At 47.0% G+C, this 72,089-nt stretch overlaps 1 long non-coding RNA gene and 1 pseudogene across 1 annotated transcript; both read right to left on the minus strand.

The window, feature by feature from the left end:
• Positions 1-8,195: 8,195 nt before the first annotated feature.
• Positions 8,196-31,394, minus strand: LOC122910185 (annotated as a pseudogene).
• Positions 31,395-32,630: 1,236 nt separating this feature from the next.
• LOC122909250 lies at positions 32,631-37,972 on the minus strand. Its single transcript, XR_006385107.1, has 3 exons — positions 37,877-37,972; positions 33,355-33,523; positions 32,631-33,169 (listed from the first exon to the last, which is right to left on the minus strand). It is a non-coding gene; the product is annotated as an uncharacterized LOC122909250 (long non-coding RNA).
• Between the last annotated feature and the right edge of the window lie 34,117 nt (positions 37,973-72,089).

Below are 72,089 nucleotides of genomic sequence, written 5' to 3' on the forward strand. Positions count from 1 at the left end.
TTTCCAAGTTTTCTCTGATGAAGTATCTTTCTCAGTCCACATGGTTCATTCAGGACAGACCACACACAGCTCACTCCCCAGGGATGAACTAAAGCCCATGACCAGAGTCGTGGTGATTGGCCTTGGTGTGGAAAAATGACGGGAGAAGTGATGGTCATTGTCACCCCCTCCTGAGGAAACCCTGCTGAGCAGGAAGACAACATGAACAGGAGAAGGAACAAGGGATGAAGAGAGACAAGTTTTGGCTTATGGGTATTCAAGTTGAGTATCTCTCTTGCATCCAAAAGAATTCTGAGAAATACATGATCCTAGTTAAGTCTCAAATTTTGGGATTTCAAGACCCCTTTGCACTTTTCAAAGTTTATTAATGACCCCAAATAACTTTTACTTATGTCAATTATTTATACTGATATTTATCATACTAGAAATTAAAATTGGGAAATTTGAAAAATTGCTACTTAGTAAAACTAATAACAAACCCATCATATGTTAATAGAAATAACATTTTTATGAAAAGTAACTATATTTTCCAAAACAATATCTTTTGTGAGAAATGTGGCCTGCTTTACATTTTTTCAGTTCTTGGGCAATGTCCGGCTTAGTAGGAGATAGCTGAATTCTCAAACATGCTTCTATATTAATAATTGCCATATGTTGTTTTGGTTCAAATGTGTAAAGAAAACACACCTCACAGAGCTATGTATCATTGGAAAAGAAAGGAATATTTTAATAAACTTTTCAGGGAGTTATGAATATTCTCTTTTGATATCACACCCAAACTTACCAAGGGTTACTTCCTTTTTTAAAAAAAAAAAAAAGTATTTTTAATTTATTTTAATTTATTTTTATTTTTTTGTTTTTTTAAAAGATTTTATTTATTTATTTGACAGAGAAATCACAAGTAGGCAGAGAAATCGGCAGAGAGAGAGGAGGAAGCAGGCTCCCTGGCGCTGAGCAGAGAGCCTGATGCGGGACTCGATCCCAGGACCCTGGGATCATGACCTGAGCCGAAGGCAGAGGCTTTAACCCACTGAGCCACCCAGGCACCCCTTTATTTATTTTTAAAGATTTTATCTATTTATTTAGAGAAAGGGACAGAGAGCATAAGGGAGAGTGAGCACAAGCAGGGGGCGAAGGGCAGAGGTAGAGAGAGAAGTAGGTTCCCCCTTGAGCAGGGAGCCTGATGTGCGCCTCAACCCCAGGACTCTGAGATCATGACCTGAGCTGAAGACAGATGTTTAGCCAAGTGAGCCACCCAGGTGCGCCCCCTCCCAAAATTATTTATTTATTATAGAGAAGAAGGAGAGAGAGAGAGAAGGGGCAGAGCGAGAGAGAATATCCAAATACCTGAGATGCCTCCCTCTGAGCACAGAGCCTGACATGGGACTCTATTTCACAGCCCATGAGATCAGGACCTGAGCCAAAACCAAGAGTCAAATGCTTAACCGACTGAGGCACTCAGGCATCCCGACAAGGGGTACTTTCTTTTTGTTTTTTTTAATTTATTTATTTATGTGACAGACAGAGATCACAAGTAGGCAGAGAGACAGGCAGAGAGAGAGGAAGGGAAGCAGGCTTCCCGCTGAGCAGAGAGCCCGACATGGGGCTCGATCCCAGGACCCTGGGATCATGACCTGAGCCGAAGGCAGAGGCTTTAACCCACTGAGCCACCCAGGCGCCCCCAAAGGGTACTTTCTTAAAGATAAGTTAACAATGTGGAATCTGAAACTATAAAAATGAACTTTTCATATTCTGAGTACTCACGAGATAATGGGAGTGATAATAGGCAAAATAATTACCTCAGAAATAGGAGGTACACAGTTTTTGATTTTGTGAACTTTCTGAAAGGTCCAGGGGTCCCTGGACCATACTTTGAGAATTGCTGCTCCCTTCTAATCCTCATCAACTCTGACTCTCTGGGTATTTTTCTAATATAAACTTCTAAAGAAGCAGGAACAGATCTGGCTAATTCAGCCACCATTCATTAAGAAGAGCCTTTTAGTTATTCAGCAAATACTCCTGGGGGCTCCCTGGCACGATGCTCTCCAGAGGTGAGCAAAACAGAACCAGAGTGCATGCACGCGTTACTAACAGCCTAGTGCAGCGCACGGACACCCATCCCGGAGTCCAGGTGTAACAGCATCTGCTAAACTTGATGTACAGGACTAGCATCATGAAGGAAGCTACCCAGAGTATCAAGTTAGAGAGTGTTAAGGGATTGGTTCCTAAATGAAGGGACTTTTAGGAGATAAAAGGGATGCGTAGTCATCTGCTGGAAAAGCGGGGTAGAGGCATGGGGTTGGGGGGTGCTGGTGTAGGAATGTAGCCTGCTTCAGGGAGAGGAAATGGCTTAGGGAAGGAGGAGCTGCAGGGAGCCAGCGTGACTGGAAAGGGAAGGTGGAGAAGGTCCCATTGCAGGAAGAGTCTGGAGGGGGAGACAGATGCCATCTGTTAGAGCACACGCAGAAGACCATCTTGTCCACTGCTGGCCGACCTGTGGAGGCCGCCTTTGAGTCAGGCCCCTGTCAATGGTCCAGTCACCTGGAACCACAGATGCAGGGCGGTAACCCAAGCCTGAGGGACCCCTCAGAAGGGACTATGCAAGTATGATGAGCACTCCAAGTGGAGTCACGGTCCCCTCCCAACGTCATTTTCCACCTCTCGTCGAGGCTCCGTTGCCCGGTGCACATCCGTCCTCCACTTCGGCAGCCTTGAAGACCTTCTACATGGGCTAGTTCGTCCATGCTTGATTTTCAGTACCGTCACTGTCACAGGAGGCACGCTCAGGGGGTGGATTTTGAGACAGAGATGAGCAGCAGGGTGTTTGTTAGATAGTGCTTGTGGAGACAACCCTTGTAAAAGGGAAGGACAGAAGTAGGAGTGGACAGAAGGAGCACTGACCTGCAAGGCGGTCTCAACAAAGGTCACGGGCAGCTCTTGAAGATGCTCTGTTCCTTCTGAATTGTCCGGAGTTGCAGCCGCTCCAGAAGGAAGCACGGCCTAGGAAGGAAGCATGACAAGGCAAGGCTGTGTTCCTCAGTTCATGCAGTCCCCAATGTGGGGTGATGACAGAAGCCTGTCTTCCAGCCTCATTCCCAGCTCCTGGGGGAAGAACCCTTCTTTCCTGAAGGAAGCTCTGAGTGGTGCCTCACAGAGCCTACCACGCTTGTGGATCCACTCAGTAAGAATCGTGATGGGGTTTATGACGACAACAGTGGGCAGGAAGTCAGAAGGACGGAGTTCTAGGGCTGGCTTTCCATAAATTAGTCACACAAAAACTCGTAGGTGCTGACCTGGATCCGCTCTGCTTGTCTCCCCACTTTATGCTATATCCTTTCTACGTCATGAACCCACTTCAGTGCATGTCTCCGTTCTCTTCTCTCAGCCCTCCGAGCTCCGTGCTACTCTGGGGCCTTTGCATGGCTGATGGGAATTATCTTATTTGTGCATTACACTAGGATATATGCTCCATGAGTGTAGGGACTTTGTGTCATTCATCTTTGTGTCCTCAGAGCCTGGAACACAATAAGCACAAAAATATTTACTGAAAAAAATCAATAACTGAGGGGGCACCTCGGTGGCTCAGTTGGTTATGTGTCCAACTCTTGATTTCAACTCAGGTCATTCTCAGGGTCAGGGGATCACGTGGGGATTCTTTCCCTCCCCCTCTTTCTCTGCCCCCCCCAAATAAATAAAATCTTAAAAAAAAAAAAATCAATAACTGAGGCCCAGGCAGAGTGGGAGTATGGATTTGCTGAGGCTCCTGCAAAGTATCACAGAGCAGGGGGCTTCAACCACAGAAGTGTATTTTCTCCCAGTTCTGCAGGCTAGGAGTCTGAAATCAAAGTGTCAGGAGGGTTAGTTTCTTCTGAGGCCTACCTCCTGGGTTTGCAAATTGCTGTCTTCCCCTTCTGTCTTCACATGGTCTTTCCTCTCTGTCTGTTTATGTGTGTCCAAAGTTCTTCATTTTAAAAGGACACCAAGGGCCCCTGGGTGGCTCAGTCGGTTAAGTGTCTGCCTTCAGCTCAGGTCATGATCTCAGGGTCCTGGGATGGAGCCCCGCATCGGGCTCTCTGCTCAGTGCGGAGCCTGCTTCTCTTCTCCCTCTGCCTGCTGATCCCCCTGCTCATGCTTTCTGTTTCTCTCTCATTTAAATAAGTAAATATATAATAAATAAATAAAATCTTTAAAAAAAAAAAAAAGACAGCAGTCATACAGGATTCGGGCCCACCCTCGTGATCTTATTTTCCCTTAATTACCTCTTGAACGACTCCATCTCCAGATGTAGTCACGTGCTGAGGTATTGGGGATTACGACTTCAACACACACATTTGGGAGGAGGGGCATATGACACAACCCCTAACAGCCGGGAACACAAAAAAGCCACGTTATGGATTTTCTTCTCTCAAAAGCCCCACGGAAGAAGGGAGGAGTTCTGAGTCCTCATGACATCCCAGGTACTATGCTGGTACTTCACAGGCGTAATCTTATCTCTCCTCACAGCCAACGGCTGACGGAGTTAGTACTCTGTTTCACTGGCAAGAAGACAGAGATCTTGAGTACCTGCTCAAGGTCACACAGTGGGCAAATGGAGAGGCTGGAACTTGAAACCTAGATTTCCTGACCCTGTGCCTACACAGTCAACCATTTCTAGAGAATACCTGTTGTTTGTCCTCATGGTCTCCAAACCCCATGATTTAAATAATTGCTAGCATCTTGCATCCACAAAGCTATAATCAGCTTAATTACATAGTATTTTGTGATGTTCTCTCTAAGTCACCTGTAACCTTCTCCAAGGAGAAGGGAATTATCTGGGGAGAGGGGGGGACAAACAAACAAAAACCAGAAGCCTAGATGTTGCCTGCACTCAGGGGAGAGAAGCATGAACAAACATCTTTTTTGCTCCCAGCCTTGTCAAGGCTAATGCTTTGGTCCCCTCCCTGAAACTTAAGCCAAAATCAGAACTTACTTCATTCTCTGTTTCATTAGCTTGGAATAGGCCCAAGATAAGGTTAAAAATCAAAGAGTCTGTGAAAACTGCAACCAATTACCCTGAAAAATATGCTAAGCTTAACAGATTTATTCAACGTTGCTTAGTGGGTGGCTTCACAGGATGGAGGCCAAGATTTATCATCTGCTTGGCTTTGCCTCTGATTATTCATTGACTGGGATGGCTTTCTTACCATAAGCTGATACAGTCTCCCGTCTCAGAGAAAGGGGGGAAAAATACAAAACACCACATTTACTGATTCATTTCAAACAGAATGTTTTTTAAGAGAGACAGACCTGTGGTACTAATGAATATTCCCTGTTTTTCCTTTTGAATTCACAGCAGGAGATTAATGAAAAATTTAGTGAGGGGTGGAGAGGTGCTGGTGGAATGTTCTACTGATTCCATTGGGTGTTTATCCAAACACATATTATAGCTGCCTGTTACAAGCATGCACTGTGTTAGATGTTGCCCCAGATTATCTCATTTTGCTTGCATAAACCGCCCCCCGCCCCGGAAGCTATTCCCATCCCCACTATACAGATGAAGAAACTGAGTCTTTAGAATTGCATTGTCCAATACGGTAGTCAGTAGCCATGGACAGTTATTGAAACTTACAGTTAAGGTAATTAAAGAAACTCAAGCAAACTCCCCTACACAGCATGGAGCCTGATGTAGAGCTTGATCTCACAATCCTGAGATCATGACTTGGACCAAAATCAAGAGCTGGACACCTAACCACTGACTGAGCCACCCAGGTGCCCCATATTGTAATTAAGTTTTAAAAGTCAGTTCTTTATTTACAAGAGCCACATTTCAAGTGCTCAACAGCCATATGTGGCTAGTGGTTACCCCATTGCACAGCACAGATCTAGAACACTTTCATCATCATGAAGACCTGGGTGTGGAGTGACTTGTTCTTTTACTGGACACACTGCCCTAGGCTTTAGAGGCAAAGAGACCTGCCCTTTGCTTAATCAAAGGCAAGATTCAAATCTGGCTTTCTCTGCTCCAAGTCCAAGTTCTTCCCACTGTCAGAACACACCCTTGGCATCTATGATCTGCGGTGACATTGACCCTGTTTCTTTGGTAATTCCTTGAACTAAAAACTTTTTTTTTGCCCTGAAAGGCGTGTTGGGAAATTCTAAGAAATGGCCAGCAGGTGGCGTGCGTGTCCTATGTCTCATAACTTGGACCATCTCAAGGCACTGCTCGCAGAAGCCAAGAACTTGTTTGTTTCTACAGAGGACTTGTACAGATATTTCCCCCCAAACAGATAAACAAATGGCCAATAAGCATATGAAAAGATGTTCATTGTCATTACTCTTTGGGGAAATATAAATCAAAACCACAATGAGGTACCCGTTTATACTGGTTAGGATGGCTATAGAAAGAAGGAGAGAAAGAGAAAAAGAAGAAAAAAAAAACAACAAAGCAGAATAATAACAAGTGTTGGTAAGAAAGTGAAGAAACTGGAACCCTTGTGCCCTGTTCGAGGAAATGGAAAATAGCACAGCCACTGTGGAAAACAGTGTGGCAGTTCCTCAAAAAAATTAAACAAGAATTGCCATAAGATCCAGATTCAACGTGGAGGGATATACATGAAGGAATTGAAGGCAGGGACTCGGAGAGGTCATTGTACACCAAAGTTAACAGTGATATCACAATAGCCAAAAAGTAGAAACAACCCAAGTGTCAATCAACGGATGAATGGATAAATAAAATGTGGTACATTCATACAATGAAATATTATTTGGGGGCACTGGGTGGTCCAATCGGTTGAGCATCCAACTCAATTTCAACTCAGGTCATGATCTCAGGGTCGTGAGATGGAGCCACACATAGGACTCTGAACTGAGAGAGGAGTCTGCTTGAGATCCTCTCTCTCCCTCTCCCTCTGCCTCTCCCCCTGTCTTGTGTGGGAATGGGTATGTGTATGCACAGGCTCTCCCTCTCTCTCTCAAAGAAAGAAAGAGACATTATTTGGCCTTTAAAAGGATTAAAATTCTGATACCTGCTACCATATGGATAAATCTTGAAAACATATTAAATGAAATAAACCAGATACAGGAGGATTAATATTATATGATTCCATTTACAGGTGGTACCTAGAGTAGTCAAAATCATAGAAAGTTATCAGGGGTTGTGGGGAAGGAATAGTGAAGAGTTAATGTTTAATGGGTATGAGAGTTTCAGTTTGGAAAGATGGAAAAGACTTGTATACGAATAGTGGCGTGTAAATGTACTTAATGCCACTGAGTTGTATACTTAGAAATGTCCAAAATGGTAAATTTTATATTATGTGTATCTACCCACAATAAAATTAAAAAATAAAATAAAACAAGGGTGGGGCTCCTGGGTGGCTCAGTCAGTTAAGCATCTGCCTTCAGCTCAGGTCATGATCTCAGGGTCCTGGGATCGAGCCCTGCATTGGGCTCCAGGCTCAGTAGGGAGCCTGCTTTTCCTTCTCCCCCAGACTGTGCTCTCTTTGACTATCTCTCTTTCTTGAGTAAATAAATAAAATCTTATAAAGAAAGAAAGAATGAATGAATGAAAGGGCAAAGAACCTTTCTTTTTTAAGGTTTTATTTATTTATTCAAGAGAGGGGGGAGCAAGTGTGTGAGCAGAGAGAGAAAGGGAGAAGCAGATTCCCTGCTGAGCAGGGAGCCCAATGCAGGACTTGATTCCAGGAGCCTGGGATCATGACCTAAGCTGAAGACAAACACTTAACTGAATGAGACACCCAGGCATCCCAAAGAATCTTTTTTCTTCTTGCAGTTTTCTAGTTGGCATTTGGTTGCTAGGTGGGGAGAAAAGCTTCTAGGAGTATAGAAAAAAGGGAAGGGCTACAACCTCAGGGCCATGTCTGGCTCTACCCACATTAAGCTCTGTTGAACCGGGAAAGCCTCCTACTTTCTAGTGCCTGCATGAGGCAGAAAGAAAGATGGCGTAGACATTAGTCTAGCATCCCTACCTCACACCTTTGATGGCCAAGTCCAACTTTGCTTGCAAAGATACTTTCTTTTCCCAAGATGTGGACTTTCAGGAACTCAGAAGATATGTGGAACCACAGATGCCCATCGCACATCTCCAGAAATGCTGATGTGAACAGTGATACATGGCCTTTAAGATTTATTCTGGGGGCCCCTGGGTGGCTCAGTTAAGCATCTTCCTTCAGCTCAGGTCATGAGCCCAGGATCTTGGGATCGAGCCTTGCACTGGGTTCCCTTTTCAGTGGGGAGTCTGCTTCTCCCTCTCTAGCTCCTCGCCCCACTTGTGTGCACGATCTCTCTCTCAAATAAATAAAATCTTAAAAAAAAAAAAAGAATTATTCTGTCTACTGCCTCCCATGATTAATAGGCATGAAATTTAATGCTCCTCCCCACCCAGGGCTCCCTGTTTGTCAGGTCCACAGTAACAGGGGTCCTCATCATTGATATTTTCCTCTCCATCCCCCTCGCCAAGATCCAGTCTGAGATTCACCTGTCCCAGGGTGTAGTGACAAAGGATCTCCCAGCCCTGGTAATTGCTCTTGCTGTGAGATGTGATCCGGGATAGGCATGGGTTGTGAGGCCCAGGGAGGCTCTGGCTGGGATCCCACTTTCAATCTCAGAAACAGAGGACTATTTCCCAGAAAGTTGCTCTCGTTCATGCTCCTTATCTGAGCTCTTGAAACCTTCCACATAGTGAAGCACCCACAAAGGATTCTGATCACGGTGGTTCTTGTTTTGTAGGAATCAGTAGTCCTGTGGCCCATACTGGCAGCCACAGATCCCAGAGCAAGACCACAGGAAGCACAGAATCTTCCTCTCCGACATCACCATGGTGGCCAGACCTGGGCCTTCCGGAGCTTGCCCATTCATGGGCCACCTTCCCGTGTGTGTCATCCTTCATGGCAATAAACAGGTGGAGCACAAGCAGTGCGGTGATGATGGCAAAGACAAAGTAGATGATGCCAAACGTGAAGGGCAAGTTCACCTCATAGTTGGCAGGCCCATCAATGATGGTGAGGAAAAGCTGAAAGGAGCAGCATTGGAATTGTCCCAGATTGACTGGGTCCTGTGTCTGGAAAAGGACATAAATGTTGAGGCAAATCCCAGAATAACAAGGCCACCAGCTGGCAGAAAGGATTCAGGTCTCCAAATACCATCTTTAAGGAGTGCCTGGCTGGTTCAGTCTGTAAAACACGCAACTCTTGACCTCTGAGTTATGCGTCCAAGCCCCATCTTGGGTGTAGAGATTATTTTAAGAAATAAGAGAAAAGAAAAAGCAAAATAAAGCCGAAAGTCATCTTTCTGAATCATGACGGTGAAAGGACAGAGCGTCTGGAATTCTCCAGCAAATCACGTAACACTGCACCAGCCCAGCACAGCAACAGACATGGGCACCATCTCTCCCTTCATGTTAGACAACCCCATCCTCATGTTCACCAGCACCATGCAGGCATAGGTGATGACAATGACGTGGAACAGCCCCCAGAGGACTGTCCCAAATAGCAAGAGACACCAACACTGAAGATGCCCAGGATCTCTAGGAGCAGGATGACCACAGTTCCAAGGACAGTCACCAAATCCCTCACCAGCCAGATTTTAGCCTGGCAAGTCACACAGGCCTCCTGGGTGATTTCTGTTGGAAATTGGTGTTACCTCAGGAACCTGTGCCATTACCAATATGGAACTTGAGGGGGCGGTAGACATAACAGATCATACAAAGGGGGTAAAAGGCACTCAGAACATAGTGGTGCCACTGCCCATATTTCTTCCACTTGAAGCTCACTAGCTGTTTCACTGGGGTCTCTTCTGGGATCTGGTGAGCCCCCTGCTTCTGGGGAAGACAGGAGCTCTCTCCCCAGGAGTTGACCTCTGTGAGGTCACAGAAAGTGGAGGTCAATGGCCCATAATTCCACGGGATGTGCTTTGTTTTCTGCATCAGGTGCTGGAAACTTGCAGTGTTGCCCTCCACTCCAGCCTGCTTGAAGGGGGTGAGACCCTGGTGACTGGGCATGCATGAGGTCCAGGACTGTGGGTGGTCGCTGCACCATCGGAAGACAGCAAGCAGCAGGGTATACATCTGACAGGAAAAGGTTTGGTTGGGATGGAGGATGAGGATGAGCAAGATGGTGTTTTCCAGGGAGTCCTGAACCCACATGCTGGCTCCGTGTTCCATGAGCAGCCTCACAATCTCCTTGCTGCCCACACGGGCTGCCAAGGACAAAGGGTGCTCCCCAAAGTAGATAAGCTTGCAGGGGCTGTGGTGGAAAGCGGTGCCTGTAGCTCTTGCAGAGACGCTGCCCTGTGGGCAACCGGGGCTCACGCCAAGGGCACATTCTGGTTCACGATGGCTGTGTGCCCAGCAGTCCGACCTACAGACGCCTTACCCATGGTGGGCTCCTCGACCAGCTCCCGGGCAGCCTCGGTCAGCACTGTGGCCGCCCTGAGACTGTCCCAGAGGATTGCTGTGTGCCGTGCCATCTCCCCCAGGGCTCCTCCTGTTTCAAGTTGCAGGTTCATTCCAGTAGAAGTTTCTTCAGGAAGCGCAGGTCATTTTCCTTGGCTGCCTGAAGGAGTGGAGACTCTTGAATCCTCTTCCGCGGCAGCCTATGAGCCTTGCCCAGATGCTGACCCCAGTCCCGCTCTCTGACCAGCCGGGAGACCAGGAGTTTCTGGAGTCGGATCCACCCAAGGCAGAGGAGCCCCCATGTCTTTGCCTTTCAGGCACGGATAGGTGACGGAAATGTGGTGAAAGTTGCCTGTCCAGGACTTAGCAGGAGCTGAGGAGGAGGCAGGGTCTGTTTGGGTCGGGACTGAGAGTGAGTGTATCTTCTACATGACTTGTGTATGCAGCTTGCAGTTTGCAGCTGTGGTGTGTGTGTCTGTGTGTGTGCGCACACACGTGTGTGACCATACCCTTACTTTGCGGCAACACATAGTTTCTAGACACCATTGGAATTGTGCATGCTTTCTCTTTCTCGCCTCCCGGCCCCCTCTCTTTACATTCTTTTTCTTATCACTTAGAAACTTGGCAATAAAGATGTTTACAAACTGGAAAAGACAGAGAGCTACCTTTGAATGTCAGCTCCCTTGGCTTTAAATATATCCGCATGTGGATAATTCTGAAATGTACATCTCCAGACAGACCCATCCCAGAACCTCTCTGTATTTATCTGTCAACTTGATACCACCCTCGAGCCTCAGAGAGACATTTCAAAATGAATTTGACTGAAAAGAAATTCTCATTTCCTTGACCCTTCTGCCTCCCGGACTTGTTCTTCGCGTGCTTCCCTATTTCTATAAATAGCACCATCACCCACACAGTAATTCAGGCCCAAACCCTAGGCGTTGGCCCTTTCGTGATCCCTTTCTCACAGGCACGCACGCGCGCGCGCACACACACACACACACACACGCCACCTCACTCTGTCAGCAAATCTTGGTGAAAGACATCTCAAGCCCATTTACTTCTCTCCATCTCCACAGCACCTCCCTCATCCGAGCTGTCACCCTCTTTCGCCTGGGCGGTTGCAATGGCTTTTAACTGGTCTCTGTGCTTTGACCTTTGTGCTTCTCTAAAATCAAATTAGAACAAGTCACTCCATGTATTATTTATTTATTTAAAGGAAATTCTTGGAATTTCTTTTCTCTTTTAAGATGTTATTGATTTATTTGTCAGACAGAGAGAGAAAGCACAAGCAAGGGGGAATGGCAGGCAGAGGGGGAGGCAGACTCCCCGTTGAGGAAGGAGCTGGATGCGGGACTCCATCCTAGGACCCTGGAATTATGACCTGAGCCGAAGGCAGACACTTAACTGGCTGAGCCTACCCAGGTGTCCCAAGTCACTCCCTTCAGAATGAAACTCAAACTCCTGGAGTTCTTGTAGGTCTACAAGACCCTATAAGGTGTGGTCCCTGCTTGCCTGTCTGATTTCACCTCCTAGAACTCTCCTCTGTGGTCACCGATCTGTTGTTCCTCATGGGGCTCCTCAAGTACCCCCAGCCCATTCCTACTTCATGGCCTTTGCGTGATCTCTGGTCTTGACTCAGGGTTTATCAGCACAGAGAGGCCTTCCCTGATGACTTTATCTAAAGTGGCCTTCTCCTTCCAGTCCCTAAGCCATCACACTATTTCTATCCTTCAGAACATGTACCCCAATTGTAAAAGACACGGATGCTGTTTCCTTACTTGTTTCCTAGTTTGGTGTTGGTCTCCCACACTACACCATAAGCTCTTCTTCACCACTGGAATTTGAACTCAAATCAAACCAACTCCTAAGTTCCAGTTCCAAAAGAGAAGAAAAAAATGCATCCATGAGAACTCAAATGTATGAAAGCAAGTTTTCCATTGAAGTTGCCCTCTTGTCTTCCTATCTTCAAAACCCATTTGGCATTCTTGCTCTGAATTTCCTTCAGAACAAAGCTATTCGAACACTTGACTGGGACATGGTTTAAAATGGGCTGTGATACAGAAATGGAAAAGAGCACATTTGGGGCGCCTGGGTGGCTCGGTCGGTTGGGCCACTGCCTTCAGCTCGGGTCATGATCCCAGGGTCCTGGGATCGAGCCCCACATCGGACTCCCTGCTCAATGGGGAGTCTCCTTCTCCCTCTGCCTGCCTCTCTGCCCGCTTGTGCTCTCTGTCTCTCTGAAAAATAAATAATAAATAAAATCTTTAAAAAAAAAGAAAGAAAGAAGGAAAAGAGCACATTTTAGAACAGTATTGATAAAATCCAATTTCTTCAAATTAAAGGCATATGTGAAAATATCTCTCACTTTCCATGAACATAGCCCCATCACACACACATATCTCTTCCATGGATATAGTTTAAGTCTGGAGGGAGGTTCACTAAACTGTTAGTAGTGTTTGCTGCAAGGAGATGAGAATTTTCAAAACCCGCCATTAGTCCTAATAGTTACCTCTGGGAAGTGGGATTTCTAAGGGCAGGAAGAGGAAGGAGCAGGGCTAATATTCAACTGGAATGCACCAAAGGGGGCTTACCCACTGGTCACAGCCAGTGTTCACTCTTACTAGACTATGCTCATGCCATACCATCTTTAGAATGTTTTCACTGATACCCAGAGGAGGTTTTACTTTGTTATATTACACACTTCTATATCATTTAAAATTCAGTACAATACAGAAGCATTGATTCAATTCTCTTACCCCAAGCTTACATCACATATTTGACAAAATCTGTTTCAACCCCCTACTGAGCATCCGCTGTATACCACGTACCAAGTGCTGTGGAAGGTCAGAGATGGATAAAACACAACTCCTGCCCCCAAACCTCACAGTCTGTGCCCAAGAATATCACCAGTCAGCTTGATCACTGACCTTGGTCTCAACAATTTGTTCTGAAAACTGTTGGCTCTTTTCAAAAAACAAAATCTTTTTCAACAAGAAAAACCATAGAAAATTCTCTTGGAGGGGCGGGACAAATAAAATTGTGCCTGCCTCTGAAGATTGTTCCAAGAGAATACCAAAAGCCTTTGGAGAAAAAATAGCCAATAAAATAAGTCTTTGGTCGCCAAAAAGGCTTGGATGAGACTATCATTTATCTGGTATATAAATTCTGGCAGAAAAAAAAAAGTCATTCTCATTTCCTTAAAACTGGAGTTTTTAGTTCTATCATAACCCCTTTTACTTAATACATTTTTGTTGGCTTTACATTGTCTTCACTATACTGAACTGAAACTCATAGAGAGTACAATACCTATAAAACATTTCTTAACATCAGTACATGGCTCTAAATGTCATGTGAGGAAGAAACAAAAGATAGGATTTACAGTACAATAAGCATTTCAATATGAAAGTGCTCAGATGATTCAAGAAGACAGGAGAAGTCAGGTGTTTGCCCCTACTTTTAATGAATACATCAAGATTTGATAAGAGTGAGACTAATGCACAACAGAAAGTGGTTGACCATTTTGCTTTGTACGTGCTACTTCCAAATGAGGGCTAAAGAAGCATACATAAAATTTCCGCACATGATTCAGCCATAAGTAAAGCCTGATGCGATTGCGTGGCATTAATGATTCAGATCCCAAGCATGGTACCGCCATTAATGATGTCATTTTCCAAAATGGCAGACAACTCTTAGTAAAATGGTAGAGGCTTGCGTTCATTTATGCAGTAGTATTCTCGGAAGCTTGGTGGCTATTAAAACGATACCAGTAGGGCGCCTGGGTGGCTCAGTGGGTTAAGCCACTGCCTTCAGCTCAGGTCATGATCTCAGGGTCGTGGGATCGAGCCCCGCAGAGGGCTCTCTGCTCAGCAGGGAGCCTGCTTCCTCCTCTCTCTCTCCGCCTGCCTCTCTGCCTACTTGTGATCTCTCTCTGTCAAATAAATAAATAAAATCTTTAAAAAAAAATTAAAAAAAAAAAAAGACGATACCAGTATTTATGTTTATATGGGAGAAAAAGGGTGAGGATCTATGGTAAGGTAATGAAAAAAGTTCTCACCTGTTGTAAATGTATGGTGGGACATTTCTTTCTTTCTTTTTTTTTTTTTTTTTAAAGTTTATTATTCATTTGAGAGAGAGAGAGAGCGCGCACGGGTTGGGTGGAAGGGCACAGGGAGAGGGAGAAGCAAACTCCCCACTGAGCGGGAAGCCCGACCCAGGGCTCAGGGCTCATCTCAATCCCAGGATCCTGGGCTCATGATCTGAGTCAAAGACCAATGCTTAACAGACTGAGTTCCCCAGGTGTAACTCAGTGGGACATTTCAGATCCTCAGGGGACACAGGACAACTCTTGCCCAACAGGCCTGCCTCGCAGTGGTGCCCCAAACCAGTAGGACATGAGACCTTCCCTATCTCCACCTTCACACCCCTGCAATACCTACAAAAACCAAAATGCCCTCACAAGGAAATATCTCCCGAGGATGGTACTATCCACTTTGAGGAGCACTTCCTTAAAGTTGCAGCTCTTAGGAGAACTTCAGGTCTCTCAGATTTTATGGGGGGGTGATCACTGCAATGCCCATCTGTACTCTACCACCCAGCTGGGAATCCAAGGGGTAGCAACAGAAGAAATGGCATTAGCTTCAGAAAAGAACCATCCTGCCCTTTTGAGGCTTAACCTCAGGCAGTTGGTGAAACTCCAGCTCCAAAGAGCACACAGTACTGGGGAAACTCATAGTGACAGCAGGAAACTAGGCCAACACATGACACGGACAGAGAGGCCCTATGAGACACAATAGGGCATGCGAGAACAGGAAGGTGAGCTGTAGCCACAGGAAAACATAGGGGTGCATGGCAGGATTCCACCCACAAGACAAGGCCCCAGCTGTTGAAGAATCACAGCGTGAGGACACTTTTAGAAATTCAGAGAGAGGCAGAGAGATGAGTAGAGATGATAGAGGGTATTGGTTAAGAATCTGGGCCTTGGGTTTATGCACGTTCAAATCCCAGCCCCTCCGCTGATAAGTGTGACTTTGGGCCATTTGTATTATTTCCCTTTGGATCAGTTTCCTCATCTATAAAATGGGCACTAGTGATAGTCTCTATCACATGGGTTGTTCTGGGCATGAGATGAGATCATAGGTATGGTGCTTAGCATAGTGCCGGGTGGGGTCCATGAGCTGCTCAAGAGTAGGACTCTCTAGATTTTTCCCCTTTCTCCCCAGGAGTGATGCTAAGCAGGCACAGATCACCCGAGTTGTATGCACTGACAGGGAAGGTCTTGTAAGGATGATACAGAGAAAAGGAACCAGGTACTGGAGCTGGGGTAGGAAATGGAGACTTGGTTTCTATATGGGACACAAGATCACAGGCAGCAGTACCGTTCACAAGAGGAAACCAGATCAGCCTCATAGCAAGGCTCCTTAAAACACCTTAAACCAATGCAAGGAAGGCATGGGCGTCAGCACCTGGAGGCTGTGGAACAAATAGATGAAAGCCACACCAGCCCACCATGGTGGGAAGGGAACCGAGGGGCTGGACAGCCACTGGGCACCATGATGCACGAGGAGGAGGTCTCAGCCAGACCCAGGAGAGTACTCTGCTGGCCTACAGACCTGTGGTCCCACAACAGGAAAGGCGGGCCTGCTTTCTCCCCTCTAGGAACTGGACATAGCAAAATGAAACAGGAGCCATACAAAATAAGAGGAAAGTAGGCCAGCCCTGGCTCTTTTCCCTTACCGGCTCCGTATCACGTCACTCTTCCCTTTGTGTTCTGGGCTCCAGCTGCACTGGCCATTTCCTTGTTTCTCGAAAATCTGAAGCTTCCCCACCCACATCCCCACCACCCACTCCTTGCCTGGCTAATTGCTGCTCACCCTTCAGGTCTCGGTTCAAACATCACTTCCTCAGAAAAGCTGTCCCTGAACTCCCAGGCTAGGTGCGGGGCTCTCCCACTCCGTCTCACCCTTATCAGTTCTGGCCTTTTGCCTCTTTACATCTCATGCAATTACAGTTAGCGTTGGTGTAGGATTTGGCTTGGTGTCCCTCTCTCCCACTAGACGGGACACTGCTAGGGTAGATGGGACATGGAGTCCATTACCCCATATCCCCTGCTAGGTAGCCCGGTGCCTGCTACAGGGTTCGCCTCAGTAGATGCCAGTGGAAAAGAAACTGGATGGGAAGAGGGAAGGAACCCCAAAACTCAGAGTTGGGTTACTGGGTTTGTCCTAAAAGATAATCAGATCCATAGACTAACTCCACTCTTCAGAAAAGCAGGCCACCAACATTCCCGACTGAATATTCATTCTGCAGCAACTTCTCACCCTATTTCAAGGCCTCGCTCACAGTGAAGATTGATGTCATCCTCTCTTCTCAGACGCAAATGACTGTGGTTGTAAATACTCAGATTTATTTCCCTCTCCTCCCCGCTGTCCAGCAAGAGACCGTGAGTGATGTTAGGTAGGCCATCCCTTTGATCTTGGTGGTGAGAAAATCTATTGGGTACGAAATTCCGGACCGAAATGAAAGCTGACAAATAGATTTCTCTCCACCTCCTTACATCCTCCACTATGCTCCCCCCAACACCACACGAACCAGCCCTGCCGAGCTAACACCCACCAAACCAGACACCTGAGTACCCGTTTCTGGTTTGTGGGCAAGACATCAGTTTATTTCTAGAGATTTTTGTCAGTGTTTGTTTTTCCTCCTGTATCATCAGTGTTGGGAAGCTCAGATCCTGGCAGGTGCTCACAGGGTACAGACCGAGAATACCTGGCCCTGGAAGTCCAGCTCTCATGGAAGGCGCAGAAATGGCACGAATCGCTAATTATCATCTCCCGTCACTGAGACTCCATTTTGAACTAGCAACTAAACTATTGCACGCTTCACCTATAGGACCCTATCCAATCCTCCCAACAGCTCTATGGGAACAGTTACTTTTATTGCCTCCATTTCACAGATGAGGATAACTGAGGCAAGTTGAAGTAACTTCCCAGACCCACATGACCAGGGAGAGGGGACAGTAGGTGTCAAACTCAGGTCTCTTTGTCCCTGTAGCCTGATCTCTTAAGCGCCACACACACAAACACACATTATTGCCAGAATAATCGCTACTTATACTCATAAATGTTATTGAGTTGTTGAGTACTTCCACAGTTAAATTAGTTCCTTAATGGACGAGCAGTAGCAACAATACCAGTGAGGACAGTGGTAGCTAAGCACTCAATGTATGTTACCTGCTGTTGTTATTGTTATTATATTATTAGCCCGGATTTAAAAATATCATTCTAAAGGGAGGGAGAGGCCATCCCTCTGAAGACTCTTCTCTACTCTTTGGCCTCTGCCCAGAGCCTGGTCCCTGAGGTAGGTGTGTGTGTGACCGGGCCATCTGTCAGTTGAGGTGGCCACGACCCAGTTGCTCAGTTCGTTCCCCCTGGGTCAAGGGTACACCATCACATGGGCCCCAGAAGCACCCATGTGGGATCTGAGAGGCACCCATGAAGGTGGCAAACCCCAGCTTCTATTACCAGTTCCTAGAACTAGGCTGTTTTCCCACGTACAGTCCCGTTATGATTCATACAGAGTGAGAGCTGAATGACAAGTTCAGATCTTTCTTTTTTTAAATATGCTGACCTGAAGAGACCTGGGGAACATGGATGGGGCATGTTTAATAGCAGAAGACTCCTTTAGAAAACGTGGAGTGACTTCAAAGAGAGAAAAAATTTATACACACACACGCACGCACGCGCACATATATATGACTCTCAAAACCAGCTTGTAAAGGCAAACAAAATCCTTTCCTTCATGATTTTTTTAAAAACTATGGTAATTCTCAATTATAAAGAAGCTGGCTACCCAGGTGGTAGCTCACTCAGGAAGGGAGGATGCTAGGATCAGCAGCTCATGTACAGAAGGAAGCAATTCATGCATGGGGGACTGTGGGTGGGGACCATTCAGACCTGGGTTCAAATCCTGACTCCCCTCCTTATTAGCTGGAAAACTTAAGGTAAGCTTTTTAAATTTCTCTGAGCTGATATAAGATAGTCATGTCCATATCCACCTGGTAGACTTCTCATGGGGGTTTAAAAAACACTCAAGTATTTCAAGAGAACAGAGAAAGTAGGGTAGACCAGTGAAGGCCATTAAGCCTGTAGTCAGACCTGGGATAAAATCCCAGTCAACCACCTCCTTATGACTTTGGGTTGGTGGCTTAGCTTCCTTGAGCTTCATTCATGGGAAAGGCATCTACTTCCAAGGGTTGGAGTAAGAATTATGTGCGAAGGTATCAGCAATGTCTTTAACTCAGTGCTTGGCACTTTAAGAAGGCCTCCAAAAAAGGTAGTGCCACTTAATATATATAGGCAGGACCAGACCCTGGGCTGTCTTTATGATCTGCCCAGGTTTGAAGTGAATGGCCCAGGCAGGAGCTGGGCAGCGAGCTATTGGAGCAGGTTATGAGGTCCAACATGGCAGAAAGTCCACTGACATGGACACTTCTCTGCTCTACCCTGAAAGCCCTCCTAAGACCTGCTTGCCCCGTATTTCCACCCCACCAACTGGATTCTTAAGTTTGGGCTCTTAGGACATTTATCAGTGTGGCTATCAGCAAAGGCTGAGGGAAGGGCTGAATTTTAAATTGATGCCACTATTCTTTAGGGAGATGAGGCTAAAAAAATATTTGGTAGTGTAAGAGTCATAAGACATTTTGCCTCGACCCTACAGTAATGGAGAGTTGCTTCAAAGACAGCTTGGCCACACTCCTTTTCTAGGTAAATTTAGTCCTGGATATAGTTGCAGATTAGCACACCTGGTCTTTTCTCCTTCACAAAGTGGGCACTCTTCCTAGTTAAAAAGGGATCTTTAGTTGACGTCAGTGAGGAATTCAGTGAGTAGCCAGTTGGATCATGGAAATCCTATTTGTACCAGGACTGATGGTTGATGAACTTCTTCTGCTTTCCCCAAAGGACTTTTTATAAAACTTATTCTGGGGCGCCTGGGTGGCTCAGTGGGTTAAAGCCTCTGTCTTCAGCTCAGGTCATGATCTCAGGGTCCTGGGATCCAGCCCCGCATCGGGCTCTCTGCTCAGTGGGGAGCCTGCTTCCTCCTCTCTCTCTGCCTGCCTCTCTGCCTACTTGTGATCTGTCTGTCAAATAAATAAAATCTTAAAAAAAAAACAAAACCTTATTCTGACATTCCACTCTGTAAGTGAACTTGATGGATAAACAGGCAGGCCCAGTTTAGACTTTGGAGTCTGATGTATACGTAATGCCACATTTCTTATCTCTGAAACAGGACAAGAAAACCTGTCTCGTAAGTTTAATGTGAAGATTTGGAACAGTTTTCTTTCAACTCCTCATACTCAGGTCTCCTTTCCTGGAGCCTGGGGCAGCAGGCACTTTTAGATTTCTACTCAGCTGTGATTCTGTACTCCTTTAAAACAAGATCCTAGTTTGGTTCGCTCTCCTTTAAGTGGCCAATGTTCTTTGTTTGCGGAGACAGGAGGACTGGCCCCCTAGGTAGTCTTAAGGAATGAATCTTGTTTCATTTAAGCCAGTCCTGATCCTTCTGGCAGACAGGTAGTTTAGACAAGAGCGCATGATATAGTTCTGGCCAAGGAAATGGGGAATAGATATTGCTCGGGAGCCTCTGGGAAGGTTTTCGTTGTTTTTTAAAAAGGGATACAAGACAGGTATGCGTCCCTTTCTACCTCTGAGCATTGTCATCTGTATGCAGTAACTGAAAGAAGGTAGCCATCTTTATTTTTTTTTTTTAAGATTTTTTTCATCTATTGGTCAGAGAAAGAGCAAGCACAAGCAAGGGGAGCAGCAACAGGCAGGTGGAGAAGCAGGCTCCCCACCAAGCAAGGAGCCCGATGCAGGACTCGATCGCAGAACCCTGGGATCATGGCCTGAGCGGAGGGCAGATGCTTAATTGACTGAGCCACCAAGGCGTCCAAAGACAGTCATCTTTAGACCATGAGGAGAGTCATCTTACAAGGTTAAGTCAACAAACTGAGAACAGCAGAGCAGAAAACAAAAGGAACATGGGTGTTGGATGATGATGGTTGCCCAGTGAGTTGCGCAGGGAGTTGCCCAGCAACTCCCTGACATTTGGGTTCCTTGTTACATAAAGTAACAAATCTCATTGTTTTAGCCACCTGTGGACAGTTATTGGCGGTCAAAGGTAAGCCCCACAACAGAGCTACATATCAGGTTATCCCATATGAATAGTTGCTTAAAATTTTAGTTAAATAATTGTTGATGACAAAAGAGAGAATGAAAAAGAAGACAACAGCTTGGGTGAAGCAAAATCAAAGGAAGGTTTTCCATCTATTTCTTTTATTATTTTGAAAATAGGAGACCCCTGAATATATTAATTGTAAGAGAGCAGACTGAGGAAAAATAGGGGAGATTAAAGGTATTTCAGAGATGGAGGTATTATCTTGAATGGTGGAGCCAAACAAGAGGAAATGAGATCAAGAATAAAGAGGACCCCCATACTGAAAGAAGCAAGAGAAATTAGCACCGATTTGGGGGTTATTGGTTGCTGCCACCCAATCTAGGCTTTCCTAACAGATACAAACTGATACATTCAAACAAAAGAGTAGAGATTCTGACAGAGAAGGTGACAGGAGGTATACAGATTTACCAACAAAAGGTTAACCTTTGTGCTGTGAAAAGTCTGATTCATTTCTAAATAATTCAGTCTAAGACCAGACTATTATACAGAATTCTTATCCCCTGCCCACAGTGCCTTTAAGAATCATGCCTCATCCCTCGGTGGAACTAGATAGAAAAGCCACACTAGAGATTAAATGAAACAAAGGGCTAGACCATGTGGGGAGAAGCATGGGAGCCATGATCTGAATGGAAGTAGGGAGCCTGGAAGATGGAGATAAGAAAAGGAAAGTTTCAGAGAGGTCCCTTTGGGCTCCTGGAGTGTTGAGACCCAAGACCTACTTAAGTGGCTGGACATGGATTGACTAGAGTAGACAGCTTGCCCCTAAATTTCTCTGTCCTCACTTAGAACTATCCATCCAAGGGCGCCTGGGTGGCTCAATTGGTTAAGCGTCTGCCTTCGGCTCAGGTCACCATCCCAGGGTCCTGGGACTGAGTCCCACATCAGGCTCCCTGTTCAGCAGGGAACCTGCTTCGATCCCCGCCCCTTCCCCCTGCTCGTGCTCTCTCTCACTAGCTGTATTTCACACAAAAATAAATAAATAAGTAAATCTTAAAAAAAAAAGGAAAAAAAAAAAAAACCAAAAACTAGCCCCTTAAACACAAAGCAGACAAATCCTCTCAGTCACAATGTATAAAGTTTGGCTAAGAGTAAGTCCCTTCATTTACAAACAATGTATCAGTTTGCTAGGGCTGCCATAACAAAATGTTACCTCTGGGTGGCTTAAACAATGGATCTTTATTTTCTCAGAATCCTGAAGGCTGAAAGTTCAAAATCGATGTGCTAGCAGGGTTGGCTTAGTGGGAGGCCTCTTATTTTTGCTTGTAGTTGGTCACCTTCTCTCTGTGGGTGACACGGTCTCCCCTCTGAGTTTGTCTGTACTGTAACCCCCTCTCCTTATAAGACCATCAGTCATTTTGGGTGACAGCCCACCCATACGACATCATTTTGCCTTAATCGCCTCTTTAAAGGCTCTATCTCTGTATACAGTCATATTCTGAGTTACTAAGGGTTGGGACTTCACTCTACGAATTCAGGGGCTGGGGGTGGGCGGACACAAGTCAGCCCAGAAGAGATGGTAAACGTCTTTCCTTTCCACAATAATGGTAATAATTCAAAAATTATATATGTCAGGTGCCTGGCACTCAGTCATTCCAGTAAAAGGTAATTATTAGTACTGCCGGGTTGTGTGAGCCTCTACAGGTTCATAAATTCCCCGAGGCCAGGCACTATGTTCTTGTGCGTCTTTGTGACCTCTGCAGTCCAACATTGTATCATATACGTGGCACTCAAAAAATACAGTGCAGTGGGTAAGAGCATGGACTTTTAAAAAATTAAATTAAATTTATTTATTAGAGAGAGAGATAGAGAGCATGAGTGTGGGCAGAGGGAGAAGACTCTCTGAGCAGGGAACCCAACACAGGACTCGACCCCAGCATTCCAGATTCATGACCTAAGCCAAAAGGAGACGCTTGACTGAGACACCAAAGCACCCTAGAGCACCAGCTTTTTTTTTTTTTTTTTAAGATTTTATTTATTTATTTGACAGACAGAGATCACAAGTAGACAGAGAGGCAGACAGGGGGAGGGGGGAAGCAGGCTCCCTGCTGAGCAGAGAGCCCGATGTGAGGCTTGATCCCAGGACCCTGAGATCATGACCTGAGCCAAAGGCAGAGGCTTTAACCCACTGAGCCATCCAGGCGCCCCTAGAGCACCAGCTTTATTTTTTTTTTTAAAGATTTTATTTATTTATTTGAGAGAGAAACAGTGAGAGAGAGCATGAGCGAGGAGAAGGTCAGAGAGCGAAGCAGACTCCCCATGGAGCTGGGAGCCTGATGTGGGACTCGATCCCGGGACTCCAGGATCACGCCCTGAGCCGAAGGCAGTCGTCCAACCAACTGCGCCACCCAGGCGTCCCAAGCACCAGCTTTAAAGCCAAGTACCCTGAAGCTCAAATTGTGACTTTGTCATGTAGTGTAACTTCAGGCAAAGCACTGAAATTGTCTATGACTGTGTGTCCTCCTCGGTATAGAAGGTTCGTAGTGTCTATCTGCATTAGTTTCCTCTGGCTGCTGCAACCAGTTACTCCACATTTAGTGACTTAAACAACACAAATGCATTACCTTCCAGTTGTGGAAGTTGGAAGTTCAAAATTAGTCTCCCAAACCAAGGTGTCTGCAGTGCTCTGTTCCTTCTGGAGGCTCTAAGGGAGAATCTGTTTTCTCACCTTGAGAGGACACCTGCATACCTGGATGCATGACACCTTTTCATCTTTAAATCTAGTACCTGCATCATCCCAGGCCTCTGCTCTTGTCATTACCTCTCCTTCTCTGACTCTCCCATCTCCCTCTGTCCCATATAAGGACCCTTGCAACTATAGTGGGATTACCCAAGATAAACTCCCATTTCAATGCCAGATGATTAGCAACCTTAATTCCATCTGCAACCTTACCACCTCTTTGCCATATAACTTAACATATTCAGAGGCTCTAAGGAGTAGGATATGGAAAAAATTGGGGGGATCATTGTTTTGCCTACTGTATTACCCCTCAGAATTGTGAAGTCCAAATGAAATAATATATAAAGTGATTAGGACTGTGTTTGGCACTGTGAGTAATCAATAAATGCTGTTCTTTGCTTTTTAAGACCTCATTGAAGGTCATTGCCATTTGGGAAAACATGGCCTGGTGCAAATGAGTTACTTTGAAATTTAGGCAGGATTTGTTTTGATGTAGTGGTGCTGGGATCTCAGTACCCTCCAAAAAAAAAAAAATTTTATAAATCATCAAAGCCAACTCTCTAATTTTACCAAAGAACTCACTGAGGCCTGAAGATGTCTCTGCCCCTCCTCTCACTGGTGCGCTCTCTCTCTCTCAAATTAAAAAAAAAGAAAAAAAGAAAAAAAAATCTTAAAAAAAAAGAAAGAGAGAGAGAGAGAAGCATAATGAGATCATCTGGACCCCCTCAAAAAGCCAAACACCTAGAGACACTTATTCATAAGGGCCAAAATAAATCTTTCTATTTTGCTTAAACCAGTTTCATCTGAGTATCTACAACTTGTACCTAAAAGAGTCTTTGTTTCTTTTCTTTTTTTTTTTTTTTTTAAGAAAGATAGAGAATGGGTGCAGAGGGGCAGCGGGAGAAGAAGAGAAAATCTTAAAACAGGCTCCATGCCAGCACAGAGCTCGCTGGGGCAGGTGAGGTCAGGAGGGTGTTGGGAGCGGGGGAGGGGTTGTTGGAGGAGCCGGGTGTTGGGAGCTAAAATCAAGATTTGGACACTTAACTAATCAAACCACCCAGGTGTCCTTTTAAATTTTTAATAGAATATAGGTGATATGTAATATTATATTAGTTTCAGGTATACAACATAGTGATTTGACAATTACATATATTACGAAATGCTCACCTGTCACCCTACAATTATTACTTTATTATTGACAATATTACCTAAACTGTACTTATTTATCATATAACTTTAAGTTTGTATTTCTTAACCCCCTTCACCTATTTTGCCTATCCCTCACCCCCTCCCTAATATAGCCGTTATCAGTGTAAAGCCTTATATTTTTTTAAAGATTTTATTTATTTATTTGACAGACAGAGATCACAAGTAGGCAGAGAGGCAGGCAGAGAGAAAGGGCAGAGGCCTTTCTCAGAGGACCATTCTGGGCCTCGATCCCAGGACCCTGGGATCATGACCCAGGCTGAGGGCAGAGGCTTTGACCCACTAAGCCACCCAGGTGCCCCATAAAGCCTTATTTTTTAATTTAATCTTTAATGGAAAAAGACTTAAAAATTGGAAAGTTTCAGTTCTTTGTAAGTGATTTATGAAACAATACTGAAAGAATTTAGGGAACCATTTATTTTTAAAACTTTAAGTGAGGTAATCCTTGGCAAATTAAAGAACTATGCTTTGATGTGACTAAAGTCTCCTAAACTATGTAACCTGGGAATATGAGTGTGCGTTCAGTTATTCTAGAAGTATTTACTGTGCACTTCCCAGGGAAGCCATCAAGATTCATTCCCTTTTTTACACGAGTAATTTATGTTCCCTGTAGCAATTTAGAAAATACAGACACAAAGAAAATAAACAAAAATTTTGCATCATTCAACCATACAAAGAGTTACTATTACTATTGTGGGGTACAGTGACCTGGACTTTTTTCTCTGCACAGCTAATAATGACTATTATTGATTGAGTGTCTCAGCCAAGCTAAACATTAGGTTCAGTGCTGTCTGTGGACCATTATTTCCTGTATCCTCACATTAATTCGGTGGAGCAGTGACTTTCATTATCGTGATTTTATAGTTTGAGGAACTGAGACACTACGAAGTTGAGGAACTTGCCCTGGATCACACAGCTAGTACACGGCAGTGCTTCGTTGAATGAAATAGTCTTTTATTATTTGAATACAAAAAATAGGATCGAAGTCTTCTGTATCTTGCTTTCTTTTTTTTTTTTTTTTTAAAGATTTTATTTATTTATTTGACAGAGAGAAATCACAAGTAGGCAGAGAGGCAGGCAGAGAGAGAGAGAGGAGGAAGCAGGCTCCCTGCTGAGCAGAGAGCCCGATGCGGGACTCGATCCCAGGACCCTGAGATCATGACCTGAGCCGAAGGCAGCGACTTAACCCACTGAGCCACCCAGGCGCCCCTGTATCTTGCTTTCTTTGCTCAAAAACATAAATCAGAGATATTGCCATATAATAAACCTATCACTTCATTTTTAAACACTGCAGTGTTTTAGAACAGATGAACTTCAAGTCACTCAACCAAATGCTACCTTGGACTTCAGGCTGGTTCTAATTTTCCCCCAGCTGCGGTGCCCATAGTCCAGGATAGGCCTGGTGGTTTCCACAAAGTGTCCTTTACCAACTAGAAATACACAGCCCCTCATAACCTGCCGCTCACTGTCCCTAAACCATGAGCTCCATCCTCTAGCCACCCTGATGGGCTGGCCCTTTCCTGATAAGGCTTGACCTTTCACATGACCACATCTTTAAACAAAGTGCTTCTTCTGTTCTTGCCAGGGATTCCCAGTCCTCAGATGTCGCCTGTCCGATTTCTTGATTCCCAGCCTGGTGCTTTATCACCTGGGCTGGCCTCTCGGGACACCTACAAGATAAATAGAGAAAGGCCATACCACTGCTGTGCCTAGCGCATTATACCCTCATGGTTCTCAGATGTGTTTCTAGAGTGCGCAGCATTTCTTATCCATCTTGGAAACCCCAATGCCTACCAGTGTGCCTGGCACACAGTTCAGTAATTCCTTGCTGAATTAAAGGAAACTGAATTAGGATAGAACCAGAGGGCATAATGCTAAGTGAAGTAAGTCAACCGGGGAAAAACAATGATCATGATCTCACTCATAGGTGGAATTTAAGAAACTGTAAAACAGAGGATCGTAGGGGAAGAGAGGAAAAAATAAAACAAAAGGAAATCAGAGAGGGAGATAAACCATTAGAGACTCTTTTTTTTTTTTTTAAGATTATTTATTTATTTATTTGACAGAGAGAGATGACAAGCAGGCAGAGAGGAAGGCAGGGAGAGAGGAGGAAGCAGGCTCCCCGCTGAGCAGAGAGCCCGACGGGGGGGGGGGGGGGGGGGGGGGGGGGGGGCTCTATCCCAGGACCTTGAGACCACGACCCGAGCCGAAGGCAGCAGCTCAACCCACTGAGCCACTCAGGCGCCCCCATTAGAGACTCTTAATCACAGGAAACAAATTGAGGGTTGCTGGAGGGGAGGAGATGGGAGGAATGGGGTAACTGGGTGTTGGGCGTTCAGGAGGGCACATGATGAAATGAGCACCGGGTATTGTGTGAGACTGCTGAATCACTGACCTCTACCTCTGAAACCAGGAATACATTATGTTAATTAATTGAATTTAAATTTTTTTAAAAAGGAAACTGAATTATTAACAAAGGCAACCACAGCAGTGGCAATAGCTATTTTCTATCGAGCATTGACTCTGCTCTAAGCTCTATGGCTAATTGCCTTAGGTGTGTTACTTCAGTTAACACACATCTATATAAAGCAGTACTCTTACTGTCTCTTTTCCTGGATGAGGAAAACTGAATCTTTGAGAGGTCAATTAATTCTCCCAAGGTCACCCAACTAATAAATAAAAGAACTACGATTTGAGTCCAGTCCAGGTGCGGAGCCCATGCCCTTAATCATCACAGTCGAAGCCTCCTGCGACACTACGACCTGTATCCATCCTTTGAACAAATATTGACTGAGCACCTGCCCTTAGCTGGCCCTGGACACCCAGCAAGACACACACAGTCCTCATCTTCCAGAAACTGACAATCTAAAGAATCAAATCAGATCTGAGTAAGGTTCAGAATTGCCTGCAGTGCATGTTGAAAGGACAGATTTCCTAGCTCTGGCGATTCTGATTCTGGGGGTAAAGCCCCGAAATCTGTATTTACATAAGGTCCCAGGCAGGACTGACTTTCAGCCAGTAGGCACTGGCATGGCCCCACTGGATGTTAAAACATTGACGTTATTTCCGAACCGGTCGGTAAACATACATTGCTCCCAGACGCCCTGAGTGTAGATGACCAACTGTCCCGGGTTTGCCTGGGAATGTTCCAGTTTCAGCAGTGAAATTCTGACATCTGGGGAAAGCACAACAGTTGTTTACCACATCTGAGTATCCCCCTATCCCTCCAGTTAACCCTGATCTTTCCCAGATCTGCCATGGTTCAGAGATTATGGGGTTAAAGCCTGGCACAGATGGGCCTCTCTGATTATAAGAGCCTCAGTTCTGAAGTCCTTGCCTTTTCTGGTGTTAAAGGTTTGTTTTTTTTTTTCTCCAATTTATTTATTTTCAGAAAAACAGTATTCATTATTTTTTCACCACACCCAGTGCTCCATGCAAGCCGTGCCCTCTATAATACCCACCACCTGGTACCCCAACCTCCCCCCCCCCCGCCACTTCAAACCCCTCAGATTGTTTTTCAGAGTCCATAGTCTCTCATGGTTCATCTCCCCTTCCAATTTACCCAAAAGCACATACCCTCCCCAATGTCCATAACCCCCTTTCTCCCAACCCCCCCTCCCCCCAGCAACCCACAGTTTGTTTCGTGAGATTAAGAGTCACTTATGGTTTGTCTCCCTCCCTATCCCATCTTGTTTCATGGATTCTTCTCCTACCCACTTAAGCCCCCATGTTGCATCACCACTTCCTCATATCAGGGAGATCATATTGGTGTTAAAGGTTTTGAATATCACCTCTGACCCAAGAGATTCTGATGCAGATGGCCTGCAGACCCCTCCATGAGAAATATTAGTCCAGTTGCCTGATGCCAGAGCAGGCATTGAGAAGATTTTTTTTTTTAAATGTAATGCTAGAGGGTGCCTGGGTGGCTAAGTGGGTTGAGCCTCTGCCTTCAGCTCAGGTCATGATCCCAGGGTCCTGGGATCGAGCCTTGCATCTGGGCTCTCTGCTCAGCGGGGAGCCTGCTTCTCCCTCTCTCTCTCTCTGCCTGTCTCTCTGCCTACTTGTGATCTCTGTCTGTCAAATAAATAAATAAATAAAAATGTAATGCTAGAAACATTTCTATGATGCTTAATATGGGCCAGGAACCCTAAGAACTCCACACAAAGTAACTCATTTAATCCTCACTACAATACTAAGGAGATACAGTTACTATGCCCATTTTATAGATGTAGTAACTGAGGCCCAAGATCACTTAGCTACTGAGGGGGCAGAACAGGATTCGAATCCAGCTTGACTCCAGAGTCTGTCCGGCACACAAGCCAAGACACGCCCTTCCGTTGGGCAGACCTAGACTCATGGTTACAGCCAAAGCCTCAGACGACTCTGTCCCTCAGCGACACAGCGGGAGATCTGGTTATCTTGCTCAGAGCCGCGAGGGTCTAGATCTGAGCCAGGGAGACACTGTGCAAAGGCTCGGGGCCGGAAGACAACACTGAGCTCTCCCTTCTGATAACTGGCTCCCGGAGGAGCTGTTTTCCGTCCTCACAGGGGCTCTCCTCACATGGCAGCAAACTCTGAATATCAACCATATTTAGGAGCGAGGGATTGAAGCATATGTCAGAGCCAGAGAGAGGAACCAAGTGACAGCCTTCTCCTGGGAAGGAGTGTGAGTTTTTTACAGGCAAGGCTGCTTTTTTCAGTGAACTTCTCCTCTTCATTTTGGAGTCCACCTGTTACCAGACCAGATGGCCCCCCGCTAGCCTTTTCTTTTACAGGCTTCAAATAAAATGCAGCACTCTCTGGGCTGTAACCAGATTCCACCCACTGACACTAGCTCCCTCTTTACCCAGGTGCTCTTAAAGTCACAAAATTTGACACCTACACAAGATGACATTCACGACTGGGAAGAGGGGGCCCGAGTGGGTGCTCAGACTTTCATGGAGCCCTTCGGTAGACACTCGCTGGGCTCTCCTGGCGCACCGAGCCGCAGGCTGGGTTTGCGGGCATGGAGGAGAGGGGCAGCAATGGCCTCTGCCCCTCACGGAGCTTACAGTCCTGTGGCCACTGAAATGGGATCGTTGCACTCATGGCGTCTGCCAGAGGAGTGTGACCTACTGGCAATCGGGGAGGCCTTCACCTAAAGGGGATGCAGGAAAGCTTTGGCCACCATGAAAAAGGCTCAGAACGGGTGGAGGAAACAGATTAATTCCGAACACAAGGGTCTGTGTTGGCAACAAAGCCTGAAAGCTGGGACAAGGATACAGAGCAGCTGCGGAGGAAGGCAGGCGTGCTGGAACTCGCTGGCCTTCGTGAGACACGTGGCCGTCCTCCTGAGGGTACAGCAGCATTCCAAACAGCACAATGACCCGGAGAGAGATCTGCATTTTTAGAAGATCCTTTTGACCTATGGCTCATCAGTAGCACAGGCAGAGCTGGGCCTTGAATTCAAGTCTCTCTGGCTCCCTGTCCGGCATTCTATCTCACCAGCCCAGATGGTGAGCCCCGGTCTTAGCATGTGTGTTGGAGGAAACTCATTCCGAGTATGTCCAAACCCTTGACGAAAGTCTGCATTTTCTGTGTTGTCAGAGTGAAGGAGAGCTCGAAGGGCAGGCCCGCAGGGACGGCCTGAGCAACCCCGCAGCTCCCTTACTTCTAAGCTGTGTGGTCTTGAGAAAGTTCATTAACTCCCTGGGCCTCCGTTTCTCATTTGTAAAATGAAAATAAAAATCTAGTTCAGATCACCCTTGTGACCCTTTAAAACAGTAAGGCATGTAATGTGTTTGATCTAAAAATCAATACTCAGTTCATAGGAACTCTTCTAATTGGAGCTCCCTTCTCTGAGGGGGAGTCGGCAGTTTTTCCCAAAGTTTTCTGCACATGTTCTCTTACTGCCTGCCAAGAGGAAAGGCCCCACTGTGTTTTGTCTTCTCGGAGGGCCTTCCTTAGTCCGTGAAGGCTCATCCCTGCCCTGGCTATCGGAGTAACCCAGACCTGGCCAACCATAATACTCGAACCCCATCAAGGGCTGGGCTATGGATTCCCAGATGGCCAATGATAACCATGGCCTGGGAAACACATATAGATGCTGTGAGCTGTTCCTTCCTCACAGTTGAGGACGCCGGCAGCCATGTTCACCAGAGGTCAACGCCCTGGGAGAAATTAGAAAATCAGATCTGAGAGTCAGATGAACAGAGAGGGAGTTCGGGCAGCACAGCATTGTTGGGTCTAGCCCCTGAGGTCACGGTTGTCACAGCTCTTTTTGTTTTGGGTTTTTTTTTTTTTTTTTTTTGAATCAATTCTGTGAACTACCTCAACAGCGCTGCAAGTTTCTCAAGTCACTAAATCCCCATCTCGCTTTAGCAAAGTTGGGAGGAGTTTTGACACTTGCAACCAAAAGAGTTCTGACAAGTTGTCTCTTTGCCAGGGTCACAGGCAATTATGAATCATCAACTTAGATGTCTTTAAAGAGACCTCAAAAGGTCATCCCGGACAGCAGGCTGACAAACAAACAAGCAAAAAAAAAAAAAAAAAAAAAAAAAGCTCTGGTTTTCAGTAGCAAGATCTTCTTTTCAATCTTCAGGAACCCAAATATATAAAACCGATGAAAGAGGAAGTGCTTGTGTAGCTGCAAGAATGTGGGGGCCCCTCAGCCCCGCCTGCCATCTCTGATTCTGTCCACCTCCCTTGCATCCAGTTGAAAACAACTATCTGGTCCAACTTCCCACATCAGGAATCACCTTGACCGCATCTTTGACACCCGGTCCTCAAGCCGCCACTGAACACGTCCACAGCCGGCAGCTGAGGACGGCTCGAGGCGGTCCACTTCCTTTTGCAGACTTCTCTGATAGCAACATGGTTCCTCATCACCTCCTGGTAACACTCACCCATGGGTCTGAGTCCTTTGGGCTGAAACAGGCTAATTAAATACACCTTTCCTGTGGCAGCCCTTCCTGAAAGACAATTTTCATGTCCCACTTAGCTCCTGGCTTATGCAGCCTTCGTTCCTTCCGACTGTTCTTCGTGGGACCTCATGTCCAGCTGGTGAGATGCCTAAAATAGGCAGACTGCTGTACAAGGTGTGATTTAAGGAGGGACAGAGAGACAGAAGGCTTCGAGAAAGTGTTTATTGAAACACACACACACAGGTTTATGGCACCCCCATCACTTGCCATGTGGGCATTCTCCCTGTGCCAGGCACTGCACAGGGCTGTACACACCTTCTCTTTCTCCTTCAGCCCTCCCAACATCTCCATGAACTGGGGAAGGATGAGGCCCAGAGGAGTTAAAGTACCTGGCTCAAGTATAAGAATCAATATTTGGTAAGACTGGGATCTGAACATTGCTCTCACCTACTCCAAAGCTCGGAGGTTTAGGTATATTTCTTCTAGAGGACATGGCTGTCCTTGCTGTTGGCCATCCAGCCCTGGGAGATGGTAGAATGGGGCACTGAAAGGATAGCAAAGTGTAGATAAATTTTGCAGGCTTTATTCATAACGCTGTGGGCAGGACACAAGGCAGACACCTCCTTTGCAGGTAAGCCTTGGAGCAAATTCTTTTTAATGTGCGCGCGCACCGCGTGCGTGTGTGTTTTAAAAGATTTTATTTATCTATCTATCTATCTATTTATTTATTTATTTATATACAGAGGGAGAGACAGTGAAAGACAGAACACAACCCAGGGGAGAGGGAAAAGGAGGAGGCTCCCAGCCGAGCAGGGGCTCCATCCCAGGACCTTGGGATCATGACCTGAACCAAAGGCAGACACTTAACAAAAGCAGACTGAGCCACCCAGGCGCCCCATTAATTTGTGTTTTTAACTGAAGCATAACTGACACACGATATCCTAGTAGTTTGGGCTGTGCATCAAAATGATTTGATATTTTTATACATAATGAAATGATCCCATGGTAAGTCTAGCCACCATCTGTCACTATATAAAGTCATTACAAAATTAAGGACTCTATTCCCCATGCTATACCTTACATCCCAGCGACTTGTTTGTTTTATAACTAGAAGTTTATATCTCTTCATCCCCTTCACTATTTCTCCTGTTCTGCAACTGCCCCCTTCCCTCTGGTAACCAATACTTTGTCCTCTTGTATCTATGAGTCTGTTTCTGGGGTGTTGTGTTTGCTCATTTGTTTTGTTTTTTAGGTTCCACATATGAACGAAATCCTACAGTATTTGTCTTTTGGAGACACTTCTGTATCAACATAACATAGTTCTTGCATGTTAGAGATGATTTAATGTACTGTTTGAGCAAGCAATCAAAAAAGACGTGGGGCTCTGGGGTTGGAACGACAGGCATGACTGTCTGCGTGACTAAATGGGTTGTAGTTAACCCAGCTTCCCTTTTTTGCTCATCCGGAGGGAACCTCTAAGTTCTCTCACATCACGAACCCCACTCTGGATGCCAGTGGGCTTGAGGAAGAGAATCTGGGGAGCAGAGAGGTGAAGGCACTGGCTTTGTCCACCCTGGAGCTCATGCTTTCACCAGGAAGGGAACTCAGTCTCTGCTCCCTGCTTTCTAGCTTCAGGGGCACATCAGCATTCCATGGCTGTGTCTGATGTCCTCTGGGTCAGCGCCTGGTAGAGCACAGGACTCTTGATCTCGGGGTCATGAGTTCAAGCCCCACATGGGGTACAGAGATTCCTTAAGAAAACTAAAAATAAATACGTGAATAATAAATTTTAAAAAATTGAAGCTCCACAGTTAAAAACAAACAAAAAACCCCAAAATACGAAAAAAAGTACCAGGTGTGAACCCTAACAGTAATAGTAGCAATACTACGCCTGATGACTTTATTGAACAATTGCCAGGCACAGAGACACACATCCTCTCACTTACCGTTCAACATGCCTACCGAGGTAGTGCTGCTAAGATCCATTTGTAACGGACACGGTCCTTGAGGTTTGGGGAAACTGGGTAAGGTAGTGAGGTCTCTGCCCAAGCTTGTCCATTTGCTAAAGGCACGGCTGATATTCGAATTCTGATATTTGACCTAGAGCCAGCTATCCTGATATATTAGGAGAAAAAAGGAGGTTTTAAAACAGGAGAGGACTTGATTCAGGAATGAAAAGGAACAAAGCATGTTACCCACAACAGCAGGGATGAGTCTCATAATAAGTATGTGAGTGAAAGAAGAGAGATAAAAATGTACACAGTGTTTGAGTCCATTGTCTTGAGACATTCAAGTGATAAAATTCTAGAAAACGCAGACTGATAGTAACAGAAAGCGAATCAGCAGTTGCCAGTGGCTGGAAGGGGCAGGAGGGAGATTATCGGGGCATAAGTAACCCTTCTCTTGATTCTCTGGATTGTGGTGATGGTTTCCCAGGTATACAGAAATGTCGAAACTATGGGGTGCCTGGTTAGCTCAGTCGGTGGAGTGTGTGACTCTTGCTCTCAGTGTTATAAGTTTGAGTCCCACATTGGGTGCAGAGATCACTTAAAAACAAAATCTTAGGGGCACCTGTGTGGCTCGGTCCATTAAGCATCTGCCTTTGGCTCAGATCATGATCTCAGGGTTCTGAGATCGAGTCCCACCCTGGGCTCCCTGTTCAGCAGGAGTCAGGTTCCCTCCCTCTGCCCCTCACTCTGCTCATGTGCCCGTGCTCTCTCTCTCTCTCTCAGATAATAAATAAAATCTTCTCTCTCTCTCAAATAATAAATAAAGTCTTTAAAAAAATACTGTATTAGGCATGATTCTGGTTTGGTTTTTAAGGGAAAAAATGAAAACATACACAAAACATATGTATGCAGATCTATTTATCTATACCTTCACATGACTCTCAAGGCCCTGTGTGTCTGAGGGTCCCTGACCACCTCCCAGCATTGTTGCTCCCCACTGGCCCTGAACCCTCCATGCTGGGCACAGAGTCTGACCTTCCTTCCCTCCACGGCCCCCAGCACTTGCTAACTTCCTGGCTTTCTGTCTTATTTGATTCTCTCTGTCTGGGACACTGTCTCTGCTCCACACCTTTCCTTGGTTTACTCCTCTTGATTCTTTAGGCCTTATCTAGGATGCCTTCTCCTTCCTCAGACCAAAGCACTTGCCTTTCCCACCTGTTATCTGTAATCATTGAATTCTGTTCTCTGTAGTTACTTTATAAGTTTCGGGAAGGCAAGAGACTGTCTTTGGTTTGTGGAGGTATTCTTACTAGTAACACTACACCCGACTCACGGGAGGCACTCACTAGATCCATGATTGAATGAATGACCAAAGTGATATTTTAAAGTCCTAGTGAATAAGAACGTGTATATACTAAAAAATAATAATAATAATAATAATAATGAAGAAGAAGAAGAACCTGTATATCTGTATATATCAACATAGTGTTGAAAAGCACATAGGATTGATATTCTCCAATACGCAGGCCAACATAAAATTAGGAATGCACGTCAAGGCAGCCTGTCATGGAGCAATTACAAAGGTCATATTCAGAGTCACTCAGACCTGGTTCTACCAGTTGTCAGCTAAGTAACCTTGGGCAAGTTAGTTTATCTCTCTGTACCTCTGTTTTCTTCTCTGTATAATGGGGATATAGAGATATTCTGCCAGTGCTAGGAAGTTTCAATCAGACCATGCACGGGAAGCGCTTCGTGTGGCAGAGCCCCATACTGTAGGTGCTCAGTGACTGTCCATAATCACTAGCATTGTCAGCCAACACCTCACATTTATTCTAATTCTTTTCCTTTTCTTTTTTTTTTTTTTTTAAGATTTTATTTATTTGACAGGGAGACACAGCGAGAGAGGGAACACAAGCAGGGGAAGTGGGAGAGGGAGAAGCAGACTTCCCACCTAGCAAGGAGCTGGATGCGGGGCTCGATCCCAGGACCCTGGGATCATGACCTGAGCCGAAGGGAGATGCTTACCGACTGAGCCACCCAGGTGTCCCTAGTTCTCTTTTTCTACCAAACATTTCTCATATAGTATCTTAGCTGCTCCTACAGGAACCTTATTGGGAGGTGACACGGGTGTTATTATTACTTATTTTAAAGGGAAGCCGAAACCCAGATAAGTTAAATGACTTTGCCCAAATTATAGATGAGACAAACAGTGGCTCGTAGGGTCCATCCCTTAGTTCACCACCCTACAGAGGCTACCTGCTGGGTCTTGCCTGCTCCTCAGACATAAAAGTGACTGAAGGCCCCTATCCGTCCCCGGAGGCAAGCCCAACTTTTTCTGGTAGTTCCTGGAACGCCGTGTTCTCTCAGCCGCCAGGCTGAATCCTGTTCCTACTATTTTATCTCAGCTGCATCTCACCTCAGGCGGCTCATAACCTCTATCTGCTCAGCTCCAACAGCAGGTGGAACACAGCTTCCTTTCCTTCATCCTCACGCCAACCCCCTCAAAAACTCCCTCACCTAACAGCGCATACGTCCCCACCACCATGCCTGCCCCGTCCCTGCATGCTCACCATCTCCCCCACCCCATTTTTTCCTCACACTTGCTGCTCCTCTGTTCCCCAAGACTGCCCTCCCTCTGAGCTGCTCCTTTCCCACAGAAATACTGAAATTTCCCCATCTGATTAGGCAAGACACTTTACCATCACACACACACACACACACACACACACACTCCCCTCAGATATTATCTGCCTTGAACGTCAGCGCTCAGCCGAAGAAAGACCCACCAAACCTGGCTCCCCACTTTATTTGCCTCAGAGTTTGGAGGATTTGCTCTGTTTGGCTCAGCACAAAAACCTGTTCAATAGTGTATTCGATTTTATTTCTTTCCCCGATATTAAAAAAATGGACGCATTTTGCCTAAAACCCTGGCCTCTGGCTTCTTTCAAAAACCTAGGGAGGACGTGACAACATGGCGGCGGGGGGAGGGGTGTTGCTCCCTGATCAAACGTGGCAGCAGCAAGCTGCCCCTTCTGCCAGGCGAGACGGTTACTCTTCACCAGAATCCACCAGAACCCTGGGTTTGTGTGACTCAAAAGTCTGGCCTCTGGAAGCATCTGAGTTGTAATCCCTTCTCTGGCGATATAACCCAACTGGCACAAGTTTTACGTCAGTCCTCTTCCTTCCCTTCTGTAAGTGGAAAGACCCAGTATAGAGATATTCATTTTTCCACTGATGTAAATTATACTACCACCCCAAATTAGATAGCAGAAACAGTTACATGCAGTTTGGTTTTAAATACATTTTCCACCCCAATGCAAAAATGTTATACAGCATATTTAGATTCTTTCCCCCTCTCACAGTAAAGGTTTTTTTTTCCTCATGACAACTAAAATTCCCATTATTCAACTGTCTACCATGTGCTTTGAGATTTGGGGACGATTCTAGCTGATTCTAGAATTGTAGCTGAAGAAGCACCGTTTCTGAATTATGAGTAGCTTGTTGCAACGTAGCCCCTAGCATCTTTGATTTAATGCTCCTTAATCGATTGCCCTTTAGTTTACTGTTCAAAGTCCACGCCTGTTTTCAACGGTAGCTCCAACGCCTCTGAGGCCTGACTTCACTGTTGCTCCCTCTTCCAATTTGCATATTAGCTGACCCTCAATTTTTTTCAACAGTCTTACCCTGGAGCAGACACAAACTGGTCCCACCTGCGTAAACAGTCTCACTGATGACACTGAATAACCATCTGATTTGTTTTGTCTTGAGGCGGGCATCGCACCTTCTGAAAGGGCAGAGCAAGACTGAAGCAGAAGTTCTCAAAGTGTGGTCCCTGGGAACCCGTTGGAAAATGAGGACCCGCTCAGCCTCAGCCCAGACCTACTGAATCCAAATATAAATTTTAACAAGACCCCCCACCATGAGTCATAAATAAATAAATAAGAAACGAGGTCATTTCTTCAGTGAAGAGGACAGGGAAGGAAATAAAAGAGGGGGATGGGACAGTGACTAGGAAGAGGCCACCTTCCAGACAGCAACTATTCTCTGAAAGTTTACGGTCTCAGGAGCTATTTACAGTCTTCATGATCCCAAAGGACCCTAATGAGCTTTTTTTCATGGAAGCTCTACCTATCTGTACTTGCCATTCTAGAAGTTAGGACAAAGAAATGTTTTAAATATTGTCAACTCCTTGAAACATGGTAAATATTACATATTAACATACTTTTTTTTTTAAGAATTTATTTATTTGACAGAGAGTGAGACAAGGAGAGAGAGCACAAGCAGGGGAAGTAGCGGAGGGAGAGGGGGAAGCCGACTCCCTGCTCAGCACCCTGTTACCATGACCTGAGCCGAAGGGAGAGGTTTAACCCACTGAGCCACCCAGGTGCCCCAAGATATTTTTTGTGGGAGTTGCTATGCTTTCTAAAACAAAACAAAACAAAAATTAATGAGCAGAATGGCGCTTGTTTGCGTCTCTCTTTCAACGTTGCCTTCATAGAAGACAGCTGTATTCTCCTACCTGCTTCTGCAGTCTGTTGCTGCACCGCCTGTCTTACGGTCTTTGGAAAACTCTACTGCACACTGCGGAGAGAAACAGGGACAATGGCCAAGAGCCGCTTAACGCTGTCATGAAGCTGGTTTTGGTTTTGCATACCTTGGGAGGGTCGGAATCCCCAGGCCGCTAGGACCGGTGCTGGGAGGCCGTGGTGAGGAAATGCGTCACAGGGAAATCGGACGTGAAACACGTTCTCTATGATGAGTCCTCTGTGGGAAGACTTCTCACTCACTTGAAACAACATAGAGTTTGTGCAGAGAGGATGTCAATGTGACTCCTGGTCCCAAATTGGTCCTAGCAGCGGGACGATGGATAGGTCCCGTGCCCTCTTTCAGCCTCAGTTTCCTGGTCTGTTTCATAAGGAGCGTGATCTCTAATATTCCAGCCCCATCCCCGTTCCCCACCCCCATCGGACCCTCACCCCCACCCCCACCCCAAGTGCGCAGGTGGTCCCAGCCGGAACTTTAGAGTAACTCTCTCATTTGCCCAGCAGAGGGCGATGGAGACCAGCCCTGGGTGGACACCTTGCACTTCACCGGCCCTTCACCACCTCCCTACTCAGACATAAGATCCCCTCGTGATCCGGGCGGTTGCCTTGGCACCAGTTGGCACCAGGTGTCTCGGGCAACCCGGGCCATGTCCCGGGAGCGGCTGGGAGCCCGAGAGCCCTTCATATTGACCCACCCGTGGTCAGACTGGGATGCTCTGACTCTCCAAGGAAGTCTGGGAAGAACAGAGGGGGAAGAACTGGTTTAGGCAAAGACACCTTCCCACCCCCACCCGCACTGGACCTTTCGGTGAGGAACCACCCAGGAGCTGTTGACTCCTCGCAGGGAAAATCGGGCGGGGTGGCCGGAAGAGAACAAGACGGAGCGCTGCGCCAGCTCTCCCAGGGGGCTGCCTGCCTGCAGGCGCGGGGCTGTGCTTGCATCAGCGCTGCCAGGGCTGGGGCAGCGGCCGCCAGCGACGTCAGCCGCCTTCCCAGAAGAATTCCACTGCCTGCGGCCAGCGGCTGGGGCGGTGTGGGGGCGGGGGCTTTTGGTTTCGGAGGATGACACCACTGGCAAGCTGCGTCTCCGGTTCGCACTCTGTAGTCATGGAGACGACAGCATCCTGGCAGTCTTGGTGAGGCCAACCTGCCTCAGAACTGACCCGGACCTCCTGCGGGAAACCGCGAGCTCTTTGGGCTCTTCGGTGCCGGCCCAGTGAGACGGGCTGTAGGTCCCGCCTGCTCCCCTGGGGACGCCCTGCAGGGCCACCTTTCTTTTTATTTTTATGCAGGATTATCAGGACTCAAAGCACTCTCACCCAGCCGTTGGCTAAGAAACATTTTCCCCCACCCCGCAAATCGAAACACAAAGAACAACCCCAAGACAGGACGTGCCTGACAAAATAGACTTTTCAATACTCTGAATTCTTGGGGGCTTTTTTTGTTTTGTTTTTGTTTTTTTAATCTTTTTGGAGCAGTTTCTTACGATTCTCTTTAGAATATTCCCTGGCTTCATCCACCTTCGGTACAGTGTTTGTTTTAAGTCATTCTGGGCAAGCTTAATATGGAGCATCTAGCCTGTGCCTTGAATTGACGCTTTTTTTTTTTTTTACTATACAGAGACCAGGCATTTAGTCTTTAATTATGTGTTAGTAATGATTGAGAAGATCAGGGCAGCAATAATCCTAAAGAAGGAATAAGAAATCTACAATAACAACCTAAATAAATGCAGCTAACAGTGACTGAATGCCCACCCAATGTCAGACACTTTGCTACATCCTCTATAGTCATTTTACCACATTCAATATCCACGATTCTCTGAGGTGGGTTTCATTGTTTTGATTCATACTTTGCAGACTAAGAAACTGAGGCACAAAGAGGTAAAGTAACTTGTCTATGTCCTACAGCTAGTAGTTTAATACTTAGTAACTAATAAAATCAAATCCTGGTCCATAATAAGCATTCAATACAACTGCACTCTGCTTTAGAAAGAACAGGAAGAGGGCAGTGCACACAAGATCCCCCAAACCTCATTCATTTCTGCCTCTTCCACCTAAGATTTCTTACAATATGAAGACGGGCTAGGGTACGGTTCCTTTTTTCTCCATGGGCGGGGGGGGAGCTGCTAAGCAAATACTAGAAACAAAGTGAGAATATTTTTATAGGACATTTTGGAGTTTACAAAGTACTTTGCTCCCCAGAACCTAACTTCATCTCCACAACACTCCTGAGTAATAAGAACTGGTCATCCTAGCCCCAATTTACACACAAATTTTTCTTTTCAGAAAACCTTTTAACCACTTTTTAAAAAGTGGACTTCGGGACACCTGGGTGGCTCAGTTGGTTAAGCAGCTGCCTTCGGCTCAGGTCATGATCCCTGCATCCTGGGATCGAGTCCCATATCGGGCTCCTTGCTGGGCAGGGAGCCTGCTTCTCTCTTTCCCTCTGCCTCTGCCTGCCATTCTGTCTGCCTGTGCTCACTCTCTCTCTCTCTCTGACAAATAAATAAAATCTTTAAAAAAAATAAAATAAAATAAAAAGTGGCCTTCAAGGACACAAAGCTAAACCACACACGATAAAAAAGCCAAAAAGTAGACACAATCCAAATGTCCATCAATTCATTAATGAATAAATAAAATATGGTATACGCACACAATGGAATATTAGTCAGCCTTAAAAAAAAAAAAACAAATTCTGACACATGCTACAACATGGATAACTTGAAGACATTATGCTAAGTGAAATAAACCAGTCACAAAAGGACACATTTTGTAGGATTCCACTTTTATGAGGTACCTAGAACAGACAGATTTATAAAGACAGAAAGTTAAATAAATGGAAGTTATAGGGGCTGGCATTGGGGGTGGGGGGAGGAGGAAACGGGATTATTGTTTAATACCACTACAGTTTCTGCTCAGGAGGGGGAACTAGTTCTAGAAATGGATGGTGGTGATAGCTGCCCAACATGGTGAATGTACTGAAGGTCACTCACCTGTATACTTGTATACATGTATATAAGATGGTTACAGTGGTCAATTTTGTTATGTATTATTTTGCCACAATGAAAAAACATGTACAGAAAACCAACCACCCCAGTGCTCTCCGTTCCTTTCTACTCTGTCTTTTAAAAGGAGATTCTCCTGCATTTATTAAGACGGCTTTAACCTAAGACCCATTTCTTGACTTTGCAGGGGTTGCTGCCTCCACTTGAAAGTAAGAAAACGTCACACCTTTAAAAATAGCTCACAGTTGTGCCTTTTCGATAACTACAGGAGCCTGGTATTCCCCTCAGGTATTCCACATGAGCAAGATCTGGCAGGGAGGGGGAAGGACTGGGGGTGAGTCACTGGTTTGGCAGGTGAGGTCATCATGGGGTGACCGTCTGCCTCGAGCAGGCTCCCTACCTCCCACGTCTCCCATCTTCTCCCCTCCGGGGCAGCTAAGTCAACAGCCAGCCTAGTTCCAAGTCTAGCTGTTCTGGTGTGAGGTTCAGTGGGAAACATTCCTCTTTATGACTCTCTGACTCAACACCCCAGCAGATGGGTTCATGAAGGCTCTGGTAACCAAAGCCAGCTCTGAGGTCAAGACCCTGGACTGCCAAGTCATGGTCTATAAGCAAAAGAGGGGAGACATACATCCTTGGGAAGGGAGAGGAGAGAGCTTGTTCTCTGCTGGAATGCTAAATATCTAAGAAATGATGGAATTGTTTTACTTATCTTGATTATCCTGATTAAGACACCCTGAGACAGTGGCACATGGAAGAGGACAGTAAATATTTGGTAAATGATTCTTACTTTGGAGGAGTTCAGCCACAAGGACAATCCCAAACTCGTAGTAAAATATATATATTTTTAGGTTTTACCAACTCCGGTTTTCTCAAAGAGGCATCGGAATTAGAGCTTGATATATTTTTGTGGAACAGACACAGGCTTCATGTGGACAGATTTGGTATCAATACAAAGAACCATGATGTTTATTATGCAGGTCATTAGGTTATTAATAAGTGGTAATGTGAAGGGACTTTCTTGGACATGTTTGTACACTCATCTAGCAACCATTAGCAGAGGTACCATGCATATAAAATGAAAGAGAGTGAGAAAGAGAAAGTTTTTGATTTATTTCTTTTGTCTTTTTCCTCTTTGGTCTCTATATTGTTGAGTCAACCTGGTATGGTTTAAGGTTCATGAATCTTAGCATAAGACAAGCCTTGTATTAGTCAGGCAGCGACACTAGGTTGCCAGGGACATAAAAATGCATTCAGATTACCTAGGAGGAGAAAAATCCAGATGATGGCTTCAGGCACAGTTGTATCCAGGTGCCCAAATGATAATGTTAGGGATCTGTTGATCTAGAACTCTGAACTCTGCCTTCATAAGCCCACAAAGTTAGCAAAAAATCTTCCAATAGCTCTGGGCTTACCTCTACAGGTCTAAGAGCTCATTATAAAGAAATCTTCCTGGGGCGCCTGGTGGCTCAGTGGGTTAAGCCGCTGCCTTCGGCTCAGGTCATGATCTCGGGGTCCTGGGATCGAGTCCCCCATCGGGCTCTCTGCTCAGCAGGGAGCCTGCTTCCCTCTCTCTCTCTCTCTGCCTGCCTCTCCGACTACTTGTGATTTCTCTGTCAAATTAATAAATAAATAAATAAGAAATCTTCCTTCCCAATAAAATTATCTCACAGACTAAGAACCTCACAGACTGAGAAAAATGTAGCTGCTGTTTCCATAATAAAAGGTAATGGTTGCTGGGCAGGCAAAAATAATAGGTGTATACTCCCCTGGCATAAATGTACACCTGTGGGAGAGAGGGTTTACAATTGAGGTGCCACTTTCCTAGTTTGTCAGTGAGTCAGTCTGATGGGGTGACTCACTGCCCCAAGCAGTGAGCAGCCCCAAGTCAAAACTCTGGCTTTCCACTAGCTCTCTGGCCTCCGACAATTTCCTTAAAAGTAATCAGGCTAATAATAACTACCATATTTTGAACATGAGACAGTTGCTAGGCATTATGTGTGTTATCTTGTTTACTCAACAAATCTGCAAGGTCGTTATTATTGTCCCATTTTACAGATGAGGAAGCTGAGGTCCAGAGGGATTAAGTGACCCACCCAAGGTCATTAAGCTAGTAAGGGTCACTTCAGCCCAAGGCAGTCTGGCTCAAAGTGGGCTCTCTGGGTTCCCCTCTCCTTGCCTGCAAAAGGGTATGAGATGGAGAAAAAAGGGGTAGAAGGAAGATGAAGAGGAAAAGGAGAAATAATAATAAAATGCCCATAACAATATGGAGTATGCAGTAGATCTAGTTCTCTTTGTCTGTTTCTTCCACTCTTGTTTTCCCTTGCTTCCTTTCTCTTTCTTTCTTTTTAAGATTTTATTTATTTGTCTGACAGACAGAGATCACAAGTAGGCAGAGAGGCAGGCAGAGAGAGAGGAAGGGAAAAGCAGGCTCCCCGCTGAGCAGAGAGCCCGATGTGGGGCTCCAATCCCAGGACCCTGGGATCATGACCTGAGCTGAAGGCAGAGGCTTCAACCCACTGAACCACCCAGGCGCCCCCTTTCTCTTTCTTTTTTTAGTTACTTCATATGGTCCTGATTTTTTCCTTCTTTCCTCCCTCTCTTCTCTCCTTCCTTCCTTCCTCCTCCCTCTTCCCTTCCCTCCCTCCTGCTCTCCATTCTCCCTTCCTTCTCCCCCACCCCAACATTTTTTTCTTCTCTATTTTTTTTTAAGATTTTTATTTATTTATTTGTCAGAGAGAGCGAGCGAGAAAGCACAAGCATGGGAAGCAACAAGCAGAGGGAGAAACAGTCTCCCCACTGAGCAAGGAGCTGGATATGGGATCATGATCTGAGCCGAAGACAGATGCTTAACCCCCTGAGCCACCCAGGTGTCCCTCTCCAGCCTCTTTTTAAAGTCCTGACCTGGTGCAGGGCACTATTTACGCATCACAGTGGAGGCAGGGTAAGCACTGGGGCTTTATTGGTTCTTTACAGCACTCATCCTCACAAATAATGGCACCCCAAAGGAAAGCACAGCCATGAACCCCAGTGCAGCACTCTGGCTTGCCCAAGATTAAGTTGTAGTTCACTGGGAAGGGGAAAATCAAGGCAGAGAGCACTCTTTCAGTGCCCACCTCACACCTCCGTGCTGGCTGATCTCCACCCTGACTGAGGTCCGGCACTTGCAGGAACACCCTCTCTCACTGGTTTTGGCTCCGGCCTTTGACTGACCTCTCAGAGTCCGCCCAGAGGCCTCCTAAAAGAGAAAGGAAGTGAGCACCAAGCGAAGACTGCCTTGGGGCTTTGAGATAAGCACCTTTCACTTGGACATGTTGTAACTAGAAATCAAGAGGAGTTGACATTCAGCAGAGAGAACAGATCCTGGGCTGCTGGGGGTGGGGGGCTGAGTCTCCCAGGTAGATGCCAGGTTGACCCCTAACATATGATCCTCCTGAGGAAGGACAAGGACTTGGAAAACAGTAAACCGCTAGCTCCTTAATAATCATTTTATAGAGTTCTGGCCTTGGGGACAGGAAGTCCACATAGGTGGGCAGAGTCTCCCCCAACACCCTCAAAATCTCCACCACTCCCAGGCTCCCCCGTGACAGCTCACGGAGTGTGTGTGAGAAGTGTGAGAGTGTGTAAGTCTTCCTGCACGTGCCAGAAACCTGGTTTGGAGTGAGGGCCTGCCCCACGATCAAGCCCCTTAGGTCCCTCCACATGGGTTCCCTACCTACGCAAGCCCTGCAGTGGGGTTCAGGGTCTCCCCTCTTGGGGAACCACCACTAGCAGCAGCAATCACTTTCTGTTCACGCCTCTCCAGCCTCAGGGAAGGCCCTTGGGCAGGAGAGCTGTGGGCTGAGGAAAGGCGGTCTGGCACAGCTCCCACTTCGGGCCCCTCAACCCAGAGCATTTGTAATCCCCATTTCATAGATGAGGAAACTGAGACCCCCCCCCCCCCAGGTCAGCTAATAGGAACATGCAGTGTTTGCTCACCAAACTATTTCACGGACCTCAGTCCCCTCCAAGATAGATGCCTGACACCAGGCACTTCAATTTCCTCACCAGCGCTTCTCACGCCTTAATGTATACACACACGACCCAGGGAGCTCATTAAAACGCAGGTTTTGATTCAGTAGGTTCTGGGAGGGGCCTGAGATTCTGCATTTCGGACAGGACAGGTGACACCACCGCGGCTGGTCTGGGACCACACTCCGAGCAGCCAGGCTCTGTCTGCGGCTGCCTTTCCCATGAGCCTGGGAGAGAGTACATTTAAGCTCAGTACCCAAGCCGTAGTGATGGGAGGTCTAGCATTGTGCTCTCAGAACTGAGATGGGCCGTGAAAGGGCGCCTTGGTGGCTCAGCAGGTTAAGCATTAGACTGTTGGTTTCAGCTTAGGTCACAGGCTCAGGGTCCTGAGATTGAGCAACTCCCCACCCCAATCAGGCTCCCTCAGCTGGGAGTCTGCTTGAGATTCTCTCCCTGTCCCTCTGCTCCTCCCCAACCAGGCACCCCCCCCTCAAATAAATAAATACGTCTTAAAAAAAAAAAAAAGGAACTAAGGTGTGCTGTGAGTATATAAAATATACACCAGATTTTGAAGATTTAGTAAAACTAAAGTGATGTAAAATCTCTCTCTAAAAACTTCTTGTATGAATTACGTTAAAATCATAGTATTTTAGATATACCAGGTAAAATAAAATATATTCTAAAATTTATTTCACCTGCATCTTCTTACTTTTTTTCATGTGAGTCCTAGAAAATTTTATTTATTTATTTATTTATTTTTAAGATTTTATTTATTTATTTGAGAGAGAGAGAAAGAGGTCACAGGTAGGCAGAGAGGCAGGCAGAGAGAGAGGGGGAAACAGGCTCCCCACTGAGCAGAGAGGCTGATGCGAGCCTCCATCCCAGACCCTGAGATCATGACCTGAGCTGAAGGCAGAGGCTTAACCCACTGAGCCACCCAGGCGCCCAAGTCCTAGAAAATTTTAAATTGTGCATGTGGCCTGCAGTCTATTTTCATTGAAGAGCTCTAGTCTAGAGTAGGGGTTGCCAATCAGGCAGGGGCGATGTTGCCCCCCAGGGGATATGTGGCAATGTCTGGAGACATTTTTGGTTGTCATATCTGAGGGTGTTGCTGCTCACATCTAATAGGCAGAGGCCAGAGATATTAAGTATTCTGGAATACACAGGACAGCCCCTCACAACCAAGAATTATCCAGACTAAAATGCCAGTAGTGCCAACGTTGCAGAAGTCTGGTCTAGAGTCATCTCCACTGTCTCTGACGTTGTTTATTACTTGTCCATTCATTGTTTTTGTTCCCTCTCCTAGAACGTGAGTCCCATGAGACCGGGGAGGGGGGGTACCGCCCACCCGTGGGCCCTAGGACAGTGCCTGCTGTGCACTCTAGGACACCTAGGATAGCTCTAGCATGCATGACCCTCTGCAGTATCCCCGGAGGATCTCCCCAACCCCCTGAGCCAGCCAGGTGGTTTGAATCCATCCATGCAAATTAGCCCAGGCTCAGCGCCCGTGAGGACAGCCCAGTGCAATGAGACTGCTCCGCCCTGCGGTCAAGCTGGGACGAGACAGACTCGTCTAGGCCGGGTCACCCTCCCAGTTGCACGCAGAGTCGATCTATCAGCGGCAGCCATTAGGCCCAGAAGCAGAGATAGGAATTGTCTCTGAAGGGCTGTCCGTCTTCTGCCTGCCTGGCCAGCCACACCCTGGCAGGCCTCACAGATCAGGCTGCTTCGGTTTCCAAGGACTTTATTTACCACCCAGGAGTGGTTTCAAAGGGCTGGCTGCAGCCCATCTGATCCACCGCCTTTCCGTACTGGCAGGCCCTGAGAAAGCCCAGACCCAGGATTTCTAAGGAAGAGCCCTGTTCTTGAGAAGGCTCTCCCTCCACGAGAGGCGGGTGGGTGGGGAGGGTGAGGCCTAAAGAACAACCCGGGTCCACCCAGGGCGTGCGAGGGAACAGAACCCAAGCAGATTAACTTCTCCTGTTAGATAACTCTTTAATCTTCGGTATAAAGTCTTGAAAGCCACGGTTCTGGGCCTTCTCCTTTCCCACTCGACACTCCCTAAGGCGGGGCTCTGTCCGGTTCAAGTCAGGAGCCCAGGTTTGGCCCCTGAACTAGCCTGTGTGGCCTCGGGGAAGTGAGGGAAGTGCTCTAGGCCTCGGTTTTCTCTTCTGTAAAATGGAGGGAGGGAAGTGGGGGGTGTGTGTCATGCCGATCTTTAAATCTTCTAGCATTTCGCTCTAGTCTTCAAGAAAGAATCCAGGCTCCGGAGCAGGGGCACGCTTCAGTCCCGGCAGCCTCCTGTGTCCCAGCCCGCCGTCTACTTCCTTGCCTTGTGTTATAAACACATCTCAAGCTTCAGCTGCAATGGCCCACCTTCAGGTTCATTAGCATGGCTGACAGTTCTTAGGGCATGTCCTTCTGCTCCTCCACAGAATCTTCTAGAGTACGGCTTCACAGCCTGCATGATGGATCACATGGCACGTGTTGACCTTGTGCCCTTCAGCAAGTTACTTAACTCTTTCTGTGCCTCATTCTCTTCTGGGAAATGAGAATAATAGAGGTACCTGATTTATAGGGTGATATGTGCTGGTTAACTGGGGTGATTCCTGTATGGTTGTTAGCAACAGTGCCAAACACCTAGAAAGCAGCAAGGCAAAAGACTCCCGTCATCATTATCAATTCTGGGAACTGTTCCACTCATCTCTCAGGAATCAGCTCCGTTGTCACCTCTTTCAGGAAGCCTTCCCTGACTCCCACCTGCCAGCTGAGGTCGCTGCCCCTCCTCTGGGTTCTGACTCACCCTGAACTCACCTCGGTCACCACCCTTATCAACTGTGTGGTAACAGTCTGTTTACTAGTCTCAATAGACTGTCACTTCCTTTAGCAGAGGTTGGAAATGGACCGCTTGCTGGCCTAAACCACGGGTGTGCTTTAAGTGGACTACAAGGGAATTTGGAAACATTTTGATGGGAGGCAATTCTTTAAAAAAGCTATGAAAAAATATATTAAAAAAATAAAGTCTGTGAAAAAAAAAATAGGATGATTTTACATAAAAACCTAGATCTCCAGCTTTTCTTGGAAAATTAGGAACAGTGCTAACCCAAGCCATCATCATCACCGGCACCTGGTACCCGCACAGTATCACCTTCCTCAGGCTCCAGCCGTTGTCTGCGGCAGGCCCAACCCAGTCCAATTAGCGCACACCCTCTGCCCCAGAAATCCAGTAAGATAAGTTATCTTCTTAATCTGGGCACTTTTGAGAGTGAAAGGGGAATGTTATTTATAGACAAATCAACTAGACAGCCCAGGAAAAAACCAGAGCATACATGCCCCCAGCCCCGACCCCACTCCCACCCGCCCTCAATGATAGGGCAGGGCTCTGGGGCATCTTTGGGTCCCACACTACACACTTCCTGCCACATCGATGCTTCATCAATGGTAACCGCCGGAACTGGCCTTCTGGACCATTTGTGAAGTGTGTTAACTCCGGCAGTCCTCCCAAACACCCTTAGGTAGAGACTCCTGTCTGCATTTTGCAGTTGAGGACACCGAGGCGTGACAAGTTAGTAACCCCTCTCCACGGCACAGCTAGGAAGTGGGCAACCAAGGCAATCTGGGTCTAGAAGACTCTGTGTTGGCCAAATCAAGAAGCAACTCTCAAGACCCCTTTCAGCTCTAAAAATCTATGGTTCTTTGTGGTTTTCTCCTTTCTCCCCCCCGTCGGGGGGCTCCCCTCCTTTTGTCCTGTCCCTTCTCTGACTCTTGGGCAGGCTCCCTTGGCTCTCCCACTCTCTCCCTCTGCGTCTTTTCTCCTTCGCGGTTTTGCCTCTGTCACTGCTGTCTCCTGTGCCTGTTCCCGAATGGCGTTTCTGTCCGTTTTTCTCACGCTCCTTCTCTGGCTAGACTTTCTCACCGTCTCTGCTCTCCTGCCGTGTCTCTGCTTCCCTTTCTCTCTCCCTCCTGCTCCTCCTGCTCTTCCGCTCCCTCTGGCTCTCCTGCGTGCCTACCCACCAGGACTAAACAAACACCCTGTGGTGGAGAACTATGTTTTCAGTAACTCCGCTTTGGTCGCTTTGGTCGTGGCTTGTAGGAACCCGACAAGCCAGGCACCGTGCCTTCTGTGCACTCTGCTGAGGATGGACGACAGGCCTGCGGACAGAGGTCCGAGGGCCCAGAGCAGGGAGACTCAGGCTCCAGTGGACATGCCATTCCCTCCCCACTCCCGGCCTGTGCCTCAGTCCTAGTCAGAAAAGCTGCTGTGGGACTAAAGCCTCTCACCAGACAGCGTGCCAAAGGGGAAGCTGGTTTGGGTTCAGGCCTTCCTTTCCAACAGCCTGACAGGCAAGTGTGTCTTTCTGTTCAGCAAGAGCAGGATGACCAAAGGACATGTGTCACAAGAGCAATCCCGCCAATGACTGGGATCGAAGTATATGAAATGAATGTCTTTTGAAGGGAGAGGGCAGTCTTGGAATATTTGAAGATGGGGTCGGGGGGAGGCAACTTTTTTGTTTTTTTCCAAGATTTTATTTATTCATTTGACAGAGAGAGATCACAAGTAGGAAGAGAGGTAGGTAGAGAGGGGGAAGCAGGCTCCCTGCTGAGCAGAGAGCCCAATGCGGGACTCAATCCCAGGACCCTGGGATCATGACCTGAGCTGAAGGCAGCAGCTTAACCACCGAGCCACCCAGGTGCTCCGAGGCAACTTTTTCTTAACAAACAAACAAGGAGAAAATGTATGGGGTTGGAGAAAATAGTCCTCATTGCCCGCAACATGTGCCAAAAATGAAGGGCAATGCATGGCAGGGGGAAAGAGAGAAGGGAATTAAATGGGAGTCAGTCGGTGGCCAGAGGAGGGGAGGTTGAGAGGGGGAAGGAAAGAAGAGGGGGTGACAGAGAGTTTTTAAAATGCAAGGTGATCCTTCAGCAGCTTCAGGCTGGGACAGCGGCCTGGGCCTGGTTGGATTTGCTCGAATGAATGTGTATTTACTACGGAAGGAAGGAGGAGGAGACAGGACAAAGACCACACAGATGTAAATGTCTAGGCTCAAATCCCGGACTGGGCTCCACCCTCTTTTCACCTTGGTTTCCAAATGGGTGTTCTGGTGAGGGGGAAGGGGAATGTTCCTATGGAGCACAGTTGGTGGCAGAGAGTCAAGGCCCCACCCATCAGGCTGCCAGGCCCAAGGGGCCTCTCCCCTGTAGCCTGGCAGCTGCTGGATGTTATCAGGAGAGAGCAAGGCAGCAGGGGCACAGTAGGACGTTTGAGTTCACTGCAGATGACCTGGGGCCACAGGGTCTAGCTCCAGAGCTCTGTGGCTTGGGGGGCTCCGTCCATTCTGGCAATGAATGGTGAGCTGGCTGCTGAGTGTTCGTGGTTTCAATGTGGACAGTGCAAGGGAAACAGCCTTGCAGAGTGGTATCAGCCTCGCTGCCAAGATCTGTCACCAGATTATTACCCACCCACCTCTTCAAATGTAAGCCCTGAGAGGGCAGGAACCCCATTGCGGACCCCACTTTGGAACCGCACTGGACATGCAGGCTGGTATACAGTCAGAGCTCAATAATGGAATGAATGAATCAGGATGCCTTCACCTCTCCCTGCTGCTCCCCGCCCCGCCAACTAGCTATATAACCTTGCTCAGTCCCTTAACCACTCCGAGCTGCCGCTTCCCTCATCAGTACAATGGGATAGAGCCAGTAAAAGTAGAGGCTTTCTACTTAGTGAGAGAAGGTGGTGGGGGATCCCGTCTACAGTTGTCACTCCAATACGGTGGGCATGCAAATGGAGGAGATATTTTATGCTTTGTAAAAACTGCAGCTTCTGGGGCTCCTGGGTGGCTCAGTGGGTTAAAGCCTCTGCCTTCGGCTCAGGTCTTGATCCCAGGGTCCTGGGATAGAGCCCTGCATCAGGCTCTCTGCTCAGCAGGGAACCTGCTTCCTCACCCCCGCCGCCGCGCCCCTGCCTGTCTCTCTGCCTACTTGTGATCTCTGTCTGTCAAATAAATAAATAAAATCTTAAAAAAAAAAAAAAAAAAAAACCAAACCTGCAGCTTCTGCTTACAGTAGTTCCAGGTGGATCATACAGATCTTACTTTTTAGGAAGACAGTGCAGTGATGAGGTACAGAGCTCATGCGCTGGAGACTCAAAGCTGGCTCCAAATCCTGCTTCCACCCCTCACTCCCTACATGATGCTGGGCAAGTCCATCTGTACAACAGAGCTGCCCCGAGGCTTGCATGAGGTCCGTCCCATGCTGTCCCTGGCACATAGTAGGTGCTCAGTTTGTGTTAGTCATTAGTACCAGTTTCTACCACCAAACCCTACAAGGCAGACAAGACCATCCCCAGGGTGCAAAAGAGGAAACCAGAGCTGGCCAGGTGGAGAGGCGTGTCTGCCGGCAGAACCAGAACTAGACATCTTCTGCCCCCGAGGCCCACCACAGCTGCCAGAAATAAGGCGGTGTATCACCATGCCGGCCTCCACCCCTCGCCCCTGTGGAGAAGTGAAACACAAACCCACCAGTGTCAGAAAGAAGAGAAGGAAGCAGCTGAGGTGAAGAGAGTCGAGCGGCCCCCAAATCCTGCCAAAAGGACGGTCTAGGACAAGGTCAAGTGGAGGGCGGCGAGAGGGTGGGGGCAGTGGGAGGATAGTGTGACACGAAGGGGACTGGTGGCTGAGTCGGCCAAAGCAAGGGGTGAAAAGCCAATCCTGAGAATGCGGAAGGAAGCCTTTTTATCAGCATTCACAAGAACAGAGAGGGAAGTTGTTTGCATCTGGCCAGATACCTCGGCTATGACCTCCTGTCTCGAAGAGAAGGGTCCCTGCAAGCTTTGCTTTCAAAAGTCTCTTGGGAAAAAACACATGGCCCTGATTCTTAGAAGCTGCCCTCACCCCAACTGCATAAACGTCTCAGCTGCTCTCTTGCCGGCTCCCGAGGGGTGGACCCTCTCTGCCTGCTATGCCTTCAGGATCCCATGAGAATTGACATTTCTCAGGCTTTCAGCCTATCCGTTTTATAGTGCAAGACTGAGGCTGGAACCTGGCCTCTCTGGCTCTCGCTCTGCCATTAGCTGCTCTGGGATCCTGGTGGCTCCCCTTGGCGGGCCTCAGTTTTCCCATCTGCAAAGTGGACCTGTTTAGACCACACCTCCGTTCAGCCCTTCCTCTTCCTTTCCCTCCAGAGGGTATAGAATTTGAAGGCAAATGTCACCCTGATCAGATGGTGTGTGGATTTGTGAATAACCCAGCCAGGAGGTCAGCCTCTGGAAGCAATTGAAGATGGCCCGGGGATCTGAGATTCCTAGACCCTGCAGGCAAGCAGAACTGTTCCCTCCCACACTGGGCCGCCTCCCTTCCTGAGCGATCCTGCTCCCATTCTGTGGGAGAAGCAGCTGTGCCTTCTGCAGAGCTCTGATGCCAAGCACGTTGCAGGTCTTAGACCAGGCAGGGTGCTCCATCTGGACTCAGCATTGATTGAGCACGAGCCGATGGTAAGCACATCTTTCCTCCTCACAACAAGCCCAGGTGAGACACACATGCTTCCTCTGTGCATTTTCTACCCACAGAAGCGGAGGCCTGCAGGGGCACCTGGTCCGGGTCACGTTACTGCAGGCAGCAAAGCAGAGGTTCAAACCCAATGCTGAGTGACTCCTGCCAGAGCCACCCCATTTAAATAAACACCAGGTGATGGGCTGTGTGTCATTTTCTTTCTCTCTTAATGGAAAACATTGCCCCCGTTGTCAACAACGCAGATTACTTGCATTTTTTAAAAGATTTTATTTATTTATTTGGCAGACATAGATCACAAGTAGACAGGCAGGCGGAGAGAGAGGAGGAAGCAGGCTCCCTGCAGAGCAGAGAGTCCAATGTGGGGCTCCATCCCAGAACTCTGGGATCATGACCTGAGCTGAAGGCAGAGGCTTTAACCCACTGAGCCACCCAGGCGTCCCGGATTACTTGCATATTCAAAGGGAGCAATCTCTGGAAGCATTTCTAGATAGCATGATACATTGTCTGGAATTTTATTTAAACGAATCCAATTACAGGGGGAGGGTATATAAATAGAACAAAATGGTGCAAGAATGGGCATTTCTTTTTTTAAAATATTTTATTTATTTGACAGAGAAATCATAAGCAGGCAGAAAGGCAGGCAGAGAGAGAGGAGGAAGCAGGCTCCCTGCTGAGCAGAGAGCCCGACGCGGGACTCGATCCAAAGACCCTGGGATCATGACCCGAGCCGGAGGCAGCGGCCCAACCCACTGAGCCACCCAGGCGCCCATGGAATGGGCATTTCTTGAAGCTGGGTCTTGGGTGGGAGGTTCCTTACACAGTTCTCTCCCATTGCAAACGTGTTTGAAATGTCCCTGGTCATTTCAAAACGTAATTTACATTTGGTGTGTAAAGCGTAATTAACTCGGGAGACGCAAAGGGGCCCCCAGAAAGGCCCTGTCCCAGAGTGGAGGCGGTGGGGGGGCTGGGGCGGGGACTGTGTCACCCCGCCCCACAGCTAAAAGAACTTTAAGGGCGCCTGGAGCAGGCATCATTATGGCCTCCGGGTTCTCTCCTTGGACCACAAGGGCCCTCCCTGCATCCAAGAGAGCACTCTGCCCCCAACCCACCAGCCAAGTGGCGATGCGAGAGAGGGTTCCTGAAGCCGCACTGTGGTTTTGTGCCAGGGCTTGGAACCATGCAGGGTTCATATTCACCCAGTGGGGACATCTGGGGAGTCTCCTATCAATGTGCTAGCAAAGGGACAGGGGCTGTACATGTCCGGGGCACCCAGAAAACTAGGGAAGACAAGATCTCTGACCTCCACACAACAGCCAAGTTATCTGGAGTGGCCCCTCTCCACAGGCCCCCGGAGGCCTAGTGCCATCTGCCCTTGGAGCTCCATGTGTCCCTCCAGACTCCCTCCAAAACAAGGATTCCTCCTGTTTACAATCTTCCTTGTTTGTAACAGCTTCTTCCTCAGGCAAGAAGAACTCACCTCTCTATTGGCCTTCATTCTGTTCAGCTGTGGTCGGGCATTTACTCAGTGATTGAGCACCAACTATATGCACTGGGGATATAGCACATAGCAAGTGGATAGACAGAGGATAGAGGGCATAGAAAACATACACAGCGTGGAACAGACTTGGTACCCACACTCTAAGGGCTTCTAACTTCCTAGGGGAGAAAGGCAATCATAAACTATTGACACTATTAATGGTTGAATTATGAGTCTGACAAGTGCTTTAGAGAAGTGTGGCAGCTGTGAGGGCACATAAGGAAGAATGAGGTCTGATGGGGTGGGGGCATGCAGAGGATTCAAAGTAGGCTTCTTGGAGAAAATAGTGTCTAAACTGGAGCTGGAGATTTAAGGCATTCGCTGGTCAAACAGGGAAAAGAGGTTATTCCTGACAGAGCAATCAGCACAAGCAAAGGCCTTCTGGCTTAGTAGAAGGAAGTGAAGGAATACAGTGTGGATTCTGTAGTCTTAAGGCGTATGAGCAGGGAGGAGGTCGTAGAGCTGGATGAGAAGGAGCTATGGCAGACAGCAAAGAAGCTTGAAGGCCAAGTTAAGGATGACGAGGTACTCATGAGGTAGTGTGGTGGGGGGTAGGTAACATTGTTCTTTTAAACCTGAAATGATCTCTCTGGTTATGGGGGCTTGAATGGCTCCCAGCTGGGCAAATGTGGATGCTGCTGGGCATAAGCTAGCTAGCTCGTATGGCACATTTGTGAGAAGTAGGAGAAAGCACCCTTCAAGGAAGACACAGCCCTCTAGACCCATGCTTAGAAAATGGAACCTGGCTTGAATTTCAGCACCCATTAACTCTGAGCCTGTACCCTTGTGCAGTGGACAACGTGTACAACTGCACACAATGGACTTGGATTCTGGGAAATAGAGAAATCAGAGTGCTATAGAACATCTGTTGACAAATCTGCCTCCTCTATTTTCAGTACCTTGAATTCTGACTTCTTGAGTTCCATATTCATTTCTGTAACCCCAGTGTACATAGGACATGCTCCAAATGTTTGTTGACTGGATTATTTTTTGGCCATGTTTTTTCCCTTTAGACTTTCTGTCCTCTTGTTCTTTTCTACTCAATTCATAATGGCTTCCTTTTAATGCACACCTACTAGGTGTTAGGAAGCATTGTGTTAGACATTTTGCCTTTTTAGTCTTCCAAATATCTTGTCGTCTGTCCATTCGACAGCAGCCATGATCACATTGCCAAGAAGGTGGGCAGGGAGTGGGTCATACTGTGTGTGAATCTTTCAAATCCTAAGGGTATGGAGACACGGTAGGGAGCAGCATATCTTCCAGTAAATATTCTGGTGATTGAATCTCTAAACTTCAAACCCTAGAAGGTCAGAGCTGAAATGGACCACGTAGGGCCTCATTTTACAGATGGGTCATGGAGGCCCAGAGAAAGGCTGGAAATTGCTCAAAGTCACTGAGTGAGTCAGAGCCAGAACAGGACTGGAAACCAGGTCCCTTGACAGGTTTGGAAGTAGATAGATATCAGGAGTGGAGATTAGAAGAGAAAGACCAAGGGGGGAAATAGCTCTCTCAAGATGGTATCTGAGGGTGATGGTTATCCTTGAGGCTGCTAGGGGTTAGCGCAGGACACGGGACAGTCCTTGGAAACTATCTGAAGGGGAAGAGAAGGTAGAGAAAACAGGACTTCCTCAAGGAATGGGTGGGTCTCTAAATGGGAATCCATCTGGATCCAGCCTGGCCATGAAATTTTCAGACACGAAGTGCAATTTCTGGTTCTGGGCCTGGTCAGTCTGGAGACCCTTGGCCATAAGCCAGGAAAGCCTTCACTGCCAGCAAGCCTCTGACGGCCTGCTGTGAGGCAGAGGGTAAAGGCAGAGAGAAGGCTTGGTTCCCCTTCCCGTGGCTGGGGGTGGGGAGGAGGGGGGAGGCTGCCGCCTCAGGCGCCCTCTGAGGGGCCCCACTCCTGTTCTCTGTCGGTGCCTGCTGGGGGTTTTCCTGGTTCTGGGTCTGTATCAGAGCTCCTCTTATGTCACATTGCCCCGGGTCCCACTAGCGTTGCCCTGAGCTGGAAAATCCCTCAGAGCCCAAGCAGCCCGTGACCATAAAGGCAGGAAACTGTGACACGAAGGCACCCAGGGTGTGAGGTTTATTCTTGGTGTGTGGTTGGGAAGGGCGGGGCTGAACAGGGGTGGAGTGGGATGGGATAGTCAGGAGAGAAAAGAGAAATCCAACAAGAAGGAACCCCAGAGAATTTCAGACTCGTCTTCCTTCCCAGAGTGTCACCTTCGCCTCTGGTTGCGGGACTGTCTCCCTACCTTGAGATTCCATGAGACCTCCTGGAGGATGTCTCAGGATCCTGGGTTCAGTTTGTCAGTTCAGGGAGCCCGACCTGTGGGGTCTGGTCGTAGTTACACTGGTAGTAATGCAGGTAATAGTTGTCATTAGTCAAACACTTTCTAGATGTCAGGCTTCGTGTATCTAGTACAGTGACTGACACACAGGGAGCCTTGTCTTAATCCACATGTCCGCCCAAGAAATAGGTATTAATCCCATTTTATAGAGGAGATAACTAAGGCTCAAAGAGCACAAGTCATTTTCCCACCCACTGTCATACAGCTATTCATTTGTCCGTGGACTCAACAAATAGGTATCGATCCCATGTGATGGCCACTGTCGTAGATGAGAGGAAGAGAGCTCTGAGTCCAGTTCCTGTTATCAAGTTTATTTGTGTATGTTCCAGTTCTAGTGAAGGGTGAACAAGTAAGCAAATCACCAAGGAGAGCAGTTATAGATGGCGATAGGAAGCGAGCAAAGCAAGAAAATAGAAATTATGAGCATGGTGGTGTTTTGACAAAAACAGTAAGGGAAGGGTTTTGTTTTCAGAGGTACCATAAGAGCTTTGGTGGGATGGGTGGGAAGGAACTTGGGAAAGGCTGCTCTCAGCAGGACTAACCGGGAGAGCCAAGGCCCTGGGGTGGGAAAGAACCTGGTGGGTTTCTAGGAGGTCCAAGGAGGGGTGGAGGTGAGCAAGGGGAAGCATGGGAGGCAGGAGAGTGGGGCAGCGGGGCTTGGTCACAGCAGCCTTCCAGACCGCAGGAAAGGGGTGGTTTTGTGAGGGGCTGTCAGTAGCAGAGGCTGGATTTTCATCCATAAATTCAGGCCCCCATGGCCAGCCCAGACTCTGCCCCTTTGGCCCAGGCCTCAGTCCTGACTCCCTTGGGTCCCTGCTGGCCATGACCCCTCCACTCGTAGATCTGTAGGCCTGTGGGTTCCCCAGTGAACAACAGGAACAAACTTTTGTGATCAGACAGTCAGGCCTAAGGAAGCCATTCTAACCCGGCCTCCTGTAACTTCTGCGTCTTCTCCTGCCTCCCCTCACTGTGCCCTCGTGGTAGAGTCATAATTGGCCTGACCTGGGTATAAGACCTACCCTCCTCACCAGTGGGACAGTGGGCAAGGGCCCTCATCACCTCTCCAAGCCCCGCTTCCCTGCCCTGTGAAGTGGGCAAACACCTGTGTGCTCTCATAGGGATGTGGGTAAACACAAATCAGGATAGGAGGAATATCAGCATGTCCTGAGACCCTGCTCTGGGTCAGGCACATGCTCATTGCTTCACGGGCATTAATTCAGTTTATCCTTGTGTCAACAGCCTGGGAAAGCTAGCGTCAGAGCCAGCTTCATGGGCGTGTGGCCCAGACAGTCACACAGGGCCACCCCGCACTTCCAAGGGCTCCATGCTTGGTTTTATACTCAGTCATCGCCATCTTGAATAAATCTTGAATCAAGTCTTAAGGGAGCCCCACATTTTCATTTTACCCTGGGCCCTCCAAGTGATGGAGTTGGCCTGACTATGAGATATTCATCCAAATATTCAAGAGGTATTTATTAAGCCAGGCATGGTTTAAGGCCCTGAGGAGATAGCAGTGAACAAACAGAATTCTCCGCCCTCCTGGAGTTTACTTTGCATCACCTGCCAGGTGAGAGAAGGGAGGTTCAGAGAAGGTAAGGACCTGCCCAAGGTCACACAGTGAGAAAGGGGGTACCCAGCTTCCAACTCTGAGCTCATGATGGCAGTACCAGCCCTCGCACTCCCCTGCTGCCCCCCTCACAATGACACTGGCTACCCCAGCATAAGCCTGGGGTAGTGTCTAACAGGATGCCAGGCAAAGAAATGCCAGATACTGTTCGAAGAATATATAAACTCATTTCGTTACAACAACCCCATTTTAGAGACAAGGAGATGGACTCTTGGAGAGGTTAGGTAGCTTGCCCAGAGTCCCAGGGCTGGTAAGATGCAGGGCTGAAATTAGGAACCCAAGTAGACTGGCTTACAGCCACACTCTTGGCCACGCCAGCACATTGCCTTTTGAAATAATCATTTAGAAAATATGACTTTTTTTTTTTTGCTTTTTAAAAAAAAATTAAATTTATTTATTTTCATCATAACAGTATTCATTATTTTTCACCACACCCAGTGCTCTATGCAATCCGTGCCCTCTATAATACCCACCACCTGGTACCCCAACCTCCCCCCCCCACTTCAAACCCCTCAGATTGTTTTTCAGAGTCCATAGTCTCTGGTGGTTCACCTCCCCTCCCAATTTCCCCTGACTCCCCTCTCCGCTCTAACTCCCCAGGTCCTCCATGATATTTGTTATGCTCCACAAATAAGTGAAACCATATAATAATTGACTCTCTCTGCTTGACTTATTTCACTCAGCATAATCTCTTCCAGTCCCGTCCATGTGGCTACAAAAGTTGGGTATTCATCCTTTCTGATGGAGGCATAATACTCCATAGTGTATATGGACCACATTTTCCTTATCCATTCGTCCGTTGAAGGGCATCTTGGTTCTTTCCAGAAAATATGACTTTTATAATGATTTTCATCACCACCATTTTCATTTTTGTCTCCGGAGCCCCCATGCACACATGAGGCATGACCCAAATCCCTTTGTGCGGAATGAAAGGATTAACACATGAATGAGCAGACTCATCAACATATGCACCACCCCCCACAGCACCCCAACCACCCCAGATCTGACACGATTTGTCACCTTGACACCCAGCTTCTCTGTCTTGCCTTGAGCCAGTGATGAAACCTCTCAGAGCTCAGAATGTAGAGCACAGGGTCGTGTCTTCCAGTAAACAGGCGGGGGCTTGCAGGGAGGAGGAGCTGTGGGGAGGAGTTCACAGTGATGGTTATCACTGAGTAAAAGCTTTCCTTTTCCTCCGGACATGAGGACAGGGCTCCCCGGGGCAGAAGTTCCCTCTCCCAAAGGCTGTCACTGTTCAGAGGGTCTCATCTCCCACACGTGGGCTGATTTGAGGACTGGGTCAGTCGGGCAGGCTGTAAGCAGCGGGTGGTTTCTCGGACTCTGGAGGAGACCCCTGCCCAGACGGATGCTTGTCATCCCCCGTCATTCATTCATTATTCCGCAAGGACTTATTGCAGGCCTACGATGAAAAATGCAGACATTTTTCTGGGACCTGGGGAATAAAACAGACAAACATCCCTGCCCTCAGGGGGCTTATATTCTTGTCCAAGATATTTCCACCGGAAATTCTTCTGAATGGATGGTAGATGGGAATTTTGTCTTGCTGGGTGCTAGATATTTTTTCACTCTTATGAATACTATCGAGTTTTGTCAGGGCACAGTGAAGGCACTTTTTAACTGTTTCAGATGGGAGAGTAGATCTGGCCTCTGTTACTCTGTTTTGTCCAGAATCGGTTTTTCTTTAAGGGGAAAGGCTCAAGTCCTGGGAAAGGAAGACTTGAAAGCTCATTAGTTACTTATACCTTCAGGTGCATGACTTCCTAAAATCCTTTCTGAAGCATTGTGGTATCAGGAAGTGAAAACTGGAAGGCACTAGTGCAGAATGTAGGACCCAAAAGAAAAATCCAGAGTGCTCATGGAGGGGCGCCTGGGTGGCTCAGCTGGTGAAGTGGCTGCCTTCAGCTCAGGTCATGATCCTAGGGTCCTGGGATCAAGCCCCAGTCAGGCTCTCTACTCCCTCTCCCTCTACCCCACACTGCCCCTGCCCGCCCCGCCCCCAGCTTGTGCTCTCTCTCAAATAAATAAAATATCTTTTTAAGGATTTTATTTATTTACATGACAGAGAGAAAGGGAGAGCACAAAGGGAGAGTGAGAGGGAGAAAGAGATTCCCAGTTGAGCAGGGAGCTCAAGGTGGGGCTCAATCCCAGGACCCCAGGATCATGACCTGAGCCGAAGGCAGACGCTTAACTGACTAAGCCACCCAGGTGCCCCTCAAATAAATCAAACCTTAAAAAACAAACAAACAAACAAAAAACCACACACTCATGGGGCCATTATTTCATTTGAATTTATCACCATCTTGCAAATCTACTGATAGGTCAAAGGCTTCTTTCCACGTTATAAATGAGGGATGAGCCTTGGAGAGCTTAGATGCCTGGCTCAAAGCCAGGAAGCTGGTTAAGACCCAGGGCTATGACTTCTGCCCTAGAGTTGATTCCAACGAACCTTGGGTCAGGGGTCACCACCAAGAGAGGGAGAACAAAGGGGCATCTACAGTCCCAGCACTTACACTCACTTGGTTATTGACACAGGGTTGGCCTTGCCCCTTCTGCTTCAGGTTTTTCTGAGAAACAGCCTCGGGGCAGAAACCAGTACAGCTTGGGTCCCGGAGCAGCAGCTACAGGTTAGGAAGACAGTGAGCAATCTGACAAGAATGTAGATGCCGTAACAGCAGGACCACATCCGTTTCGGTGCCCCCCGGGGGCCCCAGTGCCTAGCACAGCACCTGACCCCGAGTAGCCTGTCAAAGAATATTTGTTGGACAGCAAAGCAGGAAGGAATGGATGTGGAGGTTACGTAGACCATGTTGAACACCTGTCTTAGTTACTTCGTCTACCAAGTGGAGACAATGATCCCTGACTTCTTTTTTTAATACAGATTTTAATTTATTTATTTGACAGAGAGAGAGAGATCACAAGTAGGCAGAGAGGCAGGCAGAGAGAGAGGAGGAAGGAGGCTCCCTGCCAAGCAGAGAGCCCAACGTGGGCTTGATCCCAGGACCCTGAGATCATGACCTGAGCTGAAGGCAGAGGCTTAACCCACTGAGCCACCCAGGCGCCCCTGATCCCTGACTTTTAATGCTGCTTTCCAATTTTGTTGATGTATTTTATGCTCCATGACGGCAGGGGTTTGTGTCTGTTTTATTTAAGTCCTGTGTACTCCTCACACAGTAGGTCCTTAGGAACTACACTTTGTGTGAAGGGACAAGAAGGAAACATCTAGGTTTCAATGAATGTATGCATAATAGGTCCCAACACAGTACTATGGTTAAGAGCAAGGAATTTGAAGTCAGACCTGAGTTTGACCCTGACTCTGTCACTTATTAGCCATATGACCTCCAAAAAAATCTGACCATTAGTTTTCCCCAGGTCATGTGATAAGGGGAGTCATCTTCTCTGCATGAGGGATCCTAAGGAGTAAGAGGTCCCGTGTATATAGAGTGCTTAGCATAGTACCAGGAACAAAGAAATGCTCTAAAGTTATTTAAGAGTTCATGTGTCTAAGAGTGAGGGTGCATTTTTTTAAGGGCCATTTTTCTTCAAAAGGACTTTTATCCCTGGGACTTCCCAAAAAGACCTCAGAGGTTGTTCTCCTGAAAGATGAGGATGCCTGGAAAATGAATTTCCATCAGATCTGTTAGCAACTTAGAAAGCCCTCCAGCCCGCAGAGCAGCACCCCGTCCTGCCTAGTGCTGGCTGGATCCTGGTGCAGCCGGATTCACCGCAGGTCGGGGGTGGGGGGTGGGGGGAGGTGGCACCAGCCTCTGCCCAGCTCTGCAGCAGCCCTTTGAAACTGGGATGTGCCTTTTCTTGTCTGGTTGGCCTGGCCTCAAACTAATAAGCAGCGGGTTCCCACACCAGGGTGAAGTGGGTGCTCGAGAGATCACCAGCGGAGATAGCGAGTGAAATCTAGTCCCCCGGCGAAGACAGCCAGCAGATGAAGCGATGGCTCTGGGCTCTGCCATTCCCACTGCGGCTCATCCACCCTCCTGGATGGAGCTAGTCCAACTCACAGGTCGGAGTTCTGGGCTTCCTCAGCTCGTGAAGCCCGTGTGTGTCGTAAATATTTGTCAATTTTTGCCTTAAAAATGTTGGTCATTATCAAGGAAGATTGCATGGCTTTGAAAAGAACAGCCACGGAGGCTGACCTTGCTCTAGACTGCCAACTGCCAGGCGGGGCGGTGGGGGGTGGGGAAGGAGTCCCAAAGGGTGATTAGACAAGCCTCTGACACCAGAAGATGAGACGATTCTGGAGATAAGGTAAGAAGGGTGCAGGCCACAGAGAATGCGCTCAATTCATGAAAGCAGTTGTTCTGTTGATTTAAGAAGAAAGGGATTCTGGGGGCATCTGGGTAACTCAGTTGGTTGAGCACTTGTCTCTTGCTTTCTGCTCAGGTCATCATATCGGGGTCCTGAGATGAGCCCTGCATTGGACAAGCAAACTGCAGAGTTTGCTTGTCCCTCTCTGTCCCCAGACTTGCTGCTTTCTCTGACTTTGCCTGTCAGCTTCATTCCCTCAGACTGGCCCCTTCTATGTGGCAGGAAACGTGGCCACCAAAAAATCTTATTTCCTTAGAAAGAAACTGAATTTTCTTCCCTAGATCCAAAATCCCAGGGAAAGACTCTGATTGGTCCAGTTTAGGTCATGTGTTTATTCCCTGGATCAATAGACGATGGAGGGGTGGGAGAGATAGAGTTGCACAGCACAGGTGTAACCACCAGGGGGCCTTGATCCAGGTATCAGGACCACCCCTCCACACCAATACAGGAAACCCCTACTTCAGCCCCTGAGAATAGCTGATGCTGTCTTCTTACCACACTTCACACTTTTATTGTATACTGACCTGAACGAATGTCATTTCCTCAAGTAGACTATAAGCTCCCTAAGAACAAAAATGAGGTTGGATACTATTTTTCATTCTTCTCTCTTCCCTCTCACCCTGCCCGTCACACATAGGGTGTCAGCATCAAGCACGCTGCTAGTCACATGGTCATGGAATGTCCCAGATAAGGAAAGAGCTTGAAGAGCTAAAACACAGAGAAAGCAAGTTGCCCAACGTCACACAGCTCCAAGACTCCAGGTCTCCTGCCCTGTGAGTCTGATAGATTTCTCTCTCTCCTAGGGTTACGGCTCTGGTCCTCATCCCCACAAGGAAACGTCCACCCAGCCCAGTCACTTCCTGCCTCCCTGGGCTTATCTCATGCATTCTACCCATCTTCAAGGTGGTTATTATTTTTATTATTTTTTTATAGTTGCCCGAGGCGCCCTCACTGACCCACTTTCCTCTCATTAGAGATAAAGGGATTGGTGACTCTGCATTCCAACCAGGGTGGCTTGCTTTCTGAAATTGGCCTCACACCCCTCACCTTCAAGGCTTTCGCAACAGAGGTAGCAGAGGACCACAGATTAGGTGGCTTCCAGAGCAGAAATTTATGTTCTCAGGTTGCGAGGGACCAGAAAGTATAGAATCAAGTTGTCGTCGTCAGGGGTTCCTTCTGAGGGCGTCGAGGGAGAATCGGCTCCTAAGAGATGCTGAGAGATGCATCACTCTGATCTTTGCCTTCGTCCTCACATGGCCTCCTCCCTGTATCATGTCTGTCTCGGGGTCCACACTGTCCTTTGTGTAAGGACACCTTATTGGATGAAGGCCCACCTTAATGACCTCAAACAAGGTTAACTTGCTTACGTCTGTAAAGACCCTATTTCCAAATAAGTTCACTCTCTGAGATATCAGGGTGTTAGAACTCCAACATGCTTTTTTTTTTTTTTTTTTTGCAGGGGGTGGGGTGGGGGACACAGTTCAACCCATAAGAAATACCAGTGTAACCCTCTTCCCCACTCCAAGCAGACTACTCCTCCTTATCTGTCCTATCTCTGGCAAGCCTTCTCTGGCACCAGGCCCTGATGGCTTCTCTTGCATACTCTTTTTCTGTCGCGGATTGTTGGTATCTGCTTGTGTAGATAATTATCTGGCGAGTACCTGTGTCCCCCCTCAGACTCTCCACTTCACAAAGACGGGAGCTCGACTGTTCTCTACACTGCTACATCCCAAAGCCCAGAATCTGGGCTAACAGTAAAGGATACTGGTAAATATCTGTGCTCGAATGAATGGTCTGGTGAGAGAGGTTAGTCTTTGTGAATCACAAAAACGATGAGGTGGTGTAAGCCAGAGCCTCTGAGGCAGAGAGGCAGAGAGCATAGTCTTTCCTTCAGAGAGAAAGAATTTGTTCCCCGAGTCACTAAGGGCCAAACCCCACCCGCACACACCCTTCCCACCTTTGACTAATGGTCATCGCCTCTCCCTCCCCCAGTTACACTAAGAGAATCTGTGTCAGCTGAGCTGTGCAAACCTCAGGGAAGCTGGAGGGGAGTCAGAAGGGATGGTAAAGTGAACAGCTCTGAAACCCAACCCCTGGCATTGAGCTGGGGCAGGGGCAGGTTCACCGAAGGTAACGGTGTGGGCTTTAAGATTCCAGGGGCCCTAGGCAGCAGCATCTTCAGGAAAGCATTCTAGTTGGTAAGGGGCCAAGTATACACCAAGCCCTGGGTCCCTGGGGTTGCTGGGCCACCATGGCATGCAAAGGGTGCAGGGTGGACGCCTTTGCGTACACCCCTTCCCTAGTGGCCATTCTGAGCTCACCTGTGTAGGAGATGCAGATACAATATTTGTGGCCTCCATGTTCTCTGTGTAGGGGAGGGACACCTTCATCCTGCCGGATTAAAGCAACTTGACCTACCCCCAGCATAAGAATTCCAGCCCCCATGCTTCCCAGGACCCCCCAGGAGCATGCCCTAGGCAGCACAATCCCAAAGGGAAAAAAGAAGCCCTCCCAAAACCCAGCCCAGGACCAGGGCCAAGCTGGAAAAAGTGACTTGTTGGCCAGTCACCACGTTTTTCCCCAGTGAAAGGCTGACTCATTGCAACAGGCCTGCGCTGGCTCAGACTCGAGCCGGTGGCTTGGAACATGCCTGGACAGTGAGTGCCTTGTCTGAAGGGCTGGTCCGTGAGAAGCCATGGGTCAGGGGAGCCCAGGCCACTGCCCTGGGAAACACCCGAATGCGGCCTCAGGAGCCCCGAGGGAAGCAGGGTGGGGGGGCCCTCCTCACCGCCACCCCCAAACTCCTATAGTGTGGCCTAGCACGCACTGGGGAAGGTCTAGAGAGGTCCTAAGACTCCAGGGGGGGTATATCCTAATATCCTGAGGCATAAATGTCATGGTGCTCCCTCCCCAGAGGAAATTCAAACAGAAAACAACACTAAACAAAATAAATGTAGAAAAACCCAATAAGGTCTTGATTTGCTTCATGAGATTATCTCAATGGTTTCTTCGGAAATATCAAAAGGAAATGGTTTTCCAGTATCCGGGGCCGTGGAGGGAGCCAGGCTGCTTTCCCAGGGCCCTTTGTGCACCTGCCTTTTGGGTAATTCGGCACCAGGCACAGAGTGCCGCTTGTCTCTGGTGGGTGCCCCAGAACCTCTTCCCTCCTCAGGACACCGTTTGCGTTGTCATCCAAGGCTCTTTGGCAAGGACTTTTGAGTCATATGTTGGCTTAAATCCTGGCTGTGCCATCTGCCTGCCATGTGACCTTGGGTAAGTCATTTGATCTCACAGAGTCTCAATTTCTGTACATGCAAAATGGAAATTATACAAGGTAGTGCGTGCGTTGTGCCTAGTACAGTACTGAGCAGAAAGTCTGGGGTACAGGCTAGATGTTCCCCAGCTTCTCCCTATATCCCTTCCAAAGCTTCTCTCAGGGAAGAATGTCATCAGTCATTTGTGCTTTAATGTGAATAAGCTCCTGTCAGTGCCCTTCGTTCTTTTCATTCATTTATTCCTCAAATGCTTGGGCACCTGCCGCGTGCCCAATTTGAGCCAGGTGCTACTTAGTCTACGTACAGACTTTTCTTTTCATCTTCCCAATGGTTTCTACAAGATCGCTAATACCCTCATTGGGTGGGGGAGGAGACTGAGACTCGGAAGGTGAAAGAAGGTTCCCAACGTCACACAGCGGAGCCTTGGTTCACTTGTTCATGCTGGAAACATCAGCTGAATTTTTGCTCTCTTTCAGGAGAGGTGCTAGGGACACAGCAGTGAAGGAGTTGGACCCCTGTCTTAAGACTTTGACAGGCCACTGTGTGTATTTGTACCTTTTGTCATTGCTCTCATTGTTAAAGTCCCCTTCAAAGCTTGTGCATGTGGGCGGGGAGAGCCTTCCCCTTCCTTCCAGCTGACTGTCAGAGGGAGTTGCCTTCTTCCGACTGTGTGGAGCTGGCCCTGCCCAAGGCTGAGCTGACAAACCAAAAAAAAAAAACGTCCAGCCTTTTCTTTCCACATCATACTGGGGTTCTGCCGAGTGCAGATTTCCAAAACTACCTCAGAAGAATTCCATTATTCCATTCTTGTCCTTTTTTTTCCCTTTATGATATATATTACAGAAATGATACATGTTCGTTATTTTTTAAAAAAAATAAAGAAAAGCAAAAATTCTCAAAGTAATAATCACTCTAAGTCCTGCTAAATGGCTAAAATTTTGTTATATTGTCTGCCAGAGCTTTCTCTTATACAATGATAATACAATTAATAATGATAAGAAAGATGGTGATTTTCACTGACTTTCACTAACCCAGACACAGAACTTCCTCTGTGCCAGATACCGCTCTAAGCATCTTAGACATTTTAACTAACTTAAATCCTTACAGCAACTCAGTGAGTAGATTATTATTGCCCTCATTTTACAGGAGTGGAAATTGAGGAAGAGAAAGAGAACATTTAAAAAGAATGGGATCATTCTGAAGATATGGTTTTGTGACCTACTTTTCCCCTTAATAAGAAATAAATAATAATGATACTTTCTGCAGATAATTTTTCATGACTGTGTAGTATTCCAGCATTTACATATACCATCAATTACTCAGCTACTCAACCAGGCTCCTATAGGTCATTTTTCTGATGATTATTATTTTATTTTTTTACTATGACACAGAGATGTTCATCCTTGTAGCTAAATCTTTGAACACCGGATTCACAGCTCCTTAGGATAACTCCTAGAAGTAGAATCTCTTGGTCTGAAGATATACACGTTCCCAGGCTTCCGAATTCTCTTGCAAACTACTTCCCAGACAGGCAACTCTGCTACGTCACTAAAGCGATATGAACTGTCATAGGCCCATGGAAGACAGCTTCGGTCATACCCATCATAACGTTAGATCCTCATGCTACAGATGCAGCAATCCCACTTCTGGGAGTTTACCCCAAAGTATTGTTGTACACATGCAAAATGATGCGTGTATAAAATTAGTCATTGCAGCCCTGTTGCTAATTGCCAAAGCTCGGAAATAACACAAATGTCCATCATAAGGAACTGGTCAGATACATGATAATATATACAATAATATACTACATAGTTGGGGAAAGAATTAAAAGCCCTTCTATATATTCATGGGGATAGCTGCCAAGATATAGTAAATGAAAAAATAAGGGCAGAATGGTATAGATAGCATGTTATTTTTGTATGAGAAAAGACTAGAAATGGTAGTGCATGTTCCTATTTGCACACATAAATATAAATAAGCTCTAAAATAAAGCAATGCCTAGCGGCCTACTTGTAGGTGACTTTGGTGAAGAGAGGGACTGGATGAGAGAGATGAGTTGGGACAGGAGAATAATTTTTTTCACTGATCGTTTTTCATGTTTTTTGTTTTTTAAAGATTTTATTTATTTATTTGACAGAGAGAGACCACAGTAGACAGAGAGGCAGGCAGAGAGAGAGAGAGGGAAGCAGGCTCCCTGCTGAGCAGAGAGCCCGATGCGGGACTCGATCCCAGGACCCTGAGATCATGACCAGAGCCGAAGGCAGCGGCTTAACCCACTGAGCCACACAGGCGCCCCTCATGCTTTTAGTTTTGAAACCATTCTGTACTTGTACTCAAAAAATTAGTCTTTAAAAATTGCCTTCCAGGAGATGGTAAGTGAAATGTGTGCATCTTTGGTAACTGTGTGCTTCTGGTGACGGTACAGTTAGAATAATATTTTTTTAATAGAATTTTATAAAAAAATACAAATAAAATTATCTTTCAGTATAGTTAAATTGTTTTAGATGTGATATGCTATTATAATTTTTAAAGAATGCTTACCTTTTAGAGATATACATTAAAATATTTATAAATGAAATTATATGATGTCCAGATTTGCTTCTAAGTAATATATGAGCAGGGGAAGCAGATCAGTACATATATTACAGATGATACTGAGCATGAGTTGATGATTATTAAACCCAAGCAAGTGGTACAAAGAGGGTTTGTTATGCTATGCTGGATATTTTCTAAAAAATAATTTATATCAGTGAGATTCATGGAAAATTAACCTTTTTTTTTTTTTTTTTTTAAAGCAACACGGGGCTTGAACTCACAGCCCTGAGATCAAGAACTGAAGTGAGGGTGCCTGGGTGGCTCGGTCGGGTGTTAAATGTCTGCCTTTGGCTCAGGTCATGATCTCAGGGTCCTGGGAATTGAGCTCTACATCGGGCTCTTAGCTGAGCAGGGCATCTGCTTCTCCCTCCCACTCTACCTCTGTGCTTTCTCTCTTTCAAATAAATTTAAGAAAAGAAAAGAAGAGAAAAGAAAAGAAAACTTGAGCCTAGATGGAGAGTGGGATGCTTAATCAACCAAGCCAACCAGAAATCACAAATCTAACCATTTTATTTTAATTTTTGTGAAGATTTTATTTATTTATTTATTTATTTATTGTTCTGCTGTGGTAGTCGGGCCAAACAGATGGCCTGGGATAAACAGGGGGTGGTGCTTGTTTGGGGGGGGGTGGAGGTGGCTTTGAGAGGCCTCAGCCTCTCTCAGGATCCTAGAGAAAGAGGCAGGAGATGTGAAGGCCATGCCTGAGGAAGGGGCTATAGTTTGGTGCCTTCCAAACATGTGTGGGATGTTTTTAGCAGTAGAACTCTTGTTCAAACAAATCATTACAAGACACAAGGGGGTGAACAGCAGAGGTAGAAGGAGAAGCAGGCTCCCTGCTGAGCAGAAAGCCCCATGAGGGGCTCAATCCCAGGACCCTGGGATCATGACCTGAGCAGAAGGCAGATGCTTGACTGACTGAGCCACCCAAGCGCCCTAAAATTAACCATTTTAAAGTGAACAATTCGGCGCCACCAAGCAAGTTCGTAAACTTAGGCAACTACCACCTCTATCTGGTTCCACAATAATGCCATCACTTCAAACTGAAACCACGGTACCCATTGAGTACTTTCCCACCATTTCTCTCACGCTCCAGCCCCTGGAGACCACCAATCTGTGTTCTGTCTGTGTACATTTATCTATCCTCGAGATTTCACATAAATGGAATCATCCAATATGTGGCTTTTTGTGTCCAGCTTCTTTCACGGAGTGTAATGTGTTTTTTTTTTTTTTTTTTTTTTTATCAAACAAATCTGGATAGCTCAGTTGGTTAAGTGACTGACTTTTTTTTTTTTTTTAAAGATTTTATTTATTTATTTGACAGAGATCACAGGTAGGCAGAGAGGCAGGCAGAGAGAGAGGAAGGAGGAAGCAGGCTCCCTGCTGAGCAGAGAGCCCAATGTGGGGCTTGAACCCAGGACCCTGGGATCATGACCTGAACTGAAGGCAGTGGCTTAACCCACTGAGCCACCCAGGCGCCCCGAGTGTAATGTTTTTGACGCTCATCCATACCGTAAAATATATCAGCCCTTCATTGCTTTTTAGTCTAATATATATACATGTGTGTATGTATGTACCCAGCACATTTTGTGTACCCGTTCATCCACCGATGAACACATGAGCTGTTGCCATCTCTTGGTTGTTGTGAACATGCACACCTGTGTTATTTGCTAGAGTACCTGCTTTCAGTTTTCTGGGGTACATACCTAGGTGTGGGGACTGCAGGGTTCTATGGTAATTCTATATTTAACTTTTGGAGGAGCTGTTCCCAAGCAGCTGTACCATTCTACATTCCCACTGGCAATGTATGAAGGTTCCAATTTCTCCACGTCCTCGACAACACTTGTTATTTTCCGTTTTGTTTTTTCTTCATTACAGCCGTCCTGGTGGGTGTGAAGTGGTATCTCACTGTGGTTTTGATTTGCATTTCCCTGATGACTAATGATGTTGAGCATCTTTTCATGTGCTTCTTGGCCATTTGTGTATCTTCTTTAGAGGAATGTCTATTCGAGTCCTCTGCCTATTTTTAAATTGGGTCATTTTTCTTTTTGTTGTTTCTGTCTACTTTTATATATGTTTTAAATTCTCCATAGTAAGAAAAAGATACAAAAATATTAGATATTGTATTTAAAACTTTTAGAAACACTTTCTTTTTTTACTTTCTGGAAGGAGAGTACTTTTTCCTCCTCCTCCCACCTCCCCACTTGAATTCCCCAGGGACCCTTGCATAATCCCTATCTCCATATGCCATTCATAATGCAATTTCAAAAAAAAAGCGGCTGCCTTCATACAAATAAATAAGCACGTTTCTTCCCTTTCTCCTTCTCAAAGGTGAGTGGGAGACGCAGAGAGCAGGGCTGGGACTTAAAGGAAGAGAGGCTAGCTGTCTTCACCACTTTGGCCTCAGCCCTAGGCTGACCCCCCTACCTAGCAGCCTGGTGATTCATTCCCTCATGTCCCACCTCAGTGACTTTCCTAAGATTCCTCTGGGAAGGGGAAGGGAGGGTCCCATTGACAGCAGAAGAAACCTTCTGGGCCCAAATCCAGCCACATCACAAGACTGGATGGCCCAGCCGCGAGACAAGCATGTCAGTGCCTTCCATAGCCAATGGGAGAGGCTTCGCCCGGCTCATGTTCTGCTGTGGTAGTTGGGCCAAACAGATGGCCTGGGATAAACAGGGGGGTGGTGCTGGTTTTGGGGGGGTGGAGGTGGCTTTGAGTGGCCTCAGCCTCTCTCGGGATCCTACAGAAAGAGGCAGGAGATGTGAAGGCCATGCCTGAGGAAGGGGCTATAGTTTGGTGCCTTCCAAACATGTGTGGGATGTTTTTAGCAGTAGAACTCTTGTTCAAACAAATCATTACAAGACATAGGACAGAGGAAAAAGGAAGCTGCTCCAGCTGAAGAGGCAGTGAGAAACCCAGAGCCTCCCCACCTCCATGCCACGTGGCACCTCTGGGAATTCTGGGTCTCAGGAGAACACGCCGATCCTGTTAACACATAGTCATTATATGAGAGCACTTGGGAACTCAACACATTCTGTCCCTTTGAGTCTTGCAGTGGGCTCTAGAGGCCTGAGGAGAAACCCCTCAACAAGGCAAGCTCCCACCTGAGATACCATGCCCGTTCCCCAAAGCAAAGTGGCCTCTTGCTTACGCCTCACCAGCCAAGGGCTAGAGAGAAGGGCCAGGGATTGGGAGGGCTGAAGGAAGGGAGAGAGACAGCAGCTGCAGTGGCCTGGTCTCTGAGCCTGCCCAAGTTCCCTTCCAGCAAGAGAGCATGGCACTGAGTTATCTGCCTCCCCCCCTTCAGAAGAGCTGCTTTGACCTGAGTGGTCTACATGCAGCTCCTCCTCCAGGCCTCTCTACCTGTCTCTCTCCTAACCTGAGGAGAGATGTGATACCTCCAGTCCCACTCCAGAAAATATGACAGAATTTCCTCAAACCCAGATTCTGGTTCTCAGCGTAGTCAGTCTCTAGCACCAACCCCCCGCCCCCAGGTGACCCCAGATGTGTATGGGGTTAGTTCTTTAACTAGAGAATGGGCCCATTTTTTGCTGTAGGATGGTGTGTGGGGGCATTCGTAAGAAAGCAAAGAGGTAAGCAAATAACTTTACCCGGGGTGTCAGTTATCTACCCACTTGGGAGCATAATACATACTCCATAGGGCTATTTTGAGGATTAAATGAGTTCATGGCATGTCCAAGGCCAACAGAAGCTTGGTTTAGAAGCAGTTCCATACCAGCGAAAGGGCATGACACTGTTTTAAAATGATGTATCACCCTAGATGAGGCATTTCCTCTCTCTGAGCTCCAGTTGTGTCATCTGTAAAATGGGCATATTAATATCTCTTATCTGTCACAGTTGCTAGAGGAAATAGAGATAATTCACACAAAGTGCTTAATATAGTGCATGGCACGGGGAAAGTACTCAAAATATGGT

The sequence above is a fragment of the Neovison vison genome, chromosome 6, assembly GCF_020171115.1.
Source record: "Neovison vison isolate M4711 chromosome 6, ASM_NN_V1, whole genome shotgun sequence".
Taxonomy (NCBI): Eukaryota; Metazoa; Chordata; class Mammalia; order Carnivora; family Mustelidae; genus Neogale; species Neogale vison.